At 41.5% G+C, this 64,636-nt stretch overlaps 1 long non-coding RNA gene across 2 annotated transcripts; it reads left to right on the top strand.

Annotated features, from left to right (window-relative positions):
- Positions 1-9,338: 9,338 nt before the first annotated feature.
- LOC111722279 lies at positions 9,339-46,239 on the top strand. Of its 2 annotated transcripts, XR_002771123.1 has the most exons (6): positions 9,339-10,257; positions 12,920-13,004; positions 13,381-13,552; positions 32,250-32,459; positions 42,686-45,939; positions 46,124-46,239. It is a non-coding gene; the product is annotated as an uncharacterized LOC111722279 (long non-coding RNA). The 2 variants fall into 2 exon arrangements; XR_002771122.1 differs by lacking the exon at positions 9,339-10,257 and having other exon boundaries at positions 12,832-13,004.
- The last annotated feature ends 18,397 nt before the right edge of the window (positions 46,240-64,636 follow it).

Genomic DNA, 64,636 nt, shown 5'->3' with positions numbered 1-64,636 from the left:
TGTTTAAGCCCAAGAGTTTGAGGTTGCTGTGAGCTGTGATGCAACAGCACTCTACTGAGGGTGACAAAGTGAAAAGAAAGAAAGAAATGTTGGTAATTATTAGTGTTATGATTCACTTCCATGATTATTTGCATTTTTTTCTTATTTCATGCTGATTGATCTTGTATGACTCTCATTGTCATTATGCTAACTCTTTGCGTCATTTTTACAAAAAGGCACTGGTAATAAGAGTGGTTAAGCTACAGGTTTGGAAGTCAAACAGAGCCAGGTTAAAAGTTTTTGAAGTGAAGATAGCTATATCTCCTCAATAAGTGATTTAATTTAACCAAGCCTCAGTTTTTTCATCTATTAAACAAGGATGATAGAAATAGTTGCCTCATAACATTTTGAGAGGATTAAATGAGATAATGCTTGCCTGATGCCTAGCAAGCATATAAAGATTACAAGGAATGTTATGTATTGCTAGTATTTTTGCTGCTCCAAGTATACTGAATGGTGCTCTTATAATCAAAAGTACTTCTCACAACTTGTCAAGGTTCCAGGGCTATAGTATCATGTCAGCTATCCTAATAGAAAAGAGAAAGAACATCCACAGAAATAGAAAGATGATGTGATGCCATGTCTAGGACACTTTGCTAAAAGATGACATAGAATTGAGAGGCTCTTGCTTAACATAGATTTAAATTCAAGTTTGAAAACTCAAATTTCTTTTTTAATTGAAATTGTATATAGTTAAGGTATACAGTGTGAGGTTTTGATCTATATATACATGATGAACTGATTACTACAATCAAGCTATATAATATTTCCATCTTATCACATAATTTCCATTGTTTTGTGGTAAGAACATGTAAGGTCCACTCTTTTAGTAAATTTCAAGTACAAAACATAGTGTTAGTAACTATAGTCCCTATGCTGTATGTTAGGTTTCTTAAACTCATTCATCCTATAAAACAAGACTTTGGTATCCTCTGATCAACATCTCCCCATTTCCTCTACCCCCTGGCCTCTGGTAGCTACCAGTTTACTCTCTGCTTCTATGAATTCAACTTTTTAAAATTGTACACACAAGTAATAGCATGCAATATTTTTTTGTTTGTGTCTGTCTTATTTCACTTTACATAATGTCTTCTAGGTTCATCCATGGTGTCACACATGATAGAATTTCCTTCTTTTTAAAGACTGAATAATATTTCAATTTCTTTATCCATTTATCTGTTGATGGACCATTAGGATGTTCCCATACCTTGTTCACTGTGTATAATGGCACAGTGAACATGGGAGTGTAGTTATCTCTCTGAGAACTAATATAGCCAAGGAAATGAAGATATATTGCTGAATCACACAGTAGATCTACTGAGAAACCTCCATATAGAAATCTCAAATTTCTGAGCAGATGATCCAAGACTCAATATGCTGAGAATCACTCCAAAAGGCAGGAACTGGAACAGGAACTGTCCCAAACCAAAAAAATAAAATATGCAGTGAGATAGAGTATAGGGAAGAAATAATTGCTTGTGCTGGTTACTTATGGAGGAATGTGCATTTGTACATGATAAAACATTCAAATTTCACGTTTAAAAATGTGTGTGTGTGTGTATATATACATATACATATACATATTTATATTTACTTTCCTAAACTAAAAATGGATAAGAGTTATATCTGTGAATGAAAAAAGAACTCCCCAAATATCATAACTGTGTTATTAAACACATGAAAATTGTCTTAATCATGTTTGCATTCTCATCTAGTAATGATGGGTAGTCCCTGTAAATAATTAAATGGAGAGGAAATAACTCAACACTTAAAATTTTTACCTCAAAGTCAACATGAAACCTGAAGAAACTGGAGAAAGTGGAACACAGAGTGTGAAAAACATTAACAGTCTTGCAAATACTTTATTTGCCATATTAAATTTATTTTGAACTCCCCTCTCCATGGCCTGTCACTCTAAATGTGAGAATAAGATGGCTTTTGGATTGTAGGAAAAAGTGCTAAAAGAACTTCCTCTTCTAAAATGACAGCCTCATCTTTTTTCTTGACCTCATGCTTAGAAATTACTCAAAGAAGAGAGAGGAATGATATGATTAATTATTATAAAATGTCAAAGAGAAAAATAAGATCAAAGAAGAGGCAAGGGAAAGTGCATATCAAAACAAAAAGGAAGAGAAGTTAGAAAGAATAGGAGGAGGCTGCATTATTAAAGTGGGGAAAAATGTATAGCAGCAAAAAAGAAAAAGAAAAAAAGAAAAGAATTGTATAATACCATGACAAAGATGACTATATTCCCTTTCCATAGTGTAGAGTTCTTTCTCATGACTTACTCTCTCTGTCTCTCTCTGTATTGGTTCTCTCTCTCTTGCCCGGCCCACCTACCCCACTAGATAATGGCAGGATAATCCCAATGATGCCAGAAGATGTAGAACCATAACATAAAGAAATCTGGATCTCTGATTCACTGCTCAGAGAAATATCCACCATATTAGACTTTTGTGAGTGAGAAACTTTTATATGTTAAGCCACTTAACTTTTTGGGATCTTTTGTTATATCAACAAGCATTACTTATGCTGACTAATACAGAAACTGATGCCAAAAGGGAGCTCTAGAAGCAGTTGCTTTTTCTTTTTTTCTTTGCCTAAAAACTAGTTCATTATCTCCAGATATCCTCTTATTCTTCTACTAAGTTGTTAATACAGCCAAAACCAACCAACACATGTTGTTTTTCATGTACAAGCTCAAGAGTCATGTGGTCAAGTTACTAAAGGCCACAGTTTTGTCAAGTGTTTTTCCATGGCAAGATATAGATCTCCAGCCATCCAGTCTAATATATCTGTTTCTAGCAACCATTACTTGACTACAAAGTCAATGCCATGGATTTTAGGATTTTATAACAGGACACAGAATTTAGTGCCCAATATAACCATCACATTTAATCCAAAAAATAGAAACCTGATACAATGCAATGTGCTCATACAATTTCCTGTCTCTGTGCATAGAGGAAGACATAGTGTCACCCTCCCTTGCAATTTAATTGGGGCCATGAGACCAATACTTGGTAATGGAATGTGAGCAGAAGTACTGTGCCACCTTTGGTCCAGGGAGTTAAGAGTATGTTTGTGTGCTTTCTGTAGATACTCTCTTCCTGAGACCTTTAGGTGGTATAGTTACAAGATGGAAGCTGCTCAGCCTATGTCCTGAACAAGGAGTAATCTTTATTTTGTTATGCTACTCACAGTTGGGTGGGGGAGTATTTATTGCTGAAACATTCCTATCCCATTCTGACTAATATACTCTAAATATTATAGTTGGGAAAGAGTATCACATATGGAATTAGAGAGAATCATTGGTAGGGCTGGCAAGTGAAGATCAATGAGGTCACTTCTAACATTCAGGAAATCTAACATGATGGAATCACTAAGAAGCCATGTTACCACTGACAATTCCAGCTGCCTGTAGCCCTAAAGTGGGTGATTGTTAGGAGCATGCCCAGAAGCTGACACACAGCCCCATGTCTGCCATGTGCCAATGCCCACACACCTGCCTGGAGCTACTGACAAAAAAATGTTTTTCCTCTTCCACCTTCCAGTGATTGCAAGAGCACCTGTTGATGGTAGATTTTACCAAGAACCCACTGGCAGGAGAGCCTGAGAAATGTACTTTCTAGGCTTTTAGCCTTGTGATAGGGGAGGAGCAGATAAGGGCAGAGATGGTACTTACAGAGTTTTAACAAACAAACAAACAAACAAATGTCTAGCACATGTGGTCCTTCTCCTTCCAACATCCTTCTTCTCTGGAAAGCTCCTTGAAGGCAGCTCTGACTCAATTTTCTATCCTTAGTGTCAGACAATACTAGACAATGAAGTGTTCTGATTGATTTGAATAGAATGACTATAGAGTATAGGAAAGAAGGAAGATGTCCCTGTGAGTTTGAAGTTAGATTTCATGATTTTCTGTTCATGCAATCTGATAATTCTCCTTAATGACTGCCCTAGATTCTACCCCAGCTTAAGCTGTTTTCTTTCCTAGCCTGCTCAGAGTGACTACAAAAAGCCGCTTGCCCAACAACTGACCTTGAGCTCTGGGCCCTGTCTATACAGCCAAAAGGAGGAGGATTTGATGATACTGTGGTTTATGGGCTCCAAGAAGACTGTCAATCATATATATTTTTGCTTTAGACTGCATTGTGAAATCAGTTGTACAGAGTTCGTCAAAACATTTCTCTACTTATTTGGTTCAGAACACAATCTCTATGCTCTGACAAAGTTAGACTCTTTTGGAAACGGGAGGTTTAGGGGTCTATGTTGGGGCAGGGCAGGAGTATTCTGTAATTGAAAAGGAGGTGGAGGGGTTTGTGCACTGGGAAGGATCCGTTCTACCACAATAAGTAAATAGCTAGGAAAGGGAGGGCTAAACCTTGGTGTGAATTCATCTGAAAAAGTGCAAAGTTAACATTCCAAAGATTAAATACATCTTCTTGATATTTATTTTCTTCACCAAAAGAGAGTAAAACTATTGTGCCTGTGGGAAGAATGATGGTGCAGTGACTCAGACTTATTTGCAACCATCAAAGAAATGAAGGATATGGATCGTGTCATTAATTAATCTTCTTATCATTATAAAGTGGTGATCCAGCTGAAGAATACTGTGTACATAACAGCATAATTATGGAGGATGTGATGACGTAATAGATGCTACTGCCCAGCATTTGGCCTCTCTTTTCCATTCCCACCCACCCTGAACTTTGGCTATATTTAGTTGTTTTATACAGTGTTACCTGGGTCAAAGTATATTTTACAAAATTAAAAGAATCTTAGAGAGGAGAGTCAGAGTCTTCATAGAAAAACCAGGCTACACAAAGTCTATTTTCCTTGGTTACCCATATTTCTCCCTGGTTAATGCTATGTGGTATCTAGAATCATGGCTGAAACACAATCATGAGTTTACTTTATGGAAAGGGAAGTAGGGCAGTGAGCAATCATCTAATGAATACGGTCAAGATGGTTAGTGAATTTGGAAAATTCCACTCTCAAAAAATTACTTTCTCTATTCTGTAGCAGGTTTCCTCTTGGCCTTAATTATCCACAGAGTTGTCCAATTTTCTGATAGTCTTTACTGTTGTTGACATCACCTAAATAATTTACTTAATGGATTTCACTGGGTTCATTTGGGAACCCTTTATTCTAAGTGGCTTCTTTTATCAATCCATTTACTTATTCAATAAACACTGAATACTGCCCCAGTTATCTATTGCCCTGTAATAAACTACTCTTAATCTAGTGACTTGATGAAACCATTTATTACTACCCCTCATAGTTCTTGGGGTTGGTGGGCTCAGCTGGGCAGTTCTTGCTTGGTGTCCCTCATATGGTTGCAATCAGATTGTAGCTGAGGCCGAAGCCATCTAACGCTTCTTCATTTGTATATCTGGCATTAGGCTAGTTAGAAATCTCTCTCTCTCCTCTCTCTGCTTGATTAGCTTAAATGTTTATGGGGCTTGTTGGTCTCTTGGTAGTCAGATTTCTTACATTGTGAGTGGCTCCCTCAAATCAAGTGTTCTAAGAAATCCAGGTAGAAGTTGCAGAGACTCTTAAACCTGGCCTTGGAAGTCATGCAGATCTCTTCTTCCATCTTCTATTTGTCAAAGCAGTCACTGGCAAAACCAGATTCCAGAACTTGGAGAAATAGAGTCTAGCTCACAAGAAGGGAATGGTTTGTGCTTTTAAGGGCAGGAAGAACTGATGTGGTCATCTGAATGAGAAACCATAATAAGCACCTGCTATGCGGCAGGTACTATGCTAGGTCCTGGGGTAACATGTTGGCCTAATAGCCATAGTCCATGGCCTTGTAGAAATAAAATCTATCTTAATTAGCTTGACTTGACAGTTTTCTCAATCAACTGCTAGGCCCTACATCTCAGTATAATATCTGTTCGGTTATGAAATGAGCAAAACATTTATTCTGATCATATGTGGTCATGTTGACTTTCTCAGCAATCAGAATGAATGAAATTTGTGGGTTTCTGATCCTTAGCTTGATGATCACCTTGACAAGCTGACTCATCTCTGCCTTTTTGTGAAATGCATCTTTAAGGGTGGCACCTGTGGCTCAGTGAGTAGGGTGCTGGCCCCATATATGGAGAATGATAGGTTTGAACCCGGCCACAGCCAAACTGCAACAAAAAAATAGCTGGGCGCTATGGTGGGCACCTGTAGTCCCAGCTGCCCGAAAGGCTGAGGCAAGAGAATTGCCTAAGCCCAAGAGTTGGAGGTTGCTGTCAGCTGTAACGCCACAGCATTCTACTGAGGGTGACAGAGTGAGACTCTGTCTCTAAAAAAATAAATTAAATAAACAAATAAATAAATAAATGCATCTTCAAAACATAGTCTAAGCAAAGCTGGGGTATTCATCTGTTGCTTAACAAGCATGTTGATTCCTTCTGTGCATGGAGGCTGAGACTAGTGCCTTTGACTTATAATAGGGAATACAAAAGAAGTTGAAAAGTCAGATTTTGCCCCGATGAGCTTCCCTTCTTGTTGGCAGTTTTGATGGTGCACAGGTGGACTGACTTGGGGCAATTACAAAGGTGACCGCAGACAACACAGGGTAAACTAGGCATATCGTAGTTTCCCTCCTGAGAATTATCTTTGGGAGAGGAGCAATTGATCAGTTGCTTTCGTTTTCTTCTCCCTCGTGCCATTAAAGGAAGGTGATCTAGTTTGTTAAGTAAAAGGAGATTTCAGGACAGGAATGTTGACAGAAGAATTGGTGGTGTTCAGCAATTCTCAGGCCTTATTGTTTTTGGCATAGTTTATGTCCATTCAGTGATACAGCTCCGGGGTCTGGGGGAGGGGGTTCATGGTGACACAAGAGATACTTTGACATTTCAGAAACAAAGGTCAAAGCTTGAAACGATCCAAGAGCAGGCAGAATTTCTGGGCACGTATGTCAAGTGCTCTCCCATAAACTGGTATCATGTTTGCCTTCTTATGTTGGACCTAAATCCCCGTGTTGTCTCACATAGCATGAAAAGACATGACAGGGAATATTTTAATTGAAACAACAACAACAATACATGTGTTGTTTTATTTACTTGGTTTTAAGCAAAACTAAATTTTGACTTGACATATGAATTGTCCTCTATCAATTCATTATCAACTTGAATCTCATGATTCACTCATCATCAATATAGATTCTTTTCTTAAGGTTAGTGATTCTTGCATCTCCTGGGTATGATTTGCTGAATTAAACTTCTTTCCATTTCATATGCCAATTTGTTTATCTGAAATGCCTGGTCTTTACTGTCTCTGGAAATTCTTAATAATCTGATTTTAATTATATCCCACTCTTCATTCTGCTAGCACGGACTTATTTGATATGTTTTATGTTATGTTATTTTTGTGCTTGATGATAAATTATTTTATAATTTTTCATGGGGACTGACTTGTCCATCTAAATGATTGTAGGACAAACTGAATTGCAGGGGCTTCTCTTTCCACACACACACACACACACACACACAACATACATGTAGTACACATGTGTGTGTGCATGTACTTACACAGGAGACACGTTTTAACAACTGATCAGCTCTCTCCAGTCCCCATTTTCTTTTTGTTATATTAGGTTAACGTTAAGAAAATTATCTTGCAGTTACATTGTGAAGTGGATCAATACATATGTATACTGCATAATTCAGACTTTTTAAAAGAAAAACCTGAACTTCATATTCACAAAGATGAAAATAATCTAGACCAGCAGTTCTCAACCTGTGGGGCGTGACCCACGGGAACTGTATTAAGGGCCACAGCATCAGGAAGGTTGAGAACCACTGATCTAGAATATTGCTCATCTTTTCCCCTGGGAAAATTCCTTTCATAAGCTTATGAATAATATTAAGTACTTAAGCTATGCAAGTATTTGGGCAAAAATGATTTTTGTTTCTTGAATTATAGAAGTCTTTTTCTAACTCCTTAACTTGACGTTACAGGCTTTTGAATTTCCATATTGACCTTGTGGAAGTTTTTCCAGTTTGTATTGGTGGTGAAGAAGCCACAGGATGGTTTGGAGGACTGCAGTTCATCCTCTATATTGTCTATTAGTATCTCCCTGACCCCACTTCTGAGCCCTTACATGAACATACAATTTAAGTAGAACCTTAGCATGGCTTTGGGAAAATTTCCTAAACAGTGTGTCACCCCCTACTCTTTCCTCTTCTGACAAATTTGCTATTTACCAAGGAAATTGTGAATAGCTTTGTAAACCTATTTACAAAGTTTGGTGCAGCCACTGCCTATGTAATCAATAAGGAGCTTCCACCTTGTCTGAGATCACAGTCACTAAGAGAAATTGTCAATCCTCCTAATACCAGGAATTATTGTGACATCTCTGATATTACATTAACACAAAATAAAGCTGTCTTCTCGTAATTAGACATATACTTAAAATGCGAAACACTACTGGAAGTATTAGTATAATGACAGGTCCTTATTCACAGAAGATGGTAATGACTGATAGCAGGTCTATTCTTGAAACAGGTTTTGATTAGAGCACAGTGGTGATTGAGTTTGGTGGAATGACAGATTGTTGCCTTCTTAAAGTAGTGGTTTCAGAAACAGGGAACTCCATGGAGAGTCCAACATGATCCATTGGTGTGCAGAAAGAAGATATTAATCCCATTTATTTTAATTTTTTATTTCATCTTAAATTAAGAGTTTTTGGTGCATATGTTTTTTGATCACATGATAGAGTTATGTAAATAAAAATACACAGATTAAATGTGCTCAAAATTTTGTATTAATCAATAAGGGTATGTTATCTAAAAATTTAGAAACCACTACTTACAAAGGGTGAATGTAGATAAGGTCCTTATGATGTTACGGGGAAGAACAGGAAATGGTCACAGAACAAATGTTTGCGACCTCAGAATTCTGACTCTGGTCATTCCTGGTTCCAGTTATTTGATCAATGCGGAGTTCACTAACTCTCAATCTGACGCCAGGACAGTCCCTTTTAAGATGTCAAGAAATTGCTCAATATTAGGATGTTGACCCAAGAAAACAGATATTAATCATGGTCTTTTTTTTTTTTTTCATTTTGTTTTCTCAAGGGTCCCACGGGAACAGAAAGTTTTGAGGGAGTTTTCCGTTTGTGCAAGATGACTGGTTGGGTAAAGAAATCCAAAGTTTTTTATCTGCAGAACAAATAAAGCCCGGGCAAAGGTAACTGCAGCGAATGTCTCCCACCTTGTCCCGCTGTCATGTCTAAGGTGATGTTTGTGCCGAGGTTGCACAACGGAGAACCTAATCTATACACGTCAGATGGACAGGAGGTACGTTTTAGAAATCCTGCTGGTTAAAAATAGTGACTAACCTTTATTCTTCTTGGTTTTACAGGCAATTAATTGAGGGTGGTGACGGTGTCACCGTCAGTTAAATAATGAAAAATCGACTTGTTGATGCGATATCACTAAATATTGCTTGTCAGACGGCCCCTGGGAGGCTGAATTAGAATGTTTTACTTTCCCTCCCAAATAGACATACATAGTTCTAAGAAAATACTAAAAGAGATTTACTATTCGTAGGTGATCTTGATGTTTGTTGGTTGTGGTGGTTAATGACGAGAAGGATGACTGAGTTGCCCTTATGATTGCCTGATAGTAATTACTCACCAACCTTGGAATGGACAGATAGTCTGAAAGTGTGAAACGCGGTGTGGGCTTCAAACGGTCCTTTAAAAGACAACTTTCTACTCACCAATATTGATGGGACATGGGAGAAGACTGAAGAGCTGAGGGGAAGCACTTACTGGGGAAAAAATGATGAAATGCTTTTTCTCTGAGAGATCTTTACTGACCAGATGTTTACTTATTTGTTTTCTTTATTTTGGCTCTTTGTTGTTTGCCGTTTCTGTGGGAACTTAAGGCTTGTAAATCTGGGTAAAGAGGAATTTGAGATGAGATAGTCACGAAGTAAGATCACGAATGAGCCCAGAGCCAATTGTGGATAAAAGCTGAGTAAATCACGGAGCTGATCCCTCATTTTTAAATCAGTTGCTAGACAATTTTATAAGCCTTCTCCAAGGGCATGTATCATCCAAGGTTATTCCTCCAAGAACCATCTTAGAAAAGGTTTACCTATTAAGAACAAAGTGGTGAGAGTGCGACTCTGCCTGAATTTTGGATGTTTGGAAAAAAGGAATCCCACTGAGACTGAAGATGAGAGGTGGGAGATTTACAGAGAATTGTTTTTGCCCACGTGAGTATAGAAGGATCTGTACATATTGAATAACTGTAACATTTACTGGTATAATTATGTAAAGCTTAAAAGAAAACCCCAAATTTTCGAGTATGCAAAAGACAAATTCCAGTTTCTAAGCCTAAGCCCTGCTGTGACCTATGTTTGTGATTTCATGTATGAGCAGCTAGTTAAGTAGAAAAACTAATGGCAGGAAAGTTTAGGTTAGTTGCTCGGAAGTACCTCTACTGGAGACTGTGGGCCATTGAGCCAAGGTATAAACGGGGCTGGATTCTTTCAAAGAGTTCAGAGGAGACAATTACCTTTCTGAGTGTGTAAATTTGTAGTTTTTCCTGGCCTGGAAAAAAAGATGACCTTTGGAGTTCCATTGTCCTCTAGGATTCTATCAGCCACCCATCTAGGGCTTGCAACATTGTATGTGTGAATCGTCTGTTCTGCTATTAAAGGGACCTACCTTTTGAGGAAGGTTCGTGGCTGTGGGGACGTGTGAATGTTGAGAGACAAAGTGAGCCTCATGAGTGGAGGTGATGGAACCGATTTGTGATTCAGAAGTGGGCTTTGAAACCCGTACAGCCTATAAGATTATTCCGTTAATTATAATACAAACATACCAATATACACAAATCACCAGTACAAGTGGTTATATACCTAGGAAGGTGAAGGCATTGGGGGGACAGAATAGAAGCAAAAGATGAGGAAGACAGAGGGCTGGGGGGAGAGAGACGCAGTGCACACAAGGTGTGGGGCTGGCGGGCCGCACGGTCAGAGGGCCTGGTTTTCCAATTTGGCACTAGGCTCGGCGAGTCTGTTTATTCAGCCCCAGTATCAGACGTTCCCTTTTCCTGCCCAAAGAAGTCCCCTTTGAAGAACTGCTCTGCTGGGGAGTAGTTTCCCCTTGGTTGGGCTAGTCCTATTTGCAGTGCTGAAGGAAAAGAATTGGAAATGCCACAAGAATGTTCTTTACAGTGATATTCCAGGGCCACGTGAGGGGAGGATGAAATAGCTGTAAAAGATGTATTTCCTGATTGAGGCACTATTTTCCCCTCTCAAGTGAATTTAGCGCTGAACAAAGGTGTCACATGAATGTGATTGGGGTCAGATGATCTTGGGTACCTCCAGCTCTGTGTGGACAGGGTGAGGCTGGGGGTGTTGCAAGTGTGTGCAGGCTTGGGGAGAGACCATGAAAGGCAGAGAGAATTCACAGGCCCAGCCACCCAGTCTTGCAAATCTTCATCTGCAGAGGAATCAGCAGCAGTCACATACCAGAGGACCAGCCTCCATTTTCAAAGCTAAGCAGATGGAACGTTATCTAGTAAATTGAGGGGGGACGATATTTATAATCAAAGCAATGTTTATAATTCAGAGGTTAAAAATTGTACTTTGGTGTTTGATATTCATTTCTTATATTTCAGGGACATGTACTTTTACAAAGGAGTTTTTCATCTAGCCTTCCTGTGAACACTATAAAGTAGCTGGGGTAGATGGCGGTCTCCCGAATGTTCTTCTCTGGACACAGATGTGGCCAAAGAAAGAGAGCTGGTCTCCTAGCTTGTTACTGGCAGGAGCAGAATGACAACCCAGGCCTCTTGACTCTTGGACTAGGTCTCTTTTCTCTGTGCTCTTGGGACCTATACAAAGGGACAGTGGGAGTTTCAGAAAAAAGGAAGGGGACATTCTCTACCTCCTCCCAGGCACATAGAAAGTACTGTGACTTTGAAGCCACTGCTTTTCTGTGCCCAAATGCTCTCTCGGGGATTGGCCTTAGGGAGGAGATTCAAAGTGGAAGCTTCAGAGGGCAAGTCTCATATTCTAGTCACCGTGACTGCCCGTGCCTGTGGTTGGTTTGTTCAGCCTTTACTGCATAAAACAGGAACATTCCTTTCTCCAGAATGAAAACTGTTCTTTATTCTATACTGGAGGTGAACCTTTTGAGTAAGAGATGTCCTTTCACAGTGAGGCCTGGTTTCCAAAAGAGGGGATGGGATTCTGACTCTCTCCCTGATTGCTGGCAGAGAAGCCTGTGACTCAGTGACTCTTGGAGCCCAGGAGTAGGGTCCATGCATAAGAGGCACTGACAATGTGTCCTTCACCCAGGAGTAAGAGAGAACCAAGATTTCCTCCAGAGAATATGGAGTCTCTTCAGATTCTAGTTCAAGGGGAAATTAGAAGAGATGTTACTTACGGGCTGATTTTGCTGCTTTGACACACAGAGCCTTATAATTTATCTGTTTCTGGATATTTGTCTTCTCTCTATATGTAGAGCTGAAGTTGCTGGACATTTGAGCCAGTATCTGGTAATTATTTGTATCCTCTAAGGCTTTCTAGCACTTAAAATATCTGATGAATGAATGGGAATTCATTTTCAGCCAATCCCTTATCCTAGTGTCTCTCAGCTTATAGTTCAAATCAGAATCACTTGGGAAACAGATAGTTGTTCTTTGAAGTAAGACCTGAGATGAATGTTACATGTACCAATGTTTGAGAGTTACGGCTTTAGTCTTTTCCCCCTTGGCTTTGAAAACTTATTATAACTTTGAATAGTACTATATTGGCACAGTGTAATGTTTTATAATTTGCAAAGTTTATTCCACGTGTTTGTCTAATTTAATCCTTATTTAATAAGAGGCTGATGATGTGAGTTCTTTTCCCACCCATTATACAGAGTGGGGAACAGAGGAGTGCTATTCTCTGGATCACACAGCTGGTTGTGTCAGAGCCTATACTCATCCCATGTCATCTGAGTCCAGGTACAGCATTTTCTTCCCCACTAAGCCCCATGGCTCTATACCTTTGTCAGGTACAGCTGTTCTTTGTATGAAAGGTGCTATTCCTGATATTGCTTGCTGTCCCCATAGCTGGGACCGTTATGATGATCTATATGTGTAGCTACCAGAAGCTAACATAGTCTGTATTCCTAATGGAGTCCATAGTGGGATGAGAGTCCTTTCATGCAAATATTACAATAAAACATTTTTGTTCATTATCAAATTGGAAAAGCATACCTGGGAGCTGTGAGAGGTGAGGGTCCTTTCGGCGAAGGATGGTCTGTTTGTTTGGTAAAATGTGAGTTGAACTGTGTTCTCCTGACTTTTCTTCCCATCTCCTTTTACTGAGGAATAATAGAGAAGGGACAAGAAATGAGACAAGACCCTTGAACTTGCTCTATGACCTGGAGTTTCAGTAATGGTCTGGCTGACTCTATGGCTGTGGGCTGGTTTAGATGTCTGTGAGGTTCACAGCTGGAGCCAAACCAGACTCCTGAGGACATAGCATGGACGTGTGGTGTGCTGGGAAGGTGAGTAGTTTGCATCTCACTCAATTCCAAAGATCAGAATGCTCCAAAGCTCCCTTGATGCTGAAGGGAACATGTAGCCACACTTTGAATAGCAATTTAGTGGTTGCCAGAGTATTCTGAACAGAACTTTCTGGGTGGTTGTTTATTCCTCGATTAATTGCAAAGTACAGACAGCCATCAGAAACTGAGAGTTGTCAGCTGAAAGAGAAGGTGGATCTGAAACTTTTGCTTGTACCCAATTCTCTTCCACTTAGCTGGGAAAGGACCTCTTCTTTAATCATGGAGTAATAGATGATTGATATGACCGTACCCTGATTAGAAAAGGTTTCATTTTACTTGTGCATGGTACATAGAATTAGTTAAGGGTTGCATAGGAAAAGAAGTGATGGACTATTGTTCACATTAAATTATAATGACAGCCTTCCTAACCACTGTGTATTTATTATGTAAGAAAAGAAAATGTCTGGTAAAATTCTGTATAGGTTAATAACACCTTCATAATATACTCCGTCTTTTCTATTGACTTGAATAGCCCTCCTACTGACTTTTAATGGATTATTAGAGTTAATTACATCAATTGCAATATAATTGATTCTTAAATACTATGTAGAAACCTCATACAATTATGGAAAAACAAAAGTTATCTAGACATCTCAAATCAAAAAAGATTTGGAATTCCTGCACATTTAATTTCTGATAATCACTAGTCAGTTTGGACATTAAGATTGCATGGTGTCTTGTTTTCTTTTTGCTAGGTTTTGACAGAATTGATAGTTTTACAACATTTAACTCAATATGCATGGAAATATAAGATTAGAGCTGTGAGTGCAATTTTTTTTCCTAAAAAAAGATTGCTTTATGGCTTAAAAGCTGAAATGTATTACCTGCCTAACGCTGACAGAAGCAAACTCAAGGGAAAATCAAAAGTGGATTTCATGTTGGGTTTTAGAAATCTCTTTTCCACAGGTGTAAAGATTCCTGTAGGTCTTAGGGTCTGTTACTGGAGGGCTTTAAAATATGACAAGTGAATGAATTGCCTGAAGGGACAAAAAACCCAAGAAAACAAAAAAAATCCCATTTTACTACCTAGATATAGGCTATGTGTTCTAATGTCAAAACCACTAGTTGAAAAGTGAAACATCATTAATATGTGTTATTTGATGTCATAATGACTAAAAGAAATACCTGTAATAGAGTTGTTTGAATGCAACTTTTTTGTTTTTTTACTGATTTTTGGGAAGGTAATTTGTGGGTATTCACAATTACAAGTGAGAATTCTACTCGATGCACTGGAGAGGCCACTGGAATGGTGACCAGCAGACATCATGTTTTCTGTTACTACTTAGCTGGATGACTTCACCTGTCTGGGCCTTATTGCTTTCTTCTGTAAAATAAAAGAGAAAGCCTCCAATCATCTACCTTGAACCTCTTGCCTTTGAACTCTTGGTACTTTTATTGTCTACAGTAGCTCTTTTGATTCTTAATATGAGCTTCCTTGTATCGATATGCATATGCCAATATCCCTTACATGTGTGTGTATCTTATCTTCTCTGCTAGGTTATCAGCTTCCAAAAACAAAGACCATCTGTATACATCTCTGTTTCCTTGTAACACATGCTATAGTTTCCTAGCACAGAATAGACTATTGTTTTTGTTGATTGGGCATCCAATCTAGAAGAAGTATTTTAATTTTTATCCCCTGGGACTCTTGATACGCTATTATAATAATAATGACAATATATTGCATTTATTATAACATTTCAAATTTTAAAAGCAATGCGAAATATATGATTTGATTTTAGAAAATGTTAATTGAGCTTTCAATCAGGTGAAATCAAGATGTAACATTTTACTCAATTTTTCTGTAAATTGAGATGCAGTGCATACTACCTATTTCAACCAAAATGCAAACGCAGACTATCTATTCAAACTGGGATGTTGAATGGAACCTGAGCAACCTATTCTAAAGTTCACTTGGAAGGGAAATGCAAGACAATAGTCATGAAAAACCAAGCAAAATTTAAAATGAGTAGAGACCTGTCCTAATGGTTTACCAAAAGAAATTATATATCTTATGCAATTCAGTACATACGTATAGTCATAGAGAAAACAACCAAAAAGATTAGAGTCCAGAGCAGACATAAGAATATAGAGGAATTTAACAGATATTATGGAGGCATTTCAAATGAGTGGCTAAACAGTAAATGGTACTGGGACAACTGGCTCTCCATCTGGACTTGTGCTATACACAAAAGTAAATTCCAGATGGTATAATGCTCTAAACATACAAATCAAATCTATACCAGTATTAAAAGGAAATATAAATGAATTTTAAAATATTAATTTGGATTAAAAGGTCTTTGTAAACTAGGTGAGAAATCCAGAGGTCATTAAGGAAAATCTGACATATTTAACTTCATTAAAAATAATTATAAAAAAATTTAAAGGGGGCAGTGCCTATGGCTCAAAGGAGTTGGGTGCTGGCTCCATATACCAGAGGTGGCAGGTTCAAACCTGACCCCAGCCCCCCTCAAAAAAAAGTTAAAGGAAGAGTGACAGATAGGGACAAAATATTTGAATTACACATTACAGGAAAAGGGGTTACTATCTATTATTGAAAGACTGCTTACAAGTGAATGAGAAAAATATAACTAACTCACCTTAAAAAAATGGGTGAAAGATATAAAATAAGCAATTTTCAGAAGAAATGCAAATGTCTAGCAAACATATGAAAAATATATTCAACATCATTAGTGGTAAAAGAAATAAAGAACGTGCATTGCGATTTTCTACCTATCATATTGGAAAAAAATTAGGGAAGTTTATTGGACATAGTTATAAAGAATGAATATATTGTATAAATTGTTAAAGACAGACATCAGTACTATGTCGTTAGGTGAACGATGTAAGTTGTAGAACAATTGGACATTATAGTACATTATTTTTGTAGTACTTTTTCCAAAAGTATGTGCATACAAAATATGTTTTAACAATTATTCGTGCATTACAAATATAAAATATTATAGTAGTTATCTCTTGGGATGGAGTTAAGATACATATAAGTATATACCTATATTCTTTGGATAACTTTTCTGCTAGAAAACATTCCCTTTACTCTGTTTATTTAACACTCATCACGCTTTATAACTGATCTTTGGGAGGTCACTGTAAGTCCTTAGAGGATTTAAATGAATGAAGTATTATGTAACTATAGTGAAATATTTTATGGAATCTCAGCCAATTCTGATCAAATTCTTCAAATCAATCTTGTTGAATTGGGTGGAGTGAAAAGGGTTCTGACCCTAAACCGTGGCTTGAGTCATATCTTATCAGCAACTCTTCTGTCTTTATGTTCCCAAGGTTTGTGCAAGGGCTACTAGATCTGCCTCCTCTTAATTACTGCACGTGACATTAATGGCACTCCCCACCTGCTCCATGAATGCCCTCCATGTTAAAATACATCTCAACATCCTGGAATCCGGACCATCGGCAGGGTTAAACAAGTCAACATAAATAAAGTCTTGTGATTAGTCTGAACTTGCTTCCAAGTCATTTGTTAGCAAGGAGTTAACAAGTTCAGACCTTTGGTCATCTGGGTCTTTAAGGAAAAATTTTTTCCCCATTCCAATGACTTCCTGTTCATGGGAAAATGAGAGGAAATGAACCTCTAACAGGAGGATGGACCCACCCTTTTCCAGTCGTGTGGCTAATTTGTCAGGTGTAATATTGGCACCTGGTGGCTTGTGTTGGCTTCCTGCCTAACCATGCTGGGGAAATATCCAAATACTTGTAATAGGTGGTTGAAGACTTCAAAGCCATTTGTAAGAGAAAAGGATGTTGTCGTTAAAGAACTTGATGGTGAATACTCCCCATCATTTAGCGATGTCAAGATAAAAGGAAAATTTTAAAAACACATTAGAGTTTTTCCTCATGTATCATATGACCTGTTCAAACAAAGCAATGTAATTGATTTAGTAATAATAAATATTCAAATATATATGTGTATATATAGGTTGAATGTTTGGATTTGTTTTTGAAAATTTAGCAAAAATATCAATTATTTATAAGAGATTACAAATTATTTCTTTAAAAATATAGTTCTTCTTGCTCAAATTCATCTTTATTAAATAAGCCTCTTTGTGTCTGGTAATGGAACTGTTGCCTTTGAATCCAAGAGGATAATAACAATAATGTTGAGTGGGCCTGATAAATGAAAAAGGATGACATGGGTTTTCAGAATCCATTAGGAATTTTGGATGGACACAGCTGGTTTGGTTCCATGACTTTCAATTTTTAGCGAGAAATAATCACTACCTTTTGAACAATGGTACGGTTAATTGTCCAGCAATTCAAGGTAAATTTGTCCATGAATGAGGATTAACCAAACTGTAATCAGTAGTCATTAAAACATGATAAATGCTATATAACAATGGAACTTATTTTAGTTTTTGTAATTAATATGAGCTATATTACCTTAGTGCATCTAAAACTCTCATGGCAGAGTCAACATTCATGGAATTCATGGAAAACAAGAAAGAGTAATCTACCTAGGCCATACTCCATAGTGTCATCATCTGTAAACGTCAATCAGTTAATTGTTTCTGTCAAACAATCAACAAGTATTTGTTGAATTTTTGTTGGCCTAATACAGTCTTAGAAAATTTTAATAGATTATTAATTAGATAAATATTTATAGAGCATCTGCTCTGTTGAAGGGTATATAATTGCATTTGCTCTGGCAGACTGGATGGCTTCCATTAGGGAACAGCAAGAATGCACTGCATAGGGGTTCTTCAACCCCAAGAGTTGATGGTAAATGGTTTAAGTTTTCAGGACGGTTACAATCTACTCAGCAGACAAGCTTGAAACATAAATAATTAGAAATAATACATAGTATAATATAAACTATAAATGGTATAAGGACTGAGAAAAGGTGAGATTGGTGTTGATCCAAAAAATCTTGAAGGAAGAGGTTAGTTAGCAGAATCTTAAGAATGAATAGTATTTAGACAACTAAAAAGGGAAGTAAATAATGGCCATTGTAAGTGGGTGGGAACTGGGAATGAGTCTAGAGTGAGATAGAATCTTTGGGGAGGTCCAGATGACTACAACATTGGTTTCAGTTCCTGTCTGGTGGGAAATAAGGTAAATGGGTTGGGTGGCAATAATACAAAAGGTTCTTAAAGGGTGGGGTGGGGCAATGTGATCTACATAGCAATTTAGGAAGATTTTCCTGATAGTGATGACTATGACAGGGAGAGGTGATTTGGAGGAGATTTGTAAGGGGGAGGTCTTGTGGGACAAAGAGTTAAAACACAACGGTAGGTAGTGGTGGTGGAAATGGAGAAAGGGAAATAAATTTAAAAGACATTTGGAAGGAAGGATGGGAATAGGTGGCATTGAATATAAGGATTAGAGAAGGGAAAAAATAAGTCAGAGGTAACTCCAAAATTTCTATCCTAGAAAACTGGATGATCAATGACACCATTGATGTCTTGATGAAGGAAAATGAGAAGGTCTATTTTTGGACAGATTAAATCTGGGATCAATTGAGATGTCTGCTGGGACTATCTTACTGGCAATTAAAAACATGAGACTAGAGAGTAGCCAAGGGGCCAGAAAAAAACATGAAGAATTGATGATTAGCCACTTATGGGGCTCACTCCCATAAACCCAAATTCCATAGCTGGATTTTCAAGGCTGCTGTCACATCGACTCATATCGCCCCTTCCAAATTATCTTCAGCTACCCCATAGCTAAAGGTAGTCTGTACCCCTCCTCTTGATTCAGCCAGTCAACAAATTACTCTTTTTCCCCCTTCATGACTGAATTCTTGCAATTTGGCTTGCCTGGAATCCTTTCCCTAGACCTCTAGTTATTAATATCTCCTCAGCTTTTAAGACCACCAGCTCAGGTTCCTCTCACATCATGAAAATGCTTTTCCAAAACTCTAGACCACTCTCTTTCTCTTGTTTGAACTCCGATATCATTTGGACATGGCTCTATTTGTATAAACACTCCATCATATACAAGTGTACATTGTTTAATCAGGTAAAACATAAATGCCTGCTTTGTCAATAAAACTATTAATGCCTTGAGGGTAAGGCTCAATATCCCTTTTGCATCAGTTAGGAATTATATTTCGTTGCTGAGACTGAGGCTCCTAAACAGTGGCGTAATAAAAATTAAGGGTTTTATTTTTCTCATATTATGAGAACTGTGGAGACAGATAATCCAAAGCTGATTTGGCACATCTTGGTAAGAGCAGAGACTTGGCCTCTCTCCACCTTTTTCCTTAGCCTTCGTTGGCATGGATTTGTCACTTTAGCATCACAAGCTCTTTGATCCTCTGTGCATACAGCATCTGTGCTCCGGGCAGAGAGAAGTGGAAAGACAAGGGGTAACCTGGGCTTGGCGACCCGATCAACCCTGCATGCAGTGTGTTTCCCCGAATGTTCCATCCCACAATCTCTGCTTATATTTTATGGGTTAGCAGTTAGATATAAAGCCACTCCTATTTGCAAGTAATGCTGCAAATGTTTTTCATTTGAATACTGCATTATTGTAGCAGAGAGAAGAGCTGCTGGTAGCTAGTAGGCAACTAGTTGCCTGTGCTGTCTCTGTCTCTTTCTGTCTGTTTCTATGTATTAAGGTAGATACTCCCACATGCATATATACATAAACATTTTTGTTCAGTTACCTACATACTTGTTCTGACAATTAAGTTTGTGAACTCATCCTAGAAAAAGTGCTACAGACCTCATTGCTAAATATCACTATGGTCACCTTTGAAGCACTCCCCTTGGGAAGCTATGTACTGATACTAGCACCTAAGTCCATCCTTCAAAGCAATTTTGGAACTCTTTCTGGAATGACCATCAGAGATGTTGTACTAGCCCTGATGTCCTCAATGTCATAAAAATGTCTTCCTTTCAATATTTTCTTTATTTTCAGGTCAAGAAAAAAGTCACTGAGGGCCATATCAGGTGACTAGGGAGGGTGTTCCAATACAGTTATTTGTTCACTGGCTAAAATCTCCCTCACAGACAGTGCCGTGTGAGCTGGTGCATTGTTGTGATGCCAGAGCCTCGTTTTTCTCATGTTAAGATTTTTAGTTAAGATTTTCCTGTTTCTCTACTAATGTTTACGTGGTCTGCTATACTTAGAGTCAGCTGACAATTTTGGTGCACACATTGATGAATTTTTGCCATGTTTTCATCAGTTCTGCTTGGTATTGGATGCTCTGACCTCTGTTCATCAGTGATGCTTTCTCTCCGTTCCCAAAACCATCCAATCCACTTGTGCAATGACATTTTTTTCTTGGCATTATCCACATAAACTTGAACTAACACGTCCCTGATTTCACTTCCACTCTTGCCAAGTTGAACAAGAAATCTGTTGCCTATTCATTGCTCTTATTCAAGTTCCGACAGTCTTGTGACAGCACAAAAACACTCAACAATAATGAATGCCACTCAGCAAGACATCACCACACATGAACATGAACACAGCTGTGAGATACTGACATACAAGGTTATGAAATTTTACCAAGTTGTTTGTGCAGTGCTGCCAGGGTAAGCACACAGAAGGCAAACTCACGAACTTAATTGTCAGACCTCTGCTCACTTTGAAGGTTATTCCAGAAAAAGAGTTCCAAAATTGTTTTGAAGTTTGGACCAAGTACTGTCATTGGTGCACTGTTTCCCCGGGGAAGCACTTCAGTGGTGATCACAGTGATACTCAGCAATGAGGTGTGTAGCACTTTTTCTAGGATAAGTTCGTGAACAACCCTAGTTGTTCAATATATGTGAATACATGTATATCATTTATGCATATATGTATATTATTTATAATATATGGACAGAGACAGAGATCATGCTATATCTCTTTTTCTGTATCTATTTGAAAAAGAATATATATGTTATTTATATATATGTATACACAGGGAGAGATTACGCTATAACTTTCTCTCTCTTGCCTCAGCCTCCCAAGTAGCTGGGAGTACAGGCACCTGCCATAATGCTAGGCTATTTTTGGGGGGGGAGGCGAGGCTGGGTTTGAACCTAGGTCTGGCACCCTACTCCTTTGAGCCACAGGTGCTGTCTAATGCTCATCTATTTTTTCAGAGATGAGATCTCCCTCTGGTTCAGGCTGGTCTCAAACCTGTGGGCTCAGATACAGGCATGAGCCACCACACCTGGCCAACTTTCTCTTTTTGTGCTTAGAAAAATATATACACATCTACATATACGCAAGTAAGACATTGTTAAAACTGAGCAAAACTGAGTAAATATTATGAGTGTAATCTGATGTATTAAATATTATGGTAATTTTAATAAGCACCTATTATAGTAAGGCATATGTGGTGATATTTTGATGTAAATAACTATGATTATTATTTATATAAGATTAAAATAAGCTTATTCTTTTGGATTGTCATAGTAGGTTCACCTAGTTTGCTAGTGTCTATACTGCCATTATCACTGTTGAAAGGAATCTCTGAGAACATTCATACCTTCATACTTCTTAATATTTGAAGGTACTGAATTAGTGATCTGGAATTTAATTTCTGCATTTTAAGTCACTCATTTTGCTTCCTTCTCCACCCTATGATTTATTTTTATTTTCATTTTTATTTTTTTTAGAGACAGAGTTTCATTTTATCCCCCTCAGTAGAGTGCCATGGCATCACAGCTCACAGCAACTTCCAGCTCTTGGGCTTCGGCAATTCTCTTGCCTCAGCCTCCCACGTAACTGGGACCACAGGTGCCCACCACAGCGCCCAGCTATTTTTTTGTTGCAGTTTGGCCGGGGCCAGGTTTGAACCTGCCACCCTTGGTATATGGGGCCGGTGCCCTACCCACTGAGCCATAGGCTCCATTCTCACTCCATGATTTAGCCAGTGATCATCAAGCTGTGCTTGAGACACATTTTTGAATCTTCAAATTTTATCAGCACATATGGAGAAATGGAAAGACTCCAGAGGAAAAGCAGAGAAAAGATGTTTAAGTGTTGAGTGAAAATTCCACACTCTTCTGGCCATTGTAACAGAGCCTAACAGAGGCTGGAGAAGCAGCCTGAAAGTGACTTGATCCATTTAAGAGCAGAGCTGTGATTAGGACTCAGATCAGTTAACTCTGGGCTCAAGGCCATTTCTTCTACATTATTCTTGTTATACTTTGAAATAAATCTACACATTTTTTTTTTTTAGACAGAATCTTACACTGTCACCCTGAGTAGAGTGTCATGGCATCACAGTAGCTCACAGTAACCTCAAACTCTTGGGCTCAAGCAATCCTCTTGCCTCCACCTGCCTAGGAGCTGGGACTACAGATGCCCACCACAATGCCTGGATAGTTTTTCCATTTTTAGTAGAGACTGGTTTGTTTTTATATTTATTTATTTATTTAAGACAGAGTCTCATTATGTTGCCCTCGGTAGAGTGCTGTAGCATCACAGCTCATAGCAACCTCAAACTCTTGGGCTTAAGCGATTCTCTTGCCTCAGCCTTCCAAGTAGCTGGGACTACAGGCACCTGCCACAATGCCCAGCTATTTTTTGGTTGTAGTTGTCATTGTTCTTTGACAGGCTGCATTTGAACCTGCCAGCTCCAGTGTATGTGGCTGATGCCCTAGCCGCTGAGCTATAGGCGCTGAGCCTTTTTTTTTTTTTTTATTTTTAGTGGAGACAGAGTCTCACTCTTGCCCAGCCTGGCCTCTAATTCCGGAGCTCAAGCAATCCACCCGCCTCGGCCTCTCAAATTGCTAGGGTTGTAGGCATGAGCTACAACCACTGCTACATTACCCTTAACAGTGCAACAAGGGTAGCAATTTATAATTGTGTGGAACTGTGCAGAGTGCCTCAGTGGTATCATTTATACCTTTAGATCAGGAAGCGATATCCAACTCACGGCAGGTAGCAGAAGGGCAGCAAGTAGGATGTCCTCTCACACTCCTTGGCTGTTATAGGACTTTTCACCTATAGACGGCACATCCCCACTGGGAGCTGTTAACCAGGCCAACAGATCAGAATACTCCAATCTGAATCCCGTGGATTAACCTTTGGGGATAAGGTGACATTTGCTTGCAGGGCCATTTGCTGGCTTCTCTTCCTATTCTTTGGTTTTAGCCAATGTAATTATGTCTTAGTAGAGAAACAACCAAATCAGTAAGAGAAAGAAAAATTCCCTGAATCCATCATTGCCTTCAGTATGGCATTGGAGCTTCTAATTTTCTAAGACAACATTCCACTTAGGGTTTAGGCACATCTTAATCTGCTGGCTGAGGGGGACCATGTGGCAGGCATGTTCACACCAGGACCATATGTGATATAATTACCTAAGTATCACAAAGCAGACAGGTAGAATGTCTCTTGCGTATCTACTAAGGGGAGGACGGTGCTTCAGATAATAAGAATGGGAGCAGGGATGGATGGCAGTGAAATAGTTAAAGGCAATCGACATTAATTGGAACTTCCTTGTTTGTTTTCTCTTGAAACCTTAAAGTTATCCAAATGGAGTGTTAATTTAAAAAAAAAAAAGAAATGTTTTCTTGGGAGAAGACAATATTTTGAAATGTTTTTAATTTACGAGAACCCGTTTCCTTCAATCTCCCATTGCTGCACGAGGTTGAACAAATGTTAGCTGCAACTAATTAATTAAGTTTGCAGAAAGTAGCAGCAGGGGACTGGAAGCTTGAAGTGGAAGTGAGCATTTTGACTGTAAACATGTTGCCTGCCTGAGAGACTATATCTGGATTGAGTGGTTGAGGAGTTATCCAAAGAAATGCAGCGTCTCTGGGAAAATCAGGCTTGGCAGCGAGAAAAAATAACAATGTCTCTTGCTGGCAAATCTATTCATGTATTTCCTAGGTTCATCTCATGTTTTGCTTGGTTCTGGCCACTGCTACCCGCTGCTACCCTCTCTGTGTAGGTAATGCCACAGACCTACTCTTAGAAGAGAAGGAGCTAGTGTTGGTTGAGTACGTTTTCTGCACCGTGGTCTTTATATATACTATTTCTTTCTCTTAGGCAGATATAATTCTCTCATTTTACAGATAAGGTAACTAAGACTCATAGAATTTAGGAAATTAATCAGGATCAGCATATAGGTGGTAGAATTGGGATTTGGACCCAGGCTCGTCTGCTGCTGGAGCTTTTTGAGCTTCTCGAGCTTCTCTAGGCTACTTTCCCATAGCATAGGGTAAGGAAGGGCTGCAGGGAGTCCTGGCAGCCTCTTGCCTGGTTTTCCTTAGTCTGGGGTAGGGAAGATAGTGAGGGGAAAGGCCTAGGGCTCTGGAATATGGAAAGGCAATCCTCAGATTTGAAGGTAAGCAGCAGTTTACACTTCAAGGAGCACTAGGTTGGAGAGACTCCTGAAAAACATTTCTAGAACCAGAGCCCCTGTAGACTTCTGATTGTGCTAGGGTAGCCATATGCTTTCTCTCAGGAACTTGAACCCAAGCATAGTACCAAAAATGATGAGGGATTGATGGAAGGACCTGAAGCTGGAAAGTTATGACACAGAGGGACCCAGACAAACATAACAGACCATGAGAGCCCCGAGGCTGTGAATAGAATCCCTGTGACTAAGCAGAGGAAGCTTTTTCCCCGAGAGAGGAGACAAGGGCAGAGGCACGGAGAGAAGACTTGGCAAGTTGGGACAGAGTCAACCCCCAGTTCTTAGAACTGTTGCAGTCACCAAGGTCTTTGTGTTCTGGTCATGATGCAAGGCATATTGATCTTGTCAAGAACAAACTCCTTCTGTTTCATTGTTTTTCTCTTTTCATTGACAACACCAGACATTATTTCTATTATACCATGTATATGGATTAGTCTTGTGTAAGAAATTTGTGAAAAATGCAATAGACCAATTCACAATTTGTACTGAATAGATAACTAACAAATGCTGGATTATCAGAGGAAAATCACATATAATTTTCTTAGAGATTAGATAAGACTTAAATACAGTTAATTCTAATTAAATACAGTCTTTCATTGAGTTGGTAATGGAAAAATGGCAAAAATAGTCAAAATAAAAGACAAATATCTAAAGCTGTACTGGTGAAATGTCATACTAGAGTCTAAAACTTGACTGAAGAATGTCATCTTTTTGACTAAGCTCAGATGTGCAAAGTTTGAATGGGTAAAATTAAACTTGGTCACATATGAAACTCACAATGGCCCCATGATTGCATTAATGTACACAGTTATGCTATAAGAAATAAATATTAAAAAAAAAAAAGAAACTCACAATGGCAAATGATATGAATGATTGAATTTCATGTGGTCAAAATGCTGATCAATAAATCAAATCTTGGTTGTAAATTTACATGTAAAAAATTGAACTAGATACAAATAATTTCAAAAAAAATAAGAATGAATGCAAAAATACTCAGAAAAGCTTGACTTTCCTATATATTAATAGAATATAATTTGTGGAATTAATTTGGAATAATGGGAACTTCTGAATAGAGAGGGTTGTGGCAGGCTATTTGTTTCTCCTGCAATAATTAGGAAAAATGTGATAAATTACAAAAATTATATTTTTAAAGACCTTGGAAATGTAGAGAGCAAAGGTATTAGATGATTTAAAATTTCAGAAGGAAGCTCCCTCCCGAAGTAAGCTGAGATAACTGGCCCTTTTATTTCCTGGGGGCAATTTCAAGTGTGGTCACAGACTAAAATCAGGCAGGCTTGGCCAGATAGAGGGACTCTATTGGCAAAAGACAAACCAGAAGGGAAGCTGACGAGGTGGGATTTAGAGAATCTTCCAGTGCCTTATCCAGTTTTCCCAAAGGACATTTGCTGAGTGCTAAGGGAGCAGTGTGCTAAGGGATGAGGAAGCTGGGCTCTCAAGTGCTTGGAAAACCCTTGAGATGAAAGAGCCAATAGCAAGCATACAACTGTCCTGAGACATTTGATACTTGGTATACTGAGTCTAAACTGAAGTTATAATCTAGCTTCAAGCCAGTTCAATTTTTGGTTGGATTGAAGCCTGTTTGCCTTTCAGAGGAAAACATAGATATTTGGGGAATAACAAAGATAGCAGTCTCTAAGATTATTTTACACATAAATTTCTTTCATTTTTTTTTTGGACAGAGTCTCACTTTTTCACCCTGGGTAGAGTGCTATGGCATCACAGCTCACAGTAACCTCAAACTCTTTGGCTCAAATGATTATCTTGCCTCAGCCTCCCAAGTGGCTGGGACTATAGGAGCCTACCATAACACCCGGCTTACACATAAATTTTAACATATAGCAAAATATTATGAGATATGTAAAGGAGTAGAAAATCATGACTAAAAATCAAGGGAAAAAGTAAGCAACAAAAGTAAACCCACAGATGATCCAAACATTGATGTTTAAGAGCTCAAAGACTTTAAGACAACTATTATAAATATGTTAAATAAAATGCAGGAAATGACATATAAAAATAACGAAAAGATGAAGAGGGTCAAGTAAGAATTCGAATCTATGTAAAAGAATCACTCAGATGTTATACAACCTAAATATTATGTCTGATACTAAGAATTCATTGGACAGGTTTAGCATGCACTTGGCATGGATATGGAAGAACACAAAATTAGTATACTCAAAGATAGGCCCAAAGAAAATAGTAAAACTAGACCACAGAGAGAAGAATAAAATTAAAAGAACTGAACACAACAAAAGGGAGATGTAATAAAATGTTTCAACATATGTGTAGAGTCCCAAAAGGATAGGAGACACGATGAGGAAGTAGCTTTATTTGAAGGGCCAATTGTTGAGTATGTTTCAAAAACTGGCAAAAGACGTCAATCTCTAGATTCAAGAGGCTTAGCAAACTCTAAGCAGGATAAAAAATAATAGCACACTTGGGCACATTGTAATCAAATTATTAAAACCAGTGATAGGGCGGCACCTGTGGCTCAAAGGAGTAGGGCACTGGCCCCATATGCCAGAGGTGGCAGGTTCAAACCCAGCCCCAGCCAAAAACTGCAAAACAAACAAACAACAACAATAAAAAACAAAAACAAAAACAGTGATGCACTGAACCAACAGAATTTGCTCTGGAAATTGTTTCCTAATGAAAATTATAGGTGTTGCTGTTACTCTGATTGAAATGTTCACATTCACAAAGACAAAGTCAACTTCTTCTCTCTCCCCCTCTTTTTCCTTCTCCTTCTCCTCCTCCTTCTTCTTCCTTTTATTTGAGACATAACCTTGCTCCGTTGCCCTAGATAGAGTGCAGTGGCATCATCATAGGTCATGGAAACTTCAAACTCCTGGGCTCAAGCAATCCTCCTGCTTCAGCCTTCTGACTACTCGACTACAGGAGCATTCCACCATGATGCCTAGCTAATTTTTTCTATTTCTTATAGTGACAGTCTTACTCTTTTTCTAGCTGGTCTCAAACTCCTGAACTCCTAAGCTCAAGGAATCCTCCTGCCTTGGCTTCCCAGAGTGCTCAGATGACAGGAGTGAGCCACTGTACCCAGCCCAGTTAACATGTTCTTGAGGTCAAATTAGAGGAATAAAACCAAACCAATGAACGAGTTTATTTCTTACAGCCCAAGAAGTTAACTGACCACCGCCCCCCCCCCCTTAGTATTCTTCCTTTATGAAGCCTCTTCCTTCCTCACCTAATCATTCTATCTTTCTGGCTGAAGATGAGACTTTTAGCTTTGCCCTTTGGCTTAATTGCTCTATGTAATCTTGGAATTCTCCCATTTTCAAAGTTGCATTTCTCTGACCTTTGCTTTTTCACGGAGGGAGAGAACAGCCTGTAGAGTTCTGAAGAGAGAATCAGCTTTGGTTCCTAAGGATCCTGCGAAGCAGCATCTGGCACCAATCACTTTTGCCTTTGGCATCTAGTCACTATTGTGGACACAGTCAGGAAGGAACAATGCAAGGGATGGTGCTTACTTTTCTGGATTTGCTCAAGTGATTTTTAAAATAGATGTACACACAAATATAACAACATAGGTTGTTTTTTCTTTTTTTTTTTTGACCAGGGCTGGGTTTGAACCTGACACCTCTGGCATATGGGACCAGCGCCCTACCCTTTTGAGCCACAGGAGCTGCCCCCATAGGTTGTTTCTTCTAACTTTGAGACAGATGGAGAGTGGAAACATACTAAAGCACCTGGAGAGTGATGAATTTCAACCTGTGTTCTATCTTTTGAGAAGATAAAGGAATAGATGTGTTTTCCCTGATTCAAATATTTGTCAGTGCCTATATTTTTCTAGTTGTGCCCTGCTGCAGGTCTTAGGGTTGTTCTACTTCTTTTCTTTTCACTGTCCAGTTTCTGAGTCAATGCTTATCTGAACTCTCCAGTTCCTGAGCCAATATTCATCTGAACTGGTACTGTACCAAGATCCCCCTGACCTATATGAGATGCAGTGTGGACCTGTGGGTAGCTGCTCACTTGAGGAGTCAAGTGCACATATACACACTTCTGAGAGTCTCCCTCATTACTCCAGTTCTCCCATGGGCTGGAGCATCATCAGAATGGGGTTCTTTTATTTGGAGTCCACCTTTCCTTCCAAGACCTTATCATTCCCTCTCCCAGGAGGTAGACTCCATTCTAGCATCCCTGGCTGTTAGCTGGGGCTCACTTCTTTGTGCTGTGAGAATCATTTGTGTATTCATTGTTTCTTATTGCCTGGTACCATGTTAGGTGACAACAATACAGTGATGAACAAAATGAAGTAACCCTTATTCTAAGAAAGTTTACATTCTAGTGGGAAAGAATGGCATTAAAGAAATAACCAGACAATAGGTGATTATAGACTGTGTAAGTGCTTTAAAGGATAAGAACAAAATTCTAAAAGGAAGTTGCACCAGACAATAGGTGATTATAGACTGTGTAAGTGCTTTAAAGGATAAGAAGAAAATTCTAAAAGGAAGTTGCATGCATGCATCTAAGTTAGACTGTGTTGGGGAAAGCCTCTTTGAGTCAGCCAAGGAAGACAAAGGGAAAGAATGCTTCAAGTGGAGAAAAAGCTGGTGAGAAGACATGGAGGTAGCATTGAACTTGGCTTTTTTGAGGACTTCAATAAAGACCAGTGAAACTAGAGCAATAGTTGCCAATCCTGGCTGTATTAGTTTCCTATGATTGTCATACTGAGTTATCACCAACGTTGCTTAAAACAACAGAATTTATTTCCTGGTAAATTTCAGAAGTCTGAAATTACAACCTCTGGGCAGAAATCAAGCTGTTAACAGTATAATGTTCCTTTCAGGGGTCTAGGAGAGAATCTGTTTCTTGCCTTTTCCAGCTTCTAGTTGCTGCCAGCATTCCTTGGCTTATGGCTTCAGCACTCTAATCTTTAAATATAGCATTTTCAGATGTCCATCTCTTCTATCTTCATGTCATCTTTTCCTTTGTGTGTATCAAATCTCCCTCTGCCTCTCTTTTATACGGATCCTTGTGATTGCATTTAGAGCCCCCACTGAATAATGCAGGATAATTTCTCCATCAGAAAATCCTTAATTCTGTCTGCAATCCATTTTTGCCATACAAGGTACATTTATAGTATGTACCTGACATTTGTGTTGGCCCTTATTCAGCTCACCACGCTAGTTTGTGTTATAATCCCCAGAGGAACTTTGACTGCCACGTTGAAAAAAATGTTTTCCTTGGGACCATGCTGTTTTATTAAATTAAGAGATATGTAAGTTTATGTATGCTTCATGAGGCCCTGACTCAAAACTGGTGTGAGTTAAATACAACTCACATGGCAGTTAATGAGTTAAAGATACAACATCCAAGGCCTACCCCAGACCAGTTGAATCAGAATGCCTGGGTGAGGTCTGAACATGAGTATTTTTTTAAAAGCTTCATACATGACTCTAATATATAGCTAGGGCTGAGTCAACTGGGGTAAAGCATCGTGAGGGAGGGGGAATTGTAGTGGCAGGCAGGGTGTCATCACTGTGACTTCTGCAGCCCCATTAAGATCCCTTGCATATCAATGCTCTCTGCCTGAAGCCCTCGCTTAATGTACCACTCTGAACTGTTTTGTGATCTGCCTTCCTTGGGGTTTTTGTCCCTGCCTCCTTCAGTTCTTGCTACTTCTTCCCCATCAAGCTGACACCGAAGCTCTGGAATGTGTGACACCTAAGTCCATCTATATTATGGAGAAGGTATAGGGCCAAAAGTTAATACAAGAACAAAAGTAGTTGGCCTTATGCAAATAGACAGTTGACTGCTGTGGAATTGTAAGGGAAGGTCTGCACTGAGGTCAATTTGTGAATTTGTAAAAACAAAAAAATTAAGTTCGGTTCGAACAAAAACCAACCTTAGAGGCAGGAACAAAAAAATTAAGTTCAGTCTGAAAAACCAACCTTAGAGGCAGGTTCAGAATTAGGAAAACATGCCTGAAGTCCCAGCATTCCAGCACTCACTACTTGTTTTAGCTATAAAAGAGGATATTGTCTTTGTCATTATTCCCCACATCAATGAAAATATTGAGAGATCTTTTTTAGTGAGTGCATTTGGGGGTGGGGGGATAGGAATTCTGCCTGTAAAGATCCACAGTAGCTTTGGACCTAAGGACTTAATCTACTCTCCCAACCACATAGGCTCATCATTTGAGAGCTATGAAAATGACCATGTAATTTGCTAGAATTTGGCAATCTCAAGAAAAGTGTCAATTGAAAGAGATCCTATAAATCCTCAGTAGTTATTTGCGAGCAGATTGACATTTTCAAATGCCCGTTTGAGAAAAGTTCCCAAGCTCCATTCACACTGGGCCTTTGGTGATTAATCTGAGGGCAGCCATGTTTTCTTTACATATCACCAAATTGTCTCTAGGGAGGTGAAGATGCACTTACCATGCTGTGTAGACCTCGGTCTTTTCACCATCAGTTCTCATAGAATCCATCTATGAGGAATATTGGTAGCACCTGGAAGTGTGTGTTGTAGTTGTAAGTACTGGGAGTGTGTAATTTGAAGCTCTTTGCAGAGGGGTTCAAGGTAGCAAAATCCAAGGTAGCGAAATCCTCTGACTCTGTGTGACCTCATCTCTAACATGATGGCATATTGTTTGGCACTTCTTGTTGCCGACAGTCACTTCAGCTGGGGCAGAACATCCTGATGCTTCTTTTGGGAAGTCCTTCTACCATTTTTCTCCCCATCTCACCCCCACTACCATTGTCTTGTTTCCATTCTTACTTGCACCAGGTTATTTCATATTTTTTGGAAGAACATTATAATGAGTCTGATTACTACCAGCTCTCCCTTTGGGTACTCTTTTAATTAAGGGAAGGTGGACAGTGACGATCCTTTCTGGGTTGTTAGTACTGAGCATGCTCGGCACTCAAAAAAAGATATGAATAAATGTTGGCCTCCCATTCCAAGCCCTCTTTAGGGCTTTCTATTGGACACACCCCTCCATTTCCAAAGTGGCAGTTGCATGTTTTTTGAGCATCTTGGCTTTTCTCCTAATTATCCCACCTAAGTGGAAACCTCCTGGTAATCACACAAAAAATTCTTTCTTGATAAGAAGGCCTAGAGGGCGGTCCCAGCAACACCTTTCTATCTAAGAAGTGGTTCAATTATTTTCACCTCTGATAAAATGATAAACTTCAGCCAATTCATCCAAGGCAGAGGATGGAGGGAATGGAACTGCTAGCTATACCACCCCAGTGGGGGTAGATGTCTGAACACAGCCTTGTTCTCAAGCGTAAATTCTTCTCTTTCTCCAAAGAGCAGCAGTGGCCGAGGTGTTGGCATGCAAATGCTTGCAAAGTGAAAATGGATACACTTCCACAGCTCCTCATCGCTGGCCTCCAGCGGACAGCCTGCCAACTGTGCACGCATGTTGGTTTGGCACCAAGACAAGCATTCCCTGGAGCATAGACTGAAACCACCAAACCGACATCACATGGGACGTCAGTCAAACCTTGACCTTGCTGTCTGCAGGTGAGCGGCTTTGGAATTAACCTGTGATGGTCTCCTGCTTCTGCCTGGGTGGTGCTCTGGTTTTTGTTTATTTTTCTTTTTATTAAATGCCACATTTGAATCTCGTTCTCTCACTCCTGCCGATATCTACTTGCCACAAAACCACTCTCCTGGTCTTCGATCGTGAACAGTAGGCAGCTAGAAGTAGTTTCAAGAATGGCAAAACCACACAGTTCTGTCTTGCCCTGAGTCTTCGTGGTCCTTGAGAAGGAAGGGCCATTAAAGACGGCTTCAAGGTCGTGCCTAAGTGGCAGGGCCTGTGGTCTAGCATTGCGGGCATCTGTGATGGCTGTCTGTTCCTTTTCTATCCTTCTCATCTACATTTTTTCCTGCTGCTCCAATGCCTCTCATCTCCCCTCCCTTTCTGTTTCCAACTCTTATTTATTCAGAGCATCCAGTAGTCTAAGTTTTTCATGTATTCAGGGCTTTAGTTTAGCATGTGGGGTGCTGGCTTTTTCAGCAAGCTGCTTTGATCATTATTTCCAACTTGGGGTAATAAAGAGGCAGGAAGGTGTAGTAGAAAGAGCTGGGGCCTGAAGCCAGAGGCCTTGGGTACTAGTCCCAGTGCTATTTCTAACTAGCTATGGGACTCTGGCTGGGATACATCCTGGCCATGGCCTCAGTTTCCTCAGTGATGGGATGAGGAGTTTGGATAAGAAGATTTCTGATACTCGTCTCATTTTATCATTCTGCAGAGCTCACTAATTATGTAAAAATCTGTACTGGGTTGTGCCACCTCACTTTTTTTTCTCTTTTGAAAAACTTTAATGTTAAATGAATGAAGGAGGAGATATGAAAAGAGTCCTTAAAATTTCTCAATGTCTCAAATACAGAATCTATTACTGGGGGTGGAGGAGGAATCTGTTTTCTAAAATCAGTCTCCAGAAGATTTATAGCCCAGAAATACAATTCCACACCCTATCTTAAAATGGGAAGCAATGTTTTCCGTAAGAATAAGAAAGTAGTTTAAGTGGTATTTGTTGTTTTTTAAGGACCCTGTTCCTGGACTTTAGCATAAGCACATATAATTGTTCAAGTAAAATTGTACTTTTGGAAGGAAAAGGTTAAAGTTGGCTACTGATATTCATCAGGAGATGGATATTTAATCTTTAATCTCTTGTCCTAGGCCTCTACTTTGGATCAACTCATTATCCCGAATAAACGATGTGTCATTCCCATTATTTATGTTTCACTGCAGCCAAAGTATCTGGACCTCGTTTTAGTAAGCGCCATTCATTTCGGCCCATTCAGTATTAATCTCCCTGCTAACATCTTTCCTGTTCTATGTGCTGTCCCCTATTTGCTTTTATGTTTTCTGCAGAGTGTTTATAAAAGGATAATCTTTTACAAAGCAGACAGAATTTTTGTGTATAAACTGCTCTGTTTGAATGCCTCATTGATATACCATCTAAAAACTGAAGTGTTCAGCAAGATTAGCAAAGCCCCGAGCTATTGAGCTGAGGGAAAACATGAGAGCCGGTCTCTTCTCCACAGGAGGCAAAGGTGACAGAAGATGCCTTTGCTTTGGTAGTACTAGCAAAAGCAGAGCCATTGCCCATCCAGGCCCTGATAGGTCCAGTTGCCTGGAAATCCAAGTCCACGAAGCAAGCAGCGTAAAAGTTGCTGAAAAGGGAATGAAGAGTGTGTTGGTCTGATGAAAATTCTTTCCTAGAATTTTCTCAGAAAATGTCATGACTTCTCAAATGTCTGTAGCTCTCATTTTAGCTAAACCTGTTTCATAAAGTATCTGCCTGCTCTTGCTGTTGTTCATTGAAGTTCAATTTCTTGCATCATTCTGTTTTACCCTGGAGAAAAAGGCAGTTACTCTAGGAGCCAAGAAAGGTTCCAAAGAAGGAGGGTGGTCCCTTCCTGCCTCTTCCATTGTCCCTCTCCAGGGATCTCAATCTCACTCAAATAGCTCTCTTTTGCTAAGAGGAGGGAGAGATCACTGCATTTCTCAGTGGACAAGGAAGGAAGGTCCCCGATATGCCACTGACAAGAAGCCTTAACAGATGGACTCTGAGAATGGGAATATGTTCAAGAAAAAAGTCTTTAAAAAAAACATCAGCAGAAGGGGATTGCACATCTGGCCATGGTGGGAGCTGAACACGGGAAACTGCAGTGAGCAAATGCTTTGTACCTCAGACAGGGTGAGTTGCACGGTCAGGGACGCACAGAAGCGTCTGACATGCTAACTGTGCTTGGGTTTTTAGTTGGCAGGGCTGGGGGCTGAAAATAAATAAATAAAAATAAACCCAAGATGCACAGTGCCAAACATTATACGTGCCTTCAGAGAATTTTTCCCCAACAAATTGATCACTTTGATTACACGGTAACAAAGCTGGTGATTTTCTGAGGCATGCCCTTTCAAATTTCTATGAGAAATTTTGCTTACATTTTCATATTCATTAGAGAAAAGTTCAAAACAGACATGTGGTGGTGTCATTTTAATGCCATAGACTCTTACCTACTAAGGGCCTGACAAATCTCTTCTGAGGAGCTAAGCTATAAAAACACTCAGAATTTATCCATGGACACTCTATCAACAAGAAGCATTATTTAGGATTTTGTCATAGCTACCTGCTGCCCTTGCTGTTCATTTATTACACTGTTAACTAGGGTGGATGCTCTTGCCTTGATCTACATCATCCACCAAGATGAGAGCTGACAAATGTTTGAGAACAACTTGAACCCAGCTTCTCTGGGGTGCTCTGTGTGCTTGGGGGAAGGAAGACAAGTAAGTGACAGTTCATCCTGTCCCTTGGCAGGAAAGCTTGGTGCTTGGGGGCAACAGAGGGACTGAGAGAACCCAGGGAATTCTTAAAATGAGCCTGGATCAGTTGCAATGTCTAAAAGAACAAAGTATTAATAACTAGGTTTCCCTAATAGGGCATCAACCTCTTGACCATAGGGAAATTCCTGCAATTGGCTTCTCCTTTGAAAAGCCTCCTAAAGATATAACAGCAGCTCCTCCCAGAGAGGGGTGCTGCAGGGATATTGCAGGTGTCAGTCTCAGTGGTGCCATGTTTCCAACTCTATTTCTTTTATTTTCCATTCTTTTTTCTTCTACACTTTCCTTCCTTTTTTTTCTTTCTTTTCCCTTTAATTGTTTTTTTTTTTTTTTGCTTCCCTCCTTCACTCTGTGGTTCCCCTTCTCTTCCTCTCTTTTGCTCCCTCTATCACTCCATCATTTTCTTTCTTTATCCTAGAAACACTGGAGATGAGAAAGGCTATGTATAGCGGACGTGATCCTTGCTTCAAAAGATTTACAGTGTAAATAGGTAAAAGCAGCTAACACAAAAGTGTCTGCTGTAAGGATGGACAGTTGAGTTCATTTTGCATTTTAGCTCCCATCACTCATTAGAGGCTGCCTGGAGCTCTGTGTGAAGAGGATTCTGAGTTCAGAACCGGACTCAGAGGGATGAATGCCCTGATCAACTAGATGTGACAGCGAAGGACACTTGGAGAATGGGGAGGAGCAGCACCATGGCAGGGACCTACCCTCCTGGGTCTAAATCTGGGTTTCTCAGTTGTGGTGTGACTGACATGTGGCATTTACACTGGCTTGTGCTTGTCATGGGCTGGGGGGGCTGTCCTGTGCTTCATAGATGTTCACGGTCCCCTGACCTCTATCCACCAGAGGCCAGCAGCACCCCTGCAGCTGTGACAACCCAAACTGTCTCTAGACAATATTACCCACTCCCTAATGTCCCCCGGGGGGAGGTAAAATTGCCCCTGTTTTAAAACCAATGGTCTAAATAATTACCACGGTGCTAAATATAGGGGAGTAAATGAGAAAGTCAGAGCGGGTGGGAGGATGCAGAATTCTGGGAGAGTGAAGCTGTGTAGGACTTGTTATGGCAGAGAGGAAATTCTCAGCCGCTGCTGTTACCCATAGGCTGTACGTTGGGCTACATCTCCAAGGATCGAGGGTCTTCTCTGTGACTAGACCACGCCCTGGAGGACAGAGCCTCAGATCACAGCAGGAAGGATTAAAGTTATATTCCAGACTATTGACTGTAAGATTGGTGGAACCCAGGTCACATTACCAATGCAGGTGAAGTTTTCTGTGCTAGAGATTTCAATAAATAAGAATGATGATGCTTGTTAGGGCTGATTAGAAGGTGGAGTGTGACAGAGGCCGGGAAGTGGCATGGGAAGTTCCCTGTGCAGCCCTGGGAATCTTAACAGGGCCTGGGACTGTAGGAGAGGAGGGAAGCAGGAATCATACCCATTATAAATTCCCTTTATGGAGGTAGCCTTATTGACTTTAAATGTCTTGACTTGATCAGAGTACTTGTAACCAAAGAAACAAATACTAACATATTTGACAAAATAAACCAGTGGCTTCAGGACACATTCAGAGAGTGCAAATCCGTGCCAGGCTTTCTTTCCATTTACGGCACTGGGATTTTCACACAGATCATTTCATGGGATGTGGATGCGCTCAAAAGTTCTGGGCTCGCCTTTGAGCTCTGCTTCCTTCTCAGACACTGTGAGGCAATGAGCAAGTCATCTCATCTCTCGGAAGTCAGACTGAAATCTGTAAAATGGGACAGGACATACTCATTAGAAAATTTTACAACATATTTACAAAATACTGGGTACATGTTGGCCACCTCTTTGTAAAATTTTATAATAAATACTCATAAATAAAGTACATTTAGCTACAATTTCCCATTTTCCCTATGTGGGCAACCTTTGGGACAACCTCTATTTCCCACCTAACAAGGCTGCCGTGAGGATGAAATGAGATTATATAAATAAAATGGCATCTACAGGGGTTGGCACAAAATAAAGGCTCCAAAAGTATTAATTCCTCCTTCCTTGCCCTTTTCACTCTGAGTCTCGCAACATTCTTCTCCAATCGGTTAATAAGACAGTGATTCTGGATTCTAGCTGAGGTTTCTTTGAGGCTGCCTTTGGCCACGTTTTACTTACTTTCAGAACACTTATGGCTATAAATATATCTAAGCCTCAGATCAGAATGAAGGTTTGAGTGTGTATAAGCTTATTTTGAGGTGGTAGGTCCTCTGGGCATTGCTGGTGTTTGGAGACCAAAAAAAAAAAATCTTTTTCACCCTGTTGTTTATGTCTCTGTACGCTTCAGGGGTATGATCTGCAATGATCTCTCCAGCACAATTCTTACAGTGAATAAACAACAAAAGTCATCTCAAGGAACTAAAAGAGAGGGTGTATGTATCATCTCAGATGATTTTCTACCAGAGGGTCAGAGGATTAAACCCTGAAAGCCTCAAGATTTAGACAGAAAGGGACTTCTCTGAGGAGTGGCTTCTCAGGGGCCCAGCAGGGACTCTCCCACCTAGGATGGCTGTTCTGTTGGAACAGTGATTTTCAACCCAAGTGCTGTGAGAGAATCTTAGGTGTGCTGCAAAAGTTTTTAAAGGTCATTAAGTAAATTGTAAACTGAAGTTCAAAGCACTGTAAATATGTGCTTTTTTTTTTTTTTTACTCTTTTCTTGGATCAAGTGTGTTGTGGAAGTTTAACTATAGGTTCAAGTGTGCCATGAGATAAAAATAGTTGAAAAGCACCGTGTTAGAAGTGGTCCTGGGCCAGACTTGAGGCCTCCTGCCCTTTTCACTCTGAGTGTTCAGCTGGAGCTCACAGCACTGTCCTCTCTGCATTCACCTGCTCTGGTTGTTCTGCTTTGACTATGGTGGTAGTGGGGGGGAGGTTTATGGGCTTCTGCCCAGACTTTTCGATTTAGTTCTTCCTAACTAGGCCTGGTTCACACGTTTATTCAATGCCACCTCAGTTATTTCCAGATATACGTCTATTGTGATATTCACATCACCGTTCTGTCACTTATCACCTCTGAGGCACTAGGCAAGTTACTTAACTTACATGGGCTTTGTACTAGTCAGAGTTCCCCAGAGAAACAGAACCAACAGTGTATGTGTTGGGGGGGGGGTATAGACATTTGTATATACAGAAAGAGTATTATTATAGGGAACTGGCTTATATGATTACAGAGACTGATAATCTCTAAGATCTGTAGTTGGCAAGCTGGCAAGAGCCAGTGTTGTTAAAGTCAAGTCCAAAAGCTACTGTGTTTCCCCGAAAATAAGACACTGTCTTATATTTATTTATTCTCAAGAAGGCACACTAGGGGTTATTTTCAGGGGATGTCTTCCCCTCTGTGCCGAAATGCATAGCGTGGCTATGTAGATACGCTGCATAGCCATGCCCATCACTAGGTCTTATTATTGGGGTAGGGCTTATATTTAACAAATGCATAGAAATCCTGCTAGGGCTTATTTTTTGGGTAGGTTTTATTTGTGGGGAAACACGGTAGCAGGCTGGAGACACAGGTAGAGCTGATGTTTTTGTTCAAGGCTGAAGGCAGGAAAAAGCCAACCTCCCAGCTCAAAGGCAGTCAAAGAAGGGGCAGCCTTATTTGTTATCTTCAGACTTTAACTGATTGGATGAGGCCCACCTGTGTCAGAGAAGGCAATCAGCTTTACTCTATCAATGGAATGTTAATATCATTCAGAAACACCCTCACTCCAGAACACTGGACGAAATGTCTGGGCTCCCTGTGGCCAAGTCAAGTTGCCATGTAAAATAAACTCTCACATGCTTCAGTGTCCTCCTCTATAGGATGAAGGTAACAATAGTACTTATAGGGTTAATGAGAAGAACCCTTTCTTGCTCTTATAAGTTACAGAAAATAGAGTGTTCCTTTCTTAGTATCTCACGAAATGCTATTATTATTGTTGCTGGTGTTTCTATTGAAAGCGCTTACACATAGAGACCCAGTTCCAGGCAGAGGGAGACGAGGGTGTCAGAGAGGCAGGACCAGCTTCTGAGGGTGTGCAATCCACGACGTCACTCAGGGCCACACGCTTAGGATGGCCCCAAGCTTGGTTTCATGCTCTGCTGCTGCTGCTGCCTCCAAATACTTCATCATTTTTGAAAAAGACGCCTTGATTTTCATTTGACACTGGACCCCACAAATTGTGTAGCTGAGTTCTGGAGTGAGGAGTAAGGAATCTTTTTAAAAATGTCCAAACAGGTGTTAGCGAGCTTTCTGGGCTCTGCGACGTTTCGGTTCCCTTCCCTCCCCCCCTGAATTCTGCAGGCATGAAAACTGCCACAAGATATTCATTTTTAATGACTTGTTATGGGCTTCTTAGCAATATATCTTTGGGTATTAAGGTGTGGAGTCAGAGGCTTAAAATGATTGATGTCTTTGCTCCGCACAAGGGGTCTCCCACACGTACCTAGTGCCAGATATCCACTTGGGAAATTTATGGGCACTCTTGGCAGCCTAAGCGGCCATCAAATATTAATCAAAAATATGTAATAACTAATATATACTTAAAGAATTGAAGAAAATTAATATTCAAGGGAAGCATCCTGGGACCCATAAAACTAACAAATGTTAAAGAGACTCAGTCAAGGTTGGCAGGCTCAGAACTCACCCCGCTCTTACACTTGCTTTGAGAGTCTGGGTTTGCTGGTCATTCTGCAGATGCGGAGATGGCAGGGAGAGGGGCTTCGTGCTTTTTCCCGTTGGATCTAGACTCCTATTAAGGAAAGAAGCAGACTCTCACTCCAAGACACTGCTTCTCTACCCACCTCTTTCCTTTCTTTTTCCATCACAGCTCCCAATACAGCCCCAGCTTCTCATAGTACTCTGTGGGATTCTCTCCTGGCGCTCCCTTGAGGACAGGCTGTCTTATCTCTCTCTATATCTTCAGTACCCAGGACAGTGGCTCGCACTCAGTGTTCCGTTGAGCCATTTGCTATTTCCATGTCTGTAGGTCAAAAGCTGTGCTGATATCTGCCATTTTACAGGGCTCAACCTAATAAATGCCAAATAAAAGATTATTATTAATACGTGAGTATGTACTAGACTTTACCTAAGGCCTTTTAAGTTAGAGGTGAATGGCCGCCCCAGAGCAGGCTGGGAGAATTCCCATTATTCCCAGTTTCAATCACTGGAGCTTCTGCTGATCCCACAGCAGCAAGCAGATGTCCAGCTGTCTTCTAGGGCTGTCTCATTTGGCTTTCCTTAGGCAAAATAAAGGGGCATAGAAATGGACCTGCCTGGGGATTGGCAAGGTAGGCTCCTCTGTCCCCAGTGCTTCCTTGGGCTGGAAAGTGCTGTGGTCCTTTCCCCATCACATTCTTGGTTGTCTGCTCTTTCTTATCCCCATTCCATGTTGAGTCTGTTTACCTTGGCAGCTCTAGGTACAGAGCAAAGGTAAGTGATTTGTTTAATTTTTTTTAAGTATTTGAGATTTTTAATTGACAAACAAAAATTGCATTTATGGTATACAACAGGATGTTTCCATATGTGCATACATTGAGGTGTGGCTAAGTCAAGCCAATTATTACATGCATTACCTCACATACTTACCATTTTTGGAGAATGAGAATGAGTTAAAAGCTCCTCTCTTAACAATAGAAGGGAATTGTCTTTTTATTTGCAAAATAATAAAAATTCTGTGGCAGCTGAAGTGATATGGGCGGGGCTGCCGGCTGTGGCTCTCCGGGTGATACACGTGGAGAGCCTGGGCTGCCCAGTGTTCCAGGCCCACAGGTCTGCACGTTCACCCCCCCCCCCCATGGAGGAACAGACTCAGCAGACCTCGCCTGCTTTTGGAAGGGAGCACTGTGCTCGGGTGTGGGACCACCACAGCAGTCGCTGGTGTCTTCTGTTATTGTGGAAAATCAGGAACGGAGCCTGTCACTTGTCATCTGTTCTTTGAACATAACCAACTTTTCTTCCATGAGCCATTTGGTGTGACTATGAATGATGGCTCCGGTTAAATGACACCATCCTGATGGTGGGGGTAAACAGAAGTGATGCTGGAACAGGCGCCTTGGATCCCGCCTGTGTTTTCCGAGAGCTTTAGTCAGGGCCTGGGATTAAGAGGGATGAGCAGCCCAGTGGAAGCAGAGCTGTCACATACGTCTCCTTTAGCCTCTCCTGCAGTGACTGGGGGTAAACACCTGGATTTCTGAGGCACAAAATACTGGCCGGAGAATAACTCTCTGCCACCCCACTTGTATTAGTTCCATATAGGGATTTAGAGGGACATGAGATTTCAGGGTCATGTAGCTCAATTTCCTCATCGTTTTTCTAAGTCAGGAGACAGAGGGTCAGAAAGGGCAAGTGGCTTGTCTCAGGTGGTGTGGCCAGCACTGCCGAGGCCACGATGAGCACCAGATTTCCTGCCTCCCAGTCCCGTGCCCCTTGCACTTTGCTGGGCACCCACTCCCACGCCTGTCTCCTCTGTTCTTAGGATTCAGGGTTTCACTAGCACCTGTCTGGGTTTTGAGTATTAAAAGACACTTGGCTTTTCTATTAAATGTACACACCAGTCATGCAACTCAATTTAGAAATATTAAGATGGGGAAAATGCATCAAGAAGCTGCGTAGAGACGAGACTAGAAAAGTAGGCTCTGCATTTCAGAAAAATTGGGTGTCCGGTTTTACCACTTAACCTCGGATCTTGGACAAGTTCCTCTCTGGGTGTCAGACTTATCACCTTGGGGTTAAATGTAGTAGCTATCCCAAGGGTTGATGTGATTAGTTACTGAGCTAACGTGTGTGATGCACTTGGCATAGTCACTGGCACATGGTCAGCCCTCAGTAAACTTGGACTTTCTGTTAATTGTACATATATTGTACTTGTGTGACAGAGGTGAGACAAGAATACCTCGGAAATTGTGGCAATGCCTTCCTGGGATGGCTGCTGGATTCTCTATTTTGATCTACCTGTGAAGACCTTGCCTGGGGCACAGCATGCTGCCAGGACCCCGGGCTCCCGGAGGCACCTGCCAATCAGGTCCTAGGCAATACTTAAATTTTTGTTTATACTGTTTTACATATATCTTGGTGTCCTTTTTAGCATCTCCCAGCCTGGTATTTAATAAGAATTGAAAGATATAATTCATGCAATGTGGGCAAAATGCCCTCTGTGCCCTTATATTTGCTTTGCTCCTATCCGGTCCATAGTAACTGCTCAGCAAACATCAGTGACTAGGATTCTAATATGGAGTCTGTTGTGCAGTTGTGAGTCGTGAGGAAAGAACAAAAGAGAATCCATTTTACAGAAGACTTTTGGTTCATCTATCTGGTTGACATATTCATTTCCCAAGCATCTTCACAACCCAGTTGGTGGGAATAGGATGTATTCTTTCCATTGTACAGATGGAGTGACCGAGAGACTACAATGTGACATCACCGACAGGCGGTGACCTAAGGAGTCAGGGCCAGAAGCAGGTCTGGGATGCAGACTTCCTGGCGCTGACCCAGGCTCCCTTCTGCCACGCGGCCTTCGCAGGGAAGCTGGAAGGACCAGGGAAGTATGCTTGCAGCACTCTCTCCCTTGCCCTGGGAGGTTTATCATCTATTGACCGAATGTTGACCAAAAACACACTAATTCCTGAGGAGGCCTTGCAGGATGTCCTGTTGAGACTTTTCCTCCTTTTTTTGTCAGTGCTCTGCTGGCAGATTAAAATTCGGTGGACCCCGTTTGTAGGAAGTCTGATAAAATATTCTCATCTCTATTGCAAACAATTTCTCCATCTGCTGCTTGGCTGGGAGGATCAAACTCAAACACCCTCACGAGAGGGGAGAGTGATACCAGGCAGAGGAAGGTACAGGAAACAGCAAGCTTTTGTGTCCGGACACAATGTCTACCTGATCTATTGTCTGATGGAGCTGATTAGTCAGCTCTGTTAGGCAGCTGTATTTTCTTTCCCCAAATGACTGAGTGCACCTAAGATTCTTTTGCCCGTTATTTAGTCTCTTGCAGATGCAGCTCTGTCCATGCAGCGTGTAAATCTGTAAGAGAAACAATGCGTTTGGGGGTGGGCAGGTGGGCTATGGGGGAAGAAGACAGGAGAAGACAAGCAGCGAGGACAGAAAAGCTGATCTGAGAAAGTCAGGGTGGCTGGCAAGAGACGTCGATGGAAGTCAGTGCAGTTCACTTAAGAAGGTATTTATAAAATAGACTGTTAGCAAAGAAATGTGTTGGGATGAATAGAAAATAAAAAAGAAATAACATTCGTCTTGAATTGGCCAGGGAAGAATTCCTTCCTTCAACAAATGCTCAGTATGTGCCTACTGTGTTGCAGGCATTTTTCTGGGTCCTGGAGATATACTGTGAGCAAAAAAGGACAGGGAGCCTACCGTCTCCGAACTAACACTGCCCTGGGAGAGAGCAAAAGGAAAATGCACCCCCAGCTTGGGAAAAATCCCAGCGGGGGAATAAAGAAGTCATTGTGGTATGGAGCATCAGGATAGGGGGTGGGGTGGGCTGGTGCTATTTCAGATTAGGAGAGTCCTCTCTTGAGAGGTGCCTTTAAACCAGACATACGAAGATCTAGGGAAGAGCTTTATAGGCAATGGGAATTTCGGCAGAGGTCTGAGAAGAGAAGTCTCGGCACATTGTAGGAACTATTGTAAAGACTACACAATTGGAGTGTAGTGGGGAAAAAGTAGACAAAGCCAAAACAGGAGGGACTCTAGGTGAGAAATGACAGAAATTGGACTAAGGAGTAGCAGTCGGATGGAGACGAATGGATGCATTCAAGATCCTCCTTGGTTGCGGGGGCAGGAAGGTGGCAAGATCAATGGTCCTGGCTGAGGGATTGGACGTAAAAGTCAAGTAACAGCCCTCCGGAATCTTTGTGATACTTGCTTCTGGTCTATGGTGGTACCACTTACCATGACGGGAAGCTCAAGGAGGGAACATCCTTACAAAGCATAAAATAAAGAATTCTACTAGGAGGATGTATAGATTGACAGGGATATCCAATTAGACATGGTAACTATGTATGGTTATACGTGGTTGTTCTTCTCAAGCTTACGAAGTCTAGGTTAAAGACATGTAAACTATTGATACAGAAAGAAATAACAAATATACAGTAAAAGTGTTACGTGTGTTCAGAGAATGAATCAATTAATTCAGACTAGGGAGTATAGACGACTTTAAAAGCATTCCAAGTTCAGGAAAGTCTATAAGCGAAGAAGCAGAGAGTAGATAGAGGACGAAGTAGAGAAATGCCTTTGTAAGATGAAAACTGAAGGCTGATGATTAGTGATATCAAAAGTACTGTACTTCTAAATCCTTCCTCAGAGAGAGTTATCTGGGAGAAAATGATGGTCAAGCCACACACTGAGAAAAAGTATTTGCAATACATATATGTGGCAATGGACTCCTAGCATCATATGTAAAGAACTCCTACAAATGAACAATAAAAAGACACACAAAAGTGGGTAAAAATCTTGAAAAGATGCCTCACAAAAGAACATTTACTGATAGCAAGAAGCAGATGGAAAGTTGTTAGTCAGCAGGGAAATGCAAATTAAAACTGCAGTGAGCTACCATTCTACATGCGTAAAAATGGCTTAGAAAATAAGACTGTCGATAGCAAATTGGAGCACATGGAGCAACCAAAACTTCACTGTATTATTGGTAGTGGTGTGAAATGGAACTAACCACTTTGGAGAACTATTTGGTAGTTTCTTAAAAAGTCGAACATGCGTCTATTGCTTGACCTAGCAACAGCAAGCAAATTCTAGGTATTCACCCCCAAATGTAAACATATATACATAGTATGGCTTGTACAAAAATGGGCTTAGTCAGAGTAGTCCCAAAGTGAAAACAACCCAGATTTCCACTGACAAGACAAGGACTAAATAAAACAATGATCTATCCTTATAATGCAGCACTATTCAGGAATACAAAGGAACAAACCACTGATAAAGTCACCTTTACTAGGGGTGCTGCATAATTCCACTTACCTGAGTGTCTAGACCAGGAAAAAGTAATCTACAATAACAGAAATGAGAGAGCAATTGCTGGGCAGGGACACAAGGACATTTTCTAGGGTGAAGGAAATGGCCTATATCTTGTGTAAGTGGTGGTTACATTGGTGTATACAATTGCAAAAACTCATTGATGTGAACATTCAAGGTCTTAAGGTTGATGTATTTTATTGTACGTAAGTTATATCTTAATTAGACAAAAACAAAAACCTGAATACTCCATCTCCAGAGCCAACATAGTTAGATTACTTCCCAGTTTTAAGGAAAAAAACCAGAAGATGACTATATGGTAAACATTTATCAAAATAAAATGGATGTGTTTACATTAGGAGGGTCTTGTGGCTTGTTTTCTAAGAAGCACACACAGCTGTTGGGTTGTCTGTAATCATGTAGGCATGTTGATACGTTGTCGAATTAGAGACCTGAAATTGTTTTGGTAGGTATAGTTCAATACAACCTACATCTATGTGACACCTGTTATATGCTGGGCCCTGGTGTGCTGCTGTGTTTCCTAAAACAGCCCATTGGCACCTCAAGGACTTTTGTCTTCTCTTTCCCCTGGCTTCTCCACAGTACAGCTCTGATCCTCCCCACTGATTTCTCAGAGGATAATACTTGGTGCAGAGCAGGTAAATATTTGTTGAATGAATGAATGAATGAATAAATGAATTAATGAACATCAAGTGTTTGAGCTAATGTGAATGAAAATAAGAACTACATGTTTAATTTCTTCTTTAAAAGATAAATGTTAACCCTAAAAAGGCAAAAGAGAATTTTAAAAAATATCCTCACTAGTTTTTTTTTTTTTTACAGTCCATGCTTTGGAAATCAAAGAGTAGAACAAGTAAAGAAAATACAGAAAATAACATTAATGTCTTCATTTTCTATCCTTTTAATTCCCATATTAAAGGCCAAACTGAAGACAACTGGCATAGTGGTTGGACTCTGGATTATTAAAAAATATTTTGCAAGGAAATAAACTTGGCTCATGTAACTAACAATGAGACAACCTACTTTGGTAAGAGTGACAGCAGCAGTTGATATTTCTGGGGAAAACACTCACCCAAACAAGAACCAAAAAACAAAACAAAACAAAAAAGAAGAAAAAAAAAACCCTCCCGATTTCAAGAGGCAATGGGGCATAAAGGAGATTAAATTTAGCTGCAGATGCCAACAGTTAGAGCCTTTGGAAGGCATGTTTAGTGAGTATCTTTTGTGAAAATTTACTAACTGCCAGTATTTTTTACATGGCATATAAAGTTGCGAAGGAAAGCATTGAATGATTGTGTTATCTTGAATATAATTATAGAAATAAAGCAAAATCAATGTGAGTCAGATACTTCATTCTACTATGAATGTGTACCATTGTGAATTAACGTAGTGATAAATTAAAATAAGTTTAAATGATCACTATGTTGATAATTTATAAACCAACAATTTTAGCTTAAAAACAAAACGTATTAGAATTGTACCCGTTGGACCTGACACTTGTTAAATACAGTAGAACCTCTGTAATTTGACTACCCCATGGATGTGGTCAACATAAGGAGCGAGGCCTACTATACTGCATACATGTGGTGCATGTCCCGTCTGTGAACATTAGGTCAACTTAAGGAGGTGGCCAATGTAGGGAGATGGAGGTTCTACCACATCTGGAAATTTATCTTTTGATTCTAAAATTTAAAGCCCAGGCAGTAAGTATTTATTGAATGTTATTATACAATTTTAAAATTATTTTTTAAGAGTTGATAAAATAGAGTCTGAATTTTATTTGTCCTTTAGTGGGATTTATAATTTTTTATAAGAATATATAGTTCACTATAAAATAGAAAACAAATATTGTAATTAAGAACAAAAAATCGGACAGAGGGTAAAGACAGGGTAAATGTGTGGTAAGAAAGAATTACAGAGGAGGGAAAATTCGCAGATATACAGGTTTTAGTGACTTAAACTGTTCAACTGACATTGAACCACAAACTTGGTTTTGAGTTTTCTGATGATCAATTAAAAAAGGAAAACTGATGGGGATGGGGGAGAGATGGCTGCTGACTGCGGTGAGATGAAGCCCTCCTGCCCCTGGGAGTGGATGGGCTTAGGTGGCATCACTGGGCTTGGTAGTGCAGAGATGAGGCGTCACTTTTTACTAATTGAATATTACGAGGGAAATCTCTTATCTTCTCTCCACGTTAGTTTGTGCACCTCTGAAACTATACTGAGGAGCTTGTTCTCCACTCCTGATGTGTCTTTCCATGTAAAGGGGGTGGCATTCTGGACCCTGACTTCCTCCAGGGCAGGTAAAGTGACTTATCTGATCGATACGGTTGGGAAAAATAAACCAGGCATGTTTGACCCGCCCTCTCCCTTCTGGGGAAACAGCCACCTTCAAGAAGCAGGTGTTCTTTCCCCATCTGCACCAACCAGGCCCTGCCCCAGTTCCGCACAGCCATTGCTTGGAAGAACAATTCTGCCTACTTCTGGGGCCCTCACTATAAACAGTGTCCTCCTGGTTGGCCTTTATTAGTCGTAGAGACTTTATCTTGGCTTCTGTCTGCCACTCCTTTGCTTCATTTATCAATCCATCCAGATCTCAGGCAAAGAGGGGTACCATTTATGGGCCCCCTCCCAGGCTCCAGTGGGATTGGCTGTTTAGTCACACTCACCTCCCACTGTGAGGTTTCCACAAGGTGACAGCACAGTTGTGGAATGGTGTGAAGAGTTACCCCGTTGATCATTACCATGCTGGCTATTACCCCCAGACCCCTGCAATCTGGGGGCATAATTGAGGAATACTGATCACAGTATCCATAATACGACACCAATCTCTGGCATGGCAGCAGAACTGGTGTGTCTCAAGCATTCCCCACCATATCCTTATGTCCTGCAGTTACCTGACAAGTACCTTTCTTGAACAGCTGCCTTGCTGGGGCTGTCTGTAGGGTCTTGCTCCTGTGGAGTGAGTTCATTCATTCCGGCTGCAACGGAGGCTGCTGTCCTCACAGCTGTTCTCAGGATTCTTCCCCACACTATCGTCTGCCCAGGTGGAGAATGGACCTTTGCTCCTGTTCCTGATGTCCTACCAGCTTCCTTCAGCTCTGAGCTCATGCCTGCCTTAAGGTGAAGAGTATGGGCCTCTAGAAGTGGGTGCTAGATTAACAAATACTAAGAACTAGTCAAGTGTGAAAGGTCTATGATGGCCACATGTGCAGGGCAAGAGGATGGCGTGGTGCGGTGGTGTCCCCCGGGTGGTTCTTAGTGTGGGAGAACAGGACTGATAGAAGCACCACTCCTGGAAACGCGGTTTCCCAGCACAGCTTTGTGTGCCTCCTCCATCTGCTCCAGAAGCTTTATTCTGGGCACCTTGACAGGAAGCATCCACACGAAAAGGGAGAACACAAAAGGACATTTTTAATCATCTCCAGATACCTACAGATCATGGCTATGAATGAAGAACACTCATCTTGTGACCTTTCAGGCCTACTGCAGGGGAAGGACAGGAAAAAACAAGGCAAACACCAAGACTGTTAGAACAAACAACGAAAGCACCATCTCGTTTCTTTTCTGTCCTTGTTGGCTCTTTGTTTAAGAGGGAATGAGAAAATAAACTGTATGGAAACGAACCTGTTGACAGTTTGCTTTCATTGGATTTGCACCTCCTTCGAGTAGAGAGTGTGTGACTTATAATACAGAAATGACTACCGGGGCCGTCATCATTAGCTTTTTTTGCACAGGTGTTTACGCCTTGTTTTCAACCACCAAATGCCATTTGAAACCTTCCCCCAGAGCTGTGGAGATGGATGGGACATACAGATTCCTTCACTGGTGGGAGGCTGAGCCAACTGCAGACTTGAAAATTGACCAGCCCCTAAACTGAAAAGAAAAGTAGCTGCTAGAGAAACATGATTGTCTGCTCAGTCAAGCACAGGGGGGATTCTCAGCCTTATCCATGAGCGTCAGAGGTCTGGGACAGCGAGGAGAACAGGGCCACTTTCCTTCTCCCAGGCAATGCGCCCCCATCCTGCTCCTTTCCTGCGGATGGACAGGATGCAGGACTGTCACGGGGCTCACCTGATGATGCAGGTGTTTCTTCTCTATACACAAGGGGCTCTGCCTGGATTCAACGTTGGGTAGGCCAGCCTCAAAGACGATTAGCATATTACAATTTAAGTAGGTATTCACCATACAGAGGGGGGCAAGATGGCATTTTTCTGTCTAGTTCTAGACTCACTTAGGTCAGTTTTAGGCAAATGGTATTTGGTGGTGCCGTATTTTCTTCCAAATTCCTTTTTGCTTTCTTACTAGAATACTCTTAAGTCTGTTTTTCACAGGTTCAAAACCTGATAATAATATAGTGTTATGGGCATATTTGTATTTCAACAGGGATGGAAGCCTTCAGGACTCTTTAGGATGAGGATAGAAGAGAATTGGGTGAGGGAGAAAGGTCCATTTAGAGATTGCTGAAGTCCCACCACACAGAGACATTTTCTTGCTTTCCAGGGGACAGGAATGTACATTGATGATAGAAGTGACTGGATTTCACGTTTGATTAGTAGTGTTTGCTGGGATATGAGTTTGACTGCATGTAATAGAAACCCAACTAACAGAGACAGTGTTTGGAGTCTGCAAGCCAGTGCTTACGGCCATGTGCCAGCAGCACCCACCTCTGGTGTTCCTCGGCAGTGCCCTTCAGAACCAGCCGTAGTGTCAGTATCACTTGGCCTGTGGTCCTCGTTGCCAACCCTCCCATGGTTTCTGCCCATTTTATTACCAGCCTTTCTGGTGGTTCCTTGAATTACCTTTCAATAAATTCCTTCTCTTTTTAGCTATTCGTGGATCCTCATCAGCCAGAGGTTATTTCTGTTGCTTGCAGGTAGCAGCTCTGAGTGTCCTATGTGGAAATACATCCTTTGCAGAAGGGTGCTTACCACTTGCTGTGTACAAGGGGAAATGAAATCCTAACACCAACCATTCGCTGAGCATGTTCTATGTAGGATGCTCGACCAAGATTATCTCTAAGTTTTCAGAGCAACCCTTGAGTAGATACTGTTGCCATCATCTTCATTTTATAAATGGGAGGCTGAGTTTTGAAGCTAGGGTTTCTGTCACCAGAGCCTCTTCCACTGAAGCCCAATCCAAATCTGAAATATCCTCTGAGGCCTGAATCAGCTATCAAAGCCCCACCAGAAAATGCCATCCTTCTCGAAGCGTGTCCTGAGACTGGATGGCCTTTCCCTTATTTTTTTAAATATTATTTTTCTTTAAATCATAACTTCGTACATTCATGCATTTATGGGGTTCAGGGTACTGCTTTGATATGCAATGAGAAATGCTTACATTGAACTAAGTAACACGTCCATCACAATTATACTCATTTCTTAATAGTTTTGAAATGTACCATTGCATCATGCACATTAGGTGAGGTCCCCCCATACCTTTCTGGAATTGTTACAGATCACTCTGGTAGCTTCGTATTCTAAGTATATTATAAGATCCTTGGGGTTCTACTCCTGGCTGGGCCACTCATGAGGAAGTAAGTGGTCACACAAGTGACCTCACCTTGTTGCTGTGGGCAGGGGTGGTCTTCAAGATGCTGTATTACACATGGTTCACAAGGGCATTTGCCAATCAAACTAGCCAACGGCTATAGATCCTTGAGATACTTGTCCCATGCAAATGATTGAATATTAGCTTTGATTTAGAAAATAAAAAGGATGTGAAAATTCTTTGTAAGTTGTACAGCACGCCAAATATTCCAGGCATTATTATCTTGCCTCTATGTTTCTTTCAGCTGCCTGGCATATTCTTATGCCAGTCCCTACTCTGTAGGGACTTAATAAATCTCTGAATTAATGGATGAATGAGTGGATAATCAACATAGTCCATTCCCCAACCTCCCAAGGTGACAGTTTAAACCAGTAATTCCCTATCTTGGTTGAATGATGAGCCCTTGGCTCACCTCTGATTAAGGGGCTCATGAACTTATCAAATAACTGTCCTACCGTATTTAACTTTGATTCACATATTTGAACGCAAAGTGACATGTCACACTCTACCTGCAGAGAGATGGACAGCTTGTAATCAAACTGAGCAGGCTGGAGAGGCAAGTCCAGCCTCAGTTTTCCTGGGCAAGGCAATGGGTGTCCTGGTCTGTGACACTCTAGGAAGCTGGCCTGGCTACAAAAGGTCTCTATGTCGCAATTCTTCTCTAAGGAAAGCAGCAGCTCCCTGGAACACCCAGAGAATCAGCCTCGATGGCCCCAGAGCCCACCTACCTGCCGTGTGCTCGGAGCCTGTTGCTGCACGTTCCCCGTGCCCTTCTGTTCCGACTTCCATCGCTAGCATGCCGACAGCTGCGGGAACACATGGAGGTCGCTTGGCAGCTGCTAGACACAGATGCTGGGCTCTGTAATGTACTTTTTCCCCCTCCGCTGCTGCTTCTGAGTGTTTCTCTGGCTGCCTGGATGTCTTCAGTTACTGCCTGTGGGAGGGGTGTGCTCCGAGGTGCGAGCGGGCTGTGAAGCCAGGGGGATTGGTGGTGCTGAGCAAGCAGGACTGCCGGGTACTTCAGACTGTCTTTGCCTTTTTCACACTCCACATTGGGTTTTTAGTGCTCTGCGTGCCTGCGAATCGTTCCAAGCTATTTTGGAGGAAAATAATGTTGGGGTGTCTTTTTATCTTCCCACCCTTGAAGCGCCTGCCTTCCTCCAGGTCCTCCTTATGCCTGCTGGCTTCTTTGCAGTAATCTCTGAATTTAGTTGGCCTTTTGCCTCTGTCTGGCCCCTTTTCTTCTACTTTCCATGGTGCTCCCAGAGGGATTTTCCTAAAACCAAATCTGACCACATCCCTTCCTCTCTGGGAATCCTCAGAGCTTGCAAGATAAACCCTGGACATCTTAGTGTGAATGAAAGGGCCTTCATGACTCTGCTCGGCTCACCACCCCAGCGGCCTTTTTGCTTTAGCCACATCTGTTTTGATCGTAATAAAACCGGCTGTTTTTCAGCTCAGTCTTGGCATTTATATTCATTTGGTCCGCCTGGGAGTTCCTTTCTTTCTCCACTTGTCTGTTCACCTGCTTTCCCCTGCCCGAGCTAGAGCTAGAGCGCTTTCTGGGGTTCTCTCTTCCACCTCAGCCAATCCGTGATGGGACAAACTGTACAATTAGGCTACAGAGCCATCGCCACATGGAGGCAACTATTTGAGCAAAGCTACCGATTAAACAGCCTACTCTTAAGCGTGGAGTATAAATGTCTTAACACAACAAAGAAGTAAGTGAGGCGAAGGTTATGTTAACCAGTTGGATGTAAGCATTCCAAGTTGGATATAAAATCAGCACATTGTACCCCAGACATGCATTAATGCACACAGTTATGAGTTAACAAAAAAAACCCCAGCCTAGTCTGTGCTGGGATGCAGACATGGACAAGAGGCAGCACGGTCCTAACGATCACTGGACAGATGGAAGAGAAAGCACATGGTTATGATCAAAAATGAAACGAGTTCTGTGATAGAGGCCAGCATGGGATGTTGCAGGTATTAGAGGCCCTCCCTCGTGCTCCGGCAGCATCCCAGACTTCTTTCTGTGAGCTCCTTCAGGTATACGTGTGTGTGTGTGTGTGTGTATACATATATATATATATATATATTTTTTTTTTTTTTTTTCTTTTTGAGACAGAGTCTCACTTTGTTGCCCTTGGTAGAGTGCCATGATGTCATAGCTCACAGTAACCTCAAACTATTGGACTCACGTGATCCTCTTGTCTCAGCCTCCTGAGTGGCTAGGACTATAGGTGCCTGCCACAAGGCCCGGCTAGTTTTAGAGATGGGGTCTCGCTCTTGCTCAGGCTGGTCTTGAACTCCTGAGCTCAGGTGATCTGTCCTCCTCTGCCTCCCAGAGTGCTACAATGACACCAGTGAGCCATCCCGCTTGGTGCTCTTCAGTATTTTAACCGTGTGTTTTCAGTTTGTCTGTCTCTGAGTTTCTTGAAGACAGGCACGATAACTTATTCAAATTTGTAGCTCTGATGTCCACCCATTGCCCAGCAGAGTAGGAACTCAAGAAACAACGGTTGGCAACGGCACCTGAATGACTGTGCCCAGGTGGAGATGGCCCTGCAAGAGCAGCTCCACGTTGAGCCCTGATGCGTCTGTGCAGGTGAGCAGCAGCCTCTTGCGAGTATCCTGGAATCCTCTTGGACTGAAGGTTGTGCTACAGAACACGTGGGAAATTAGGGAGCTGGCAGGTTCTGGAAATTTTCTACCTTGTTTTAGAACATGAAAACATATCTTTCAAAGTAAGGCGCTCATGTCTGGGGTCTGGAAACCACCGTCCCCTCTACCCATTCCTAATCTTTTTTCTCTTCCTTGAGAAACTCTCTCCTCTGCTTTACTTTTTTTTTTTTTGGCTTCTAGCCAGAGAAAGTCTCCATTAAAGCGAACTGCACGTTATTTAAAAGTAATATCTTTATTCACTTAAAGTAAAATAATTTTTACATCTGCATTGCAGAGAAATTAGAAATCTCTGACTAGCAAGAAGGGAAAACAAAAATTTGAGTAATCTCACCACCCAGCGCTGACTCCACTGCTGCTGAAGATGTAGGCACTGGTGCATAACCTTGCAGACTTTATACATGTGTACAGAAAAGTGTCTGAGCGAAGACTCTGGATTCGGGCTGCTTGAATAGGAATCCTGGCTTCACCACTTCCCAGCTGAGTGCCTGGCTCATATTGCTCAACCTCCCTGGGCCTCTGCTTCCTTGTGGCTGTGTGGAGTTCACAGTAAGAATCAGAACACAGGCTTAGCACCTGTGGCTCAAGTGGCTAAGGCGCCAGCCACATACACCTAAGGTGGCGGGTTCAAATCTAGCCCGGGCCCGCCAAACAACAATGACGGCTGCAACCAAAAAATAGCCAGGCGTTGTGGCAGGCGCCTATGGTCCCAGCTACTTGGGAGGCAGAGGCAGGAGACTCACTTAAGCCCAGGAGTTGGAGGTTGCTATGAGCTGTGATGCCACAGCATTCTACCCAGGGGGACAGCTTGAGGCTCTGTCTCAAAAAACAAACAAAAAAAAAATCAGAACACAGTGTCGTTGTGAGAATGAGTGTTTACAACAGTGCCTACTGCATAGTAAGCATGAATTCATATAATTAATAAATATTAATTGAGGGTCTATTTTATGCCAGGACTTTTCTACAGAGCATTTAATACCCAGAAGATCCATCGCTGTTATGTAGCTTGTATCCTGATTTAAGAACCAAACACATGAACTACTTTTGTTTTTACAAAGAGTGTCACATAATATACTGTGTGGAACCTGCTTTTCTCGTTCACGACATCTTGCTATTATGACCTGTTTTCGTGTTGTGAAACCTTACATTATTACCATAAATGGTGATATGGAATTTCAGTGAATGAGTATCATATTTTGTTTTAAAATTTCCTTTTGCTAGACATTTAGGTAGTTTCCAATTTTTCAGTATTTTAGAGACTAGTATGATGAAAATCCTTTCACACACATCTTTGTGCATTTTCCTGGGTATTCCATCCGGATACAGTCTTAGGAGAGCGGACTTGCAGATTAGAGGAAACGCAGGTGATAACGATGGTGCTGTGGTTTGGATAGTTTGTGTTTGGCCCCTTTGAATCTCATGTTGAAATTGGATCCGCAGTGTTGGAAGTGGGGCCCAATGGGAGGTGTTTGGGTGACAGGGGTGGACGCCTCAGTCATGGCTTGGTACTGTCCTTCTCATAAAGAGTTCTCACTCTGTTAGTTTCCCCAAAGAACTGATTCCTAAAAAGAGCCTGGCCCTGCCCTCTGCTCTCTCCCTTCCTCTCTGGCTATGTGACGCCAGCTCCCCTTCTGCCGTGAGTGGAAGCTTTCTGAGGTGCTCACTAGAAGCAGATGCTGGTGCCCTGTTCTTCGTACAGGCTACAGAATCATGAGCCGAATTAAACCTCTTTTCTTTTTAAATTATCAAGCCTCAGCTACTCTTTTCTGGCAACACAAATGCAAACCTAGGGCTTTTGGTAAATGTGGCCTCCTCTAAGGGTTAGGCAAGCCTATGAGTGCTGTAAAAGAGACTCCTTCTGATCCAAAACTATGCCTTTTTATTCTTTCTAATTTTTGCAGCTTGGAGAGAAAATGATTATGTGATTTGTATTTGCATTCCTTTAACTTCATACACATGTATACAAATACGTATTATAATGTTTATGTAGGTGTATATATTCCATTGGCTGTTTCTATTCCTGTCTTGTTTTCATGTCCTGTGAAGCTTCCGTTCTGACTTGGATCAAATGATCTTGGACGTTGCTTGAGGTGGAATGGCCCTTTCTCTGGGAGAGACCTAGACCTGGGTTAAACTCTTTGGGGTAGCGGTTTCAAGGGACGTGTGCCTAACCTTCCCTGCTTTGTATTTGCATTTTCCACTAAAAATGTCTAACATGTCATAAATTTGACTTTTCTGCACTTTAGCAGTGACATGGCTTAAATACTAATGAACACTTTTTGTACATCTCCGTGGGAACAGTGCCACTTTTGCATGGGCTGACAGGTTCTCCACACCATCTGCTGTGTGCGAGGGATGTATGGCTTGGTGCAGGCCTGCATTTTCCTCTCTGGGAGGTGTTAGAGTAGCTGAGCACACATTTCTATGTTTTGGGTTGATGTTAGGAAACTATATATATATTTTTAAGTCTCTATGCCATTTTACAAGTGCCCCTGTATTTCAGTGTCCTGACTCTATCTCGGAGGGGGCAGTTAGCTCAAAATTCGCTTCTTTTAGGGGGACTACACTGGTCACCTGCCCGTTCTCAGATTCTTTCCCAAATTTGGAACATCCCGTGCACGTGTGTGTGTCACGTGTGTACTTGCTAACATGTTGCTGAATATCTGTCCTTGGGTTAACTCGTGTGTAGTGTTCCTTACAGGAGAACCCTCCGCCTTTGCCTGATGACCTTCTTGAGGTATATTTTGGATTTTATTACATCACCTCAGAACAGATTTAACCCACAAAGTATTCCTGATGGATGTTGAATGGAGTCTGATTTTATGGGGAGATGAAGGAGAAAGCCGTATGATACGACACCCCACAATCAATATAGACCAGGAGGGTCACCTTCTCTCCTCAGAGTTCCTCTTTAGGAACTGGGCCTCTGGGTCTCTCTTTCTGTCTCTCTCTGTGCCCTTCCCTAAGCAATCACTGAGTGTCTCCTTTCTTCACAGAGAAATTCAGCTCTTCTGAATTTCTCACTCAAAGGCACCAGCTAATCCTTATGCCTAGGAAAGTCATATATATATATATTTTTAAACAAAAGTGAATTTCTTTCTATTGGGGGATATATTGCTTAGAAGAGCAAAGTCATCTCCAAGTTGTCCCAAGCTACTTGCTTTGACCTTTTGACCAGTTTGACGACACGGATCATGATGTCTATTTGTTTTGTGTCCCGTCCCAGCTTCCCTTTCCCCCCGTGCCTGCTCCAGGGTGGTGCCCCAAGCAGCTTCTCAGTAAGCTTCTCGCCCACCAGTCTATTCCATCACTTCACACAGCAATTTGCCCGTAGAAATCACCTGGATGCATGGAAAAGTAAATGGCAGGGCCTCAGTAGACGGAGCCTCAGTACACGGACCACAGGTGTTATTTTCTTCTCTAAAGTCCTCTGATTCTAGGAACTTTCCAGTAAGCCTGGCACCTCTGCCCTGTGCCTTAACCGGATACATCCTGCACTTCAACCCCATAGATGGGAGCCCTGGTGGTGTCCATCCTGTGGCCCATGGGCCTTATGCAAATTACGTGAAGTCTTTTTTGCTTATCTGTGATGTTGGAAATCACAAAAATTATGCATAGCCATTTTTTTCTTTTTTGCTCATCAGCCTTCATCAGTGTTTGTGTGCTTAATGTGTAGTCCAAGACAACACTTCTTTTTCCAGTGTGGTCAGAGCAGCCAAAAGTTTGAACACCACTGGCTGGTGTCTGAAAGAGCTCCGAGAGTCTCTGCCTATCTCTGCTGTGTCCATATTCCAGTTCTTTCCTGATAATTTACTGGCCTCCTGGACCCTAGAGTCTGGTTCCATAAGCCCACGGTGTGCATCTAATCTTGTCCCTGAGACTGCGGCAGGCCCCATTTTGGCCAGTCTGGCTCTGTGGGCCGCACCTGCTCCTGAAGCCCACCCACTTCTTGCCTGCCCGGCTCTCTGGCCTCTCCAGCCATCTAACCACTGCCCCTGTAGCCCAGACCTGCCCCGCTGAGGCCCCTGCCTGGCAGGACATGGTGCCTCTGATGACTAAAAATAGAAGTTGTATAAAAGAACGGTGGGACCCAAATAAAGTCTGAGGCAGGAAATATAATGATCCTCCAAAAATATGATTCTGGCGCTTCCACAGGAGCCCTGTACCTGCTTCAAAGCATGCGGACTATCTTTATTTTGCATTCAAACTATCTTTTGGGGCCAGGTTTCCTTCATAACATAGCTTATTGCAAAACGGATCCGAAACCCTAGGGAGTTTATCTGTAGTTAGGTTTCTTTTTCTTTCCAGTAACTGTGGGTCGGAGGTATTCCAGCCGTTATTAACTAAAGGACTACTCTGTTTTATGACATCTAATCAGGTGGATGTCCCGCTGGGAGAACAGATTGTGCTCTTTTTTCCCCCTCTGGACTGAGGAGATAAAGAGATAAAACTCATAGGTTGTTTTATTTTTTTAAAAAGTCAACAGCATGGTCACCCTCTGCGATCTTCACGTGAGCCCGTTATGCATGGGAGCCTGGGTTTCATGAGGGAGCCATAAAGGCTTGTAGGTGTCATTTTTGTCCTCTGAACGGCTGGGTTTGGTCTGTCTAGAAAAGTTCCTTTTCAGGGTCATCTTGGGTCCTACAGGTTCAGATGAAAGTGGCAAAATCTTCATATGTCTATAGACCTGTGTCGTCCTAGCTGTCTTCTCTTGCCTGAGAAATCAAGTTCATTCTCAGTTTGGAGCTGGAAAAAGTCCCGGTGCCACAAACAGTGGCCAAATAACTTCTCAGAGCTTCTGTCTCCAGCTACTTAAAGTGGGGCCAGTGGGGCCAGTCTGGATAATTCTCCAGGGATCTGATAAGATCTCAGGCAAAAGTGTATGTGAAACATTCAGTTCTGTTCTATGATGGGCCTTGATTATGATGCAACTCAAGTGATCCCACTTCTCTTTGGCGTGTCCTGGTGACTCCAGCATCCCTCCCGTTACGAAAACTCTTCTGGATGCTTCTGGATGTATATTTGCACCCCAGCCATTTCTTGAGAGAGCGCATGCCCTGAAGTAGGATTGACTTCTATTTGTCCTAAAACTTCTTCAAACCAGGCAATGTCCCCTGGGCTCAGAGCTTTGGGATTTGTGAACAAATCTGCTTTCTCTTTCTCTCTGTCTGTACTTTTCATGATTGTGTGAATTCCCCTCATATTCCCTTTGAGTTAGTTTTTGCAGTAGGGCTGAGTCCTTCGGGCTGTGTGCCCACGATGTCCTTCCATTCCTATGGTCATTTTAGAGTCTATCTGAACACTATCTGTCCTTTGCATTTCTACCTGCAACTGCCCTGTCTTCCTTAAATGTAGGACCCCTGAGGGCAGGAAATACCTCTCAGTAATGTCTTAGCCCAGGGTCCGCCACAGAGGTATGCCAGAAAAGGCACTTGGCTAAAGACTTTTTGGCAAGTCAGTCAGTTTCCGAGGCTCCAGTTCATCAAATGTTAGGGCTCGAGATGTCTCTAGAAGAGACCCCAGTGTTGCCCAGGAAGTAGGAGAGATATTTTACAGAGAGATTTGAGAGGTTCAAAAAGATACCTAGCCTATGGGCACCTTGTGAAATACAAAATCACAAAATTCTTTCACTCGAGGCATAACCTTATTAAAATTTAGGGACAAGCTTGTTTGTGGGTAAATACACAGAATCTGTGGCTGGACTGCTTGATTTGAATCTTGGCTCTGCCATCTCTTACAGGTTGACTACCCCTCTCCATGCCTCTGTTCTCCTGTCTTTAAAATGGGGATAATAATAGTTTTTATTTACATGATTATTATAAGGATGAAATGAATTACTATTTATAAAGTATTAGAAGATTCCTGGAAGAAAGAAAGTGCTTAGTAAACAAACCAACAAATGGTTGGGAACAGGAGATAGAGTTAACATTAAAAAATACTAGCATATAAATGAATAAATGGCTTCCTCCCACCACCTGCAGGAGACAGCAGAGGCAGGAACTCCAAGTAGCACAAACCAGTCAGCCAAAGAATCCTTTCCAGTGGGAGGGCAGAAGTCACCTTTCCAGAAATAAAATGATAAAATGAGCACCCACTCTAGGCTACACCCTGCAATAGGGATCCTATGTTACCCAGTTTAATCCTCACAGCCATCCTGTGAGAAAGGCATTGTTTTGTGTCTCTGCATGAGAAAGCCCAGGCCAAGGGCAGGGAACTCAGTTAGCAAGGGGTAGCGCAGGGGTCAGAGCTCTTAATCAATAGAACCTCTGTGTTTCCATCTATGTACCTATCAGGGCAACTTCTCTCTCAATCTCATGTCTCAACTGATTTGCACCAGGATGCTGAAGATTATGGGAAGAGCACAGACTAAGGGAGCAGGAGACTCACCTTCTGATCTGGCTCTGCCACTGACTTCTCCAGCTAGGACAAGCTATTATCTCTCTGTGCTGGAAACTAACGCTTGTCCTGTCTATCCCAGAGAACGTGGTGAGAATCATCAGATCATAACATTCCCACTTCATTCATCAAACAATGAGTTCTCACCATAGCTGCCTTTGTAGGTATTTTTTCATTGTTGGAAAATAAGAAACACTTAAAATGCAAGATCATGTTGTTTCTGTGAGTTTGGACAACGTGAACTTGTTTTTCTTGGGGCCTGATTGCCCCCGGCCAGCTGAACATAAAGACTCCAGAGCTGGGAAACCAAACCAGAGAGCAAACCTTACTCTTGAGATGTTCCCCCAGCTCTTTCCCCTATTACATGAATAATGGGCATGTTTCGAATTGCTTTAGAATGAGGATGTCAGCAAAGGCAGAGAAGCCAAAATGGAGCTCCCCACCCCCATGAAGATCTCTGTGTGGTTGAGGTCCCCATGGAGCACTCAGGCAAGTTTTAATGCGTATTTACAATGGCAGAAAGTTGGTTGGCTCTGGGCTTCACTGGGAAGAAAGACATCAAGACAGAAAAACAAGATTTGAAAGGTAAGGGAATAATAAGCAATAAAGTCAGGATTCTTACTCAGCTGGGATGCACCAGGGTGGCTGTACTGGTCTCAGTCAGTATCGTGTCCTGACTGGTCTGTCTCAGTCACCATCGTGTTCTGATTAGTCAGTGTCCAGGGTAGGCAGCTTGTTATTAATAAATACACTGACTCTCACCCCTGTATAAAGCTTGCCTGCTTTTTGGTTTTGTGGAAGGCCTCCCTGATTCTGTGCTATGTCAGGTGCCAACTCTTTTCCTGCCTGTCCCCTGGGATTGTCTTGGTAGCATAGTGCATAACATGGGGTCCAGGCTCCACTGCAAGATATAGATGGGGTGACACAGGGGGAACCAAGAGTGGCTTCCACCCACCTGGCTGAACTCTGAGAACCAAGCTGGATCTTCAGTTTTTCATCATCTCTTATTTAGCAGGTGTTCAGGAAGTGTCCACTCAATGAGTGATTGGATTAACCAGAAAGCACTCAGGGAACACCAGCTTGGGTGAAGTGTTGGGTTAGTCACGGTAGAGGACGAATTATTAAGACTAAGTCACAGCTCTCAGGGAATTCCCATCTCGAGGTGGATAATCCCATCCCCATGTGACAAATACAAAGGACAAAGCATTTTTTTTGTTTGTTTAGGCATTCAATTTTTAAAGATAATAAAAGATCATCACTGAGTAAAACGAAAGAACCAAGGATATTAAGGGCGAATAAAGATTTTCCTTGGATGTTAAGGCCCCGGGAAAAGCAAATTCCTTTGGAAACAGCCCAATGTGTGGCATTTCTCACCCCTTCCTTTTTTAAAGGCTGGTTTTGTTGGGTTTTTAACCGAGAGTCTCGGGATGGAGGAGAAGCTATCTTCTCAGCACAGAGTTTTCTCCCCCTTTTCCAAAGGGAAGGCAGATTTGGGAAACTGGCACTGCCCCTGCCCAGATGGCAGCCAGCAGCTGGCTCTGGCAAAGGAAAGTTCTCACTCTCGGCTGCTGGCTGCCCAGCCCCTCCCGTTTCCCCAGCAATGCCGGCCGGGCCATTGGAAAGGACAGCGTGTGAGAGCTCGGCCATGCCAAAAGCTCGTCGCCACCCTGACCCGGCTGCTCTGGCTCTGGCACCCAGGCCTGCAGCGGGAGCAGGGCGCAGCTCCCGCCAGCAGCTCCAGTCCCTCTTCCTGCCTCAGCTGCTGGCTTGGCCCTGTGCTCACCCGCACTATGGCTGCTGACACCCGTGGGGCTGCAGCATGAGGGACAAAGGGAGGTGGTGAGCTCAGAGAGAGTGGCTGGCCATGGCCATATAACCGCAGGAAAATATGGGCACCAGCCCCCAGATGACCAGGATGGCTCATGGCTGCCCTCTTCCTACACTGGATACCTCTCTGACTTTCAACCCACCCTACCTGTCCTCACTTTCTCCACCTTAGGTGCACCTTCCTTCCTTCCTTCCTTCCTTCCTTCTTTCCTTCCTTCCTTCCTCCTTCCCTCCCTCCCTCCCTTCCTTCCTTCTTCCCTTCCTCCTTACCTCCTTCCCTTCTTTCCCCTCTCCCTTTTTTATTTATTCCTTTCTTCCTTGCCTCACACTTAATTCTTCTCTCTCCTTCCTTTCTTTCTTCATCCTCCCTTGCCTGCCTTCTTTTTCTCCTTTCTCCTTCCCTTCCCTCTTTTCCTCCTTCCCCCCTTCTCACCCTCTTCTCTCTTTGTTTCCGCCTTCCCTTTTCCTTCCTATTCTTTTTCTCCTCTCATGATGTCTTTCCCTTCCTTCCTTCCTTTCCCTTGTTTCTTTTATTCTTCAAATATTTATGACTACACATTATTAGGTCTGACAATTAAGTTTGTGAACGCATCCTAGAGCAAGTGCTTCGTACCTCACCGCTGAGGTATGGCCAACTACGGTCGGCCAACTGGTGACTTCAGTGATATTCAGCAATGAGGTATGTAGCACTTTTTCTAGAATGAGATCAGGAACTTAATTGTCCAAGCTGATCCTCCATAGGTTCAGGGAGAAGACAGATGCACGAATACTCGGCCCTGCCCCCAGGAGCTCACGGCCTGGTGAGGATGTTGTGCATTGGGATGAATCTGTGACAATTAATGACGCGAGAGTGCTAAGTACAGTTCTGTAAAAGCACACAAATTACTAATAATGCGGAAGAAAGAACCATTCATTTCTACCTGACCTATTTTTGGGAAAAGTTATCTGAGGAGCTGCCATTTTTTCAATTTAGTTGCTTGATCTGCTTCATATGCTCCTGATAAAATGGTTTAATGGCTCCAGTTGGAAAACTAGAGGTTTAGCTGGAAAAAATAAGAGGTTTTGCTTTTTGTTTCAATTCTTGCTTATGACTCATGTCTTCAGGTTTGAGTAGCTGGTTGTGAATTCTGTGGTTTATTATCTGAATTTTAAACTCAGATACCTCACTGGGTATTTGTCTTAAAAAATGTCTTGATGTACAACTGTTTTACATAATGGTCTTTGGATGGGGTATTCAGGATTACACATTTCTTTTTAAATAAGCATTTGGGCTTTTAGTGAAATGTACTTGCTTTCTTCAATAATAGTTAATATTTGCTGCAAACTATCGTCAGCCCTCTGTCTCCACAGGTTCCACATCTGTGGATTCAACCAACAGGCCAATTAAAATATCTGGAAAAAAAAAAAGGATGGTTGACATCTACATTGAACACATATGGACTATTCTTTTCTTTCTGTTATTCTCTATACAACACAGTATAACAACTATTTACATAGAATTTACATTGCATTAGGTATCATAGTAATCTAGGGATAGTTCGATGTATACAAAAGGAATGCCTAGGTTATATGTAAATACTATGCATTCTACATTAGAGACTTAAGCAACCTTGGCTTTTGATATCTGAAGGGAAACCTGGAACCAATTCCACATGGACACTGAGGGACTACTGTGTACTCTTCATGCATCTTTCCCTCTCTCTTGTTGGAGAAGAAAAATAACACTAAGAAAGAAAAAATCACTGTATAATTAACAGCAACAGCTTTTGGTGTAGACAGGGGGGTTGGTGTTTTCAGGGCCAACCGCAGAGCATCCAGAAGTTGCTGATATCCAGGGGTTGCAGGCTGGAGCTCTGGTCTTGTTTCTACATCTCGGAGACAAAAGCATCGTCCTGCCCTGGAACTTTAGGAAGCAGGGCAGCTGCGCCATTGTCGTTAGCATCACCTGTGGTAACATAATTAGTATGTACAGTTCAAGGTGAAGGGTAATCTTTAAGAACATCAAATAATCCTTTTCACAGTTGGAGGCAAGCAGAGTAGTCTAGAAAAGACTGCTGACCACGCTGTATGTTAATGAGGAAGTCAGGGGTCCAATGTCATTTGGGTCAGTTAGCAACACAACAGAACATGAGGGCAGACTGCACCTTTTCTTGCAAAGGCAATGAAGTTATAGGAAGAAATATAAATATAACACATTCTTGGGACCACTTATGTGACAAATTATGTTCCCATAAAAACATACACAACGGTTGATTGTGGCGTTCATCCTAACAGACTTTGTTTTTGTTTTGTTGTGGTTTGGAATTTTGTTGGCTTAATTTAAAAAATTTAAAACAATGCAATTCACTTTTTGGAGGGGTATACAGATGAGAAGGTTTTGAAAAATGCATAGCGTCTCGTATCACTGCTGTAGTTATGACACGACGGTCCTAACCTCACCCCTGTCACCCACTTTCCACGTTTCCTGGGTCAGCCTTTTATAGTCCCCCCCTCTTTCTTTACTTCCAAGACCTGGAAACTACTGATCTGTTCTGCAGATCTTTTCCAGAATTCTCTATAAATGGAGATTTACAGCCTTTCGGATCTGTTTTCTTTCACTTAGCGGCATGTATGGAGACGTCAGCCTTGCTGCTGCACGTGCCCAGAGTGTGCTCCTCTCATTGCGGAGCGGCATTTCCGTGTATGTACGTGCCACACGTGCTGTATCCATTCTCTTGTTGAAAAACGTTTGGTTATTTTGGGTTTGGGGTCACTGTGATAAAAGTTGTGATAAATGTTTGTGTATGGTTTTTGTGTAAACACAAGTTTTTGCTTCTCAGACATAAACACCTAGGAGTGAGATTGTGGTTGGGTCACATAGTACTTGTGTTTTTAACTTTA

The sequence above is a fragment of the Otolemur garnettii genome, unplaced genomic scaffold, assembly GCF_000181295.1.
Source record: "Otolemur garnettii isolate 467f Iridium unplaced genomic scaffold, OtoGar3 scaffold00229, whole genome shotgun sequence".
In the NCBI taxonomy this organism is placed as follows: domain Eukaryota; kingdom Metazoa; phylum Chordata; class Mammalia; order Primates; family Galagidae; genus Otolemur; species Otolemur garnettii.
The sequence above is the reverse complement of the archived record's forward strand: the minus strand, read 5'-3'. Positions and strand labels throughout refer to the sequence as shown.